Source organism: Bactrocera neohumeralis, chromosome 3, assembly GCF_024586455.1.
Source record: "Bactrocera neohumeralis isolate Rockhampton chromosome 3, APGP_CSIRO_Bneo_wtdbg2-racon-allhic-juicebox.fasta_v2, whole genome shotgun sequence".
Classification (NCBI taxonomy): Eukaryota; Metazoa; Arthropoda; class Insecta; order Diptera; family Tephritidae; genus Bactrocera; species Bactrocera neohumeralis.
Genome location: NC_065920.1, coordinates 7,122,095 through 7,194,183, shown reverse-complemented (window position 1 = coordinate 7,194,183; position 72,089 = coordinate 7,122,095). Strand labels below are relative to the sequence as shown.

The 72,089-nt window shown below is 34.8% G+C and overlaps 1 long non-coding RNA gene across 5 annotated transcripts; it reads left to right on the top strand.

The window, feature by feature from the left end:
- Positions 1–35,164: 35,164 nt before the first annotated feature.
- Positions 35,165–71,635, top strand: LOC126753233 (uncharacterized). 5 transcript variants are annotated; one of them, XR_007666109.1, is made up of 4 exons: positions 35,165–36,039; positions 39,963–40,757; positions 51,094–51,137; positions 71,581–71,635. It is a non-coding gene; the product is annotated as an uncharacterized LOC126753233 (long non-coding RNA). The 5 variants fall into 5 exon arrangements; XR_007666107.1 differs by having other exon boundaries at positions 39,960–40,757; XR_007666108.1 differs by having other exon boundaries at positions 35,165–36,306.
- The last annotated feature ends 454 nt before the right edge of the window (positions 71,636–72,089 follow it).

The following is a 72,089-nucleotide window of genomic DNA, read 5'->3' as shown; positions in this document are numbered from 1 at the left end:
CAAACATTTTCGTCGTAATTATTTCTTATTGTTTTATTGCCTTTACTACCATTTATACAATTTTTTATTTCTTTTTCCCTAAATCGTTTGCGTTCGACCTTGCCGTTAGCCATTTGTCGTCCATTGCTTGGTCCTCTAGAGAGGCCAATTTTTCGATATTCAAGTGCAATGTCTGCGCGTGCGCTTTGACTGCGCATGCGTCGCACCTCGAAAGCGAGTTAACGCCGTACTACTTAGACTACACATCAGTCGGACGTGCCTTTCGATGCGACTTAACTTAGCTGTGACTGTTAAGCACGAAGTTAATTCTATAACCATGCTGTGCTATGCCTTCCCTGGCGCCGACTATGTACATACTTATGTATATGCTGTGGCTAGCTAAGCTTGGTGGTCACTTTCATGCTATAGTTGTTGTTTTTTTAAGTTTAGCATACTTGTTATTGACTTTTGTCGAACTTCAATTATTTAATCTAATTTTAATGCATTTCACGTGCGCCAATTGTTGTCCATTAACAGCAACGTGTTCGATGTGACGAAGCGACAACGTCAATTTGACGACAACACATGCGATATTCAAGGTTAATCACGCAGTTTTTATGCCGAAAGAAATTACATGAGGCTTCGCAACAAGAAATATAACATATATAAGCTTTTATATGCATGAGTAAATGTTTTGGGTATACATATATATAAAAATGAAAATATATTATTTAGATTCCGATTTATATATTCATATATTACCAAAGTCTCGCTCTAAATTTCTTGATAAAGCCGTCAATAGTTGTCTTCACTCAATTTCCGTATACTTTTCGTAGTATCTGTACGTTCGTCTCGTTGCGAATACCTGGTTTTACCCAAAAAACCGCAGTCTAAATTAAAATTTGAGAGTTTTATTTGCGGCTTTACCTAGAAACCATTATGAGTTTTGCTTGGATATCTATTTTAAAATTACTGACGTTGAAGATTTCTCGTACTTCACATATGTACATATAAACTTTGTTTAGGGGAAATGTTAAAGGGAAATTTTGTGCGATCTTTGGCAGTTGTGAGTTCCGAAGTATCAAGCAGATTTCTTAAATGCGTCTTTCTGAGTAGACCTAATCTAAGGCAGATATCTAGATTAGGTTAGGTTAGATAGCTGATCCCTCAGCGTAGCACAGGCATTGCACTTATACTTATGTTCAATCCTTGGTGTAGCCAAACGAAAAACTCTCGTAGTTGGATATTAGCTATCGGCAAAGCAACCTGAACATATCACAAATCTGCTAAGGTATTTTCTTTCACTTTTTGCTTTTTCTCCTTAATGTCTAAGTGTATGAAAACGGAGGTGTTCAATATCATTCTATTGTCGTCGACTTAAATTACGTCAACAAATATTCGCTAGTACCTATATTTTGGCACGAGAAAAGAGTGTCTTATTTCTTGGTAATCTGTTAAGCACAGGAAACTCTGGTCAAAGTTAAGGGATATTATCTCGTGGAATGAATTTGCGGTTCTAGCAAATCACAGCATCTATTTACGAATGGTGTTATTCGGTGCCGTGTTTTACAGATTCGGTCTATTTTCATCCAAATATGACTCTCTAAAGCAACGCTTCACTCATCCAATATTCTTTAGTATATCGTAGACTGTATCTAAGATCAATATAAAGCTTTATTTTTCCATATTTTATTGTCGGCGATTTTCCCAAGAACTTCCTTCCAAAGTAAATCCCTTCTTGTATAAAATTTTAGAAGAAACAATCTATTGATTTGTTTTTTAAGATTCCAGGAGGCATTTGCTGTTGAAGCTTCAAAGGCATAGTCACGTATATAGGTCCTTATACCTAAACTAGGGTTAGCTTAATGCATTTATCAAGTCTAAATTTTTATCCGCTGATCTTCAGAATTTTCTTCCGTAAGTGAAGTTTCATAAAATATGTCCCTAAACGTTTATGAAGGACATTAAGATACGTATATTCGTCTGGTAGAGGGTGCTCGAAACGGCAACACTTCCCAAAAAGCTTGACCGTGTTTAAAGAGCGTCTCTCATCGGCATCGTAGTGCACCGGAGACTATGGACTGCACCAACAATAGCAATTAGCACCGTGGACATTACCGGTAGAGGCATTACTGTAAAGTGTGCTCTAAGGCTCTGAGAAGCAGGGCTTATGACGAGGTCCAAACAAGGATATGCCGAGATTTTCTCGGCGAACAGTTCCTGTTCGACTACGAGGTTCTTCTGGCCTAGAGTATAACGCCAAAGATCTACTGAAGTACTTGTTCTGCCACTTTCTCCTTCATTGTCCAGACTTTGCAAGACTGAGGCTGAAACATCACTAATCTTACCTTCGGCGAACCGGAAGACATAGCCGAAACTTATATTGCCCGTCTCAATAAATTTGGGACAGGCTCAAAGCGCTTTGCAAATCTGTAAAGGTCTTATGATCCAGTATATATGTAGGAGTTTATAGGTACCAAAACGGACTGCCGTTCATAGAAACTGAGCGATCGGAATCAAGTGCTTGTATTGAACACTTTTTCATTTAACGAGGTCTCTTTTCAAATTTGTCATGGCTTATTTTTCAAGGCAACTGTGTAATCTCCGGAAAAATTGTTCAGATCAGATCATTATAGCATGTAGCTGATATACCATACAAACTGAACGATCAAAGTTCTTCGAAGGATTTTTTTTTTTATTTCTGAAGTGTATTATAGCTCCAACGAAACCGAAGTTAAAGTTTCTTCTAGTAATACTCCGGAACCTTAAATTGTCTTACTTTCTTATAATTTTAGTGGTTCCAAACCTAGCTCTCATTCTGGCTCTTGATGAAAAAGAGGTATACTCTCTCACAGTGGATAAACTTGATCGGTTTTCATCTGTTCCAAGGGCGGACACCTTTTACATTTTCAATTTTGGCTTCTCCGTTCAAGAAAGGCTCCTCAAAAGCTTATACACACATGTTCTCCGTTATGCACTACTTTTCCCTTACATTTTCTATAAACGTTTTGCAAACTCTACCAAAAAACATGAAACATTACCTCTATCCGTTGCAGTATATTAACTAAATGAACAGCCAACTTCACGCTTTTAATTGCAAACTGCCAGCACTCAGTAGCTATAAACAATATTTCCTTAGCATATACCCCACACACATATGTACACACTTACACATGTACAGCATAAATAAACGGTTGGCATAAGCACTTGCCATTCGAGCTTTTAAATGACCACCGGAAGCACACGCAGCACCGTAAACCACAGTCGTAATTGATCGTCGCTTTTTGTTTATGTGTTCGCGGTGATTTTAATTGATTTGTTGCGCTTTTATGTTCACAGCAATACTACACTTTTGTTTTTGTATTTTTTTTTTCAGGCTCTCTTTCATTCCAGACATTTGTTTAGCTAAATAGCTTTTAAAATAACAACTCACTTTTTTCCGTAATCTTGATCGCCAGTGCAGAAATACAATGCCACAAGCTTCATTTCTGAGTCTCTACAAAGCCACAGTGTAGTGTATCACTATGTATCCAACTATGTGCTGGTGATTAAGTAGACTTTACTTAGTAAAGTAATCTCAAGATCATCAGCGCGAACTTGCCAGTGTGTATGTAAATGTTAAAGTATTGGCTATATAAGTCAAGGTTAGGTTTGGTTTAAATGTTGACCAAATAAATGGATCTTCTTGAAGAGGTCAGCTGAGAATTTATTTCAACTAAAAGCAATTTATATGATAAAAGCACATCGATAGTTAGCTAAACCCAATACTATTGACGTCCGCCTGCTTCCTATATTCCAAATATGTTGACTACTTTATCTACGGCTGACTTTATATCAAAAATATCAATTTGTGAGATATACTTTTGAAATTTGGAGATTGAATTTTCCTAATAATAATGCACACCCGTGTCAAAAATACATAAAATAGGGTCAATACTTTTTCTAGACCCCACATATCTATTATTAAAGATAAAATCAATACCTTCTCTAGACCTCACCTAATATTAAAGATTTTCGCAGTTCAGGTTGACCTAGACTGTATAAATCGGTCAATATGCGTGGTTTCTCAATGACATTCATAGAATATGTTTTTCTGGTTTATCAAAATATATAAGACCTAGTCAATACTAGCCTTTGCTCCCATATACCCAATAAAAGGTCATCCATTTCGAGGTTACTTACTTTTTGTAAGAAAAAACACAGAAATTTCAAATTTAATGCGGAATCTTTATTACCAATTGAAAGCACATTCTTTGGCACTTATTTTTTAAAGATTGTCTCTTTCATATGTTGGCCGCGGCTACGGCTTAGTTGGCCCATCCGTTGAGTCCTATTTTCGATGACTCCTTTGAGCATTTCGACTGGTAACTGGCGAATGATACGCGTTATGTTTTGCTCCAAAGCTTGAATTAAAGCGGGATTGTCCGCATATACTGTAGGTTTTACATATCCTTACAGGGAATAGTCTAACGGTGTTGTATTACACGATCTTGGTGGCTTATCGACCGGCCCAAAACGTGAAATTATCTGCTCATCGAAGTGTTCTGTCAATAAATCCATTGATTGATGCGATGTGAGGGAAATGGCTTATTAAAACTAAATGTTGAGATCATGAGCTTTAATTTTAGGTATCAAATAATCGGTTGATGATTCCACCGGCCCACAAACCACACCAAACAGTCGTTTGTGATTGAAATGGCAGCTCTTGAATCTCTACAGGTTGTTCTTCCTCCCAAATGCCTTAATTTTACTTGTTTACAAATCCATGGAGCCAGAAATGGGCCTCATCGCTGAACAAAATTTGGCTCGAAAACGTGGGATCTTCTTCGAATTTTTTAAGAGCCCATAAAGCGAAGAAGTCACTTAGGAAGTTCGAGCGGCTTCAGTTCTTTCGCAAGCTGTATTTTGTACGCTTTCAATTTGTGATCTCGACGTAAAATGCTCCAAGTCGTTCTATACGCCAGTCCGAGTTGCTGCGAACGTGGTCTTCGTTAACACTCTCAGCTACGGCTGCCAAACAATACTGAACAAAAATAACATGACAGCTTGACACGACTCACACGTGACCTGCCAAATAAAGGCTATTGAAAAAAGTACCTCTACTTGCATCACCCTTTTTAATCTTATTTTTTGACATTGGAGAGATCGCATAGATTTAAAATCGGGACAATAAGCCAAACTCAAGACAGACAATGAAATGCAAGCTCTTCTCAAGGTCCCATATGTCTTTTAGATGAAACTCGCGAGAGATTTGCTTCAGTTAGGTGTAAATTATTTAAACTGAAGAATTCTGGTTCCAAGGTATCGAAAAGCGAATTTACTATCCACCTAAAATATAGCTGCTTTACACATTATCAGCAAGTGAATTAAAAATATGCCATCATAGGCACAGATTTCATTGCACATAAATCACTTGCAACCGATCAAATAGCCAATGAAGCAGCAAAACTGCACTTCGCCCTCAAGGACCGCCGAGCAAGTGACGTTTGCATTGTGGTGTTGCCACACAATTGCACTTGTCGAAGGCGTTTGTGGTGGCGCTAACAGAAAATAACATACAACAACAATAGCAATAAAAACTAGCAGCATCAATTGCAAAAGTAAACAGCCGAGGGAGCATAACAAATACAATGCGCTATTTATTTACTATACATACATACATACGTCTGTAATGCCGACTATGTTGACGACAGGACAATGCAGTTTGCCAACCACAAGCATGCACTGACCCGTACCAGTTGAGTTGAGCAAATAGTTGAGTGTTTGGGCGTGTGCGGCAAGCTGGTCGAAGGGTTAACAGAGCGCTTTAGTTAGGGTTTAAACTGCTGCTAGTGCTTGACTACTGTATACTGACGACAAACGAACAATCCCGACAGCTAGCAAATATCAGCAATTGTTGTTATTGTTGCATATGGCACTAAGTTATAACAGCAGTCATCATATATGACCCTCTAGCGACTCTTTGCACTTCCAATTTCGTTGTTAAGCTAGAGGGGGAGGGCAGTGTGGCGTATATAATTGTGCAGTTATGCACATGAGCTGACCGGCTGTATGACTGTTGACCTATTGGGCCATACACTATGGCCCGGTTGCCCTCTCTTGCTGCCGCCGAGTGTGGCTTGTCGGATTATGGTTGTAATTGTTTGTTTGCCTATCGGCGACCGAGCTTCGGGTATAGTGCAAGTTGAGTGCAACCGCCTCTTCGTTGTTATATTAGTTGGTATTAGTTAGACGCTTAGTTTCCCTTTGACAAGTGTACTCTAATGGGAGTGTTGGTTTTGGCGGCTACTTGCTGACCTATGACACATGAGTCTCAGTTAGTGTGGGTTTAGGACGCTCCGTTTAGTGAAAGTCGTGATAATTTTAGTGGAGAGTTTTAAAGATTTTGCATTATTTCAACAGGTTAAACCTAATGCTAATTCTCATCAGAGAGGTTGGTTGCTGACTTCAATTGATGCTATCAAGTTCCTTCACTGACAAATATAGAAACTGCGTTCCGAAAGGCATAGAAAGAGGGAAACATGGCAAACTTGGTTGTTGCTAACTTTTCAGAAAAACTGAGAAATCTGAGCTCTTTTACGAGATGAAAATATTTAAAGGCTTGTCATTTATAGCTAACCCTATCTTACAGGGTTTGTTCGAAAAGTAATAGAACAGTTTTTCTTCCACCGCGACTGTACTTCGGAGCGTACGCGCACTGACTGGATTCGGCAGAGGGCGTTCCTAGCTAACGAACGAGCGTCTTAGTTGTCGGTCAATTGTCTCCGAGCACCCGGAGAGGTCCGCGATTAAATTCTGTGTGAAACTCGGTAAATCTGGTGAGAGGGACGTTTGATGTGATCAAGTAGGCTTACACAGATGTTGCTTTAGCAAGAAGTGGTGTGTTGTCGGTGGCACCGGGCCTTTTTGGAGAGCGTGCTGAGAGACCTGCTACTTTGACAAACAGAGACAATGTGACTCGTGTGGGTAAAATTTTGAACTCAGACCGTCGACTAAGTATTCCTTTTACGTGGAAGTCCTCAAGAGATCAAACGAAGGGTCAATCGGCTCCGACAAGACATCGCAGCTGCTTTGAAATTGCACCAAGACAACGACGACTCGCCTTTTTGTGAACAGCTACCTAACCAAGCCGGCATCCCAACGCTTCCGCAGCCGCCCTATATCGCAGATGTGGCCGCCGAACTTTGTTTTGTTTCCTTGCCTGAAAAGGCCGATGAAAGTCAAGCATTTTGAGACGACAGAGGTGATCCAAGCATTCATCCGGCTCTCAAGACTATTCCGGCCTTTGTGACGCCTTCAATGCTTGGAAATCGCGCTATCAGCGCTGCACCGACGCAGAAGGAGCCTATTTTGATATTTTTTAAAGAATTGAACGATTGGTTCAATAAATTTGTTTAAATCGTCTCAGTCTTATGACTTTCCGGACAAACCCTGTACTTGGCTGGTGGATTGGTGGAAAGCTTTGATAATTTTAAAATCCGACATTCTAGGATAAGAGAGATAGACAACTTATGAATATTTTAAATCAGCTGAAACTTTATACAATTAGTTCACAGATATTGATATCTTCCTTGAACTAGAATCCTACCACGGATATTTTAATTACCGCACCCGCCTCTCAAAACTCTCTCTAAACCATCTCTCTTTTACTTCCTCTAGAACACTGCGAGAAACTTGGAGAAAGCTCTCTACAAGTAATACCAGAGTTCTATTTTGCTTCACAGTAGTCACCTCTGCTCATATAACGGTAGCTTTTCCACGCATTACCTTTATGTTGTTTGTTTTTTTTTACTGCACATGTTATTATGTTCGCTACTGATGATAGAAGTGTTGAATTTTATATACAAAAATTTATTTACTTGACGTTGATTGAGCGCGCGAAGTGCTGCACATGTAAGCTTACGTAGCATAATCCCTGTAGGAACTAAACTGAAAAGCATGAATACATATATATTAATGAGCTGGATTTGCGATACCTTCATTTAAAAGAGATGATAGATGCTCCTTATACGACGACATTGATGTAGTTTAGCGAATTAAGAGACAGCGGCTACGCTGACTAAGTAATGTCGTCCGAATGGATGTAAGCACTCCAGCCCTGAGAATATTCGACGCAGTACCCACGGGGGAAGCAGAGGAAGAGGAAAGGAATAACGACTATCGCGCTGTTGTAAACTCGGCTATAACCGCGTAATCGGTGTCTGCGACAATAAAGAAATAGAAGAAGATAGATCCTCCTTTCCCAAGTAGAAAATATCTTATAGAAGATTACGCGATTGACGAGATTTTAGTTGTAGAATTGACTGACAATAGTACAGTTATTAATCAAAAGAGTACGAAGAAAGCCTTAGGTCCCGGGAATTAAGAACACGAAGGGTTTGCAAGCATTTACAGTCCCTTAATCTTTTATACATATAGATTTTCAGTCGGAAAGTTTGAATGCGACGAAAGGCACCGGATAAAGAAATAAGACGGAAGAACTATACTTCAAAAACAGGTTATTGACGGAGTGGCTTCAATCACTGACGGAAAGGCCATCCACCTTTATAATAGCTGTAGGGTGACCCAAAATACGTAACGCAGAAAGCAAGAATCCCGATCAAAAACAAATCTTCGAACTCTCTAACTATAAGTTCAAAGCAAATTGCTATAAAGTTTCCGATTAGGTCCGCGTGTTTATGGACACAAACTACTTTTGTTTGTTTGTCTTCACTGCAGTATTACGATACACAATTTCATATATATATTTAACACGATTCGTTTAGAATAACAAAACGCCTGGAAAATTAAACAATCCGAACTCAACACCCGTTCAGTTGCAACGCGAAGAGGATATCAGACTGCATTTTACACCATGGGATTTAACTTGTTTATTGGATGAGCCACAGCAGAAGAAGTGATGAGCCGCTGAAGAGTGCAAGTACAAGCAGAAGTAATGTCTACAAAGAAGTAGCGACAACTGACACCTCTGTTGAAAATGAGACGTAGCAGGCTGGCTACCGGACAGTTTAGTCAAAGTGGCAGACGAGTTGTAACGCGAAGCCAACAAACACAGAAGCAGGCTTTGAAGACAACACTGATCTGTGTTGTGTACATGCGTTGTTGTTCCATAGTTTTGTATTCAGAAGTGGTGAAGATGGTGTGAGACTGTAATTAAAAAAAAAAAACTAAAAAACTAACACTGCTTTCAGTCTCTAGATGACGTCTGTGCGTCTCCACTGGGCTACATTGTTTTCTTTGCTCTTCTTACTTGAATTTGATATAAGCATCGTACTGAAAAGTTGCTGACGTTAGTTGAAGGCTGATATTAGGATTGTAGTGTAATCAAAGAAGTGGACTAAACTAAAATTAGAATTTTTTGCTTTCAATACATCAGCTCTTTAATTAAGACTATTTAGATATCCAAGCCATCCATACATATGATGATTCGTAGTACTTATGATCTGTTCGTGATTTCTCTCCATAATTCCTTCAACTATTTTTTTGGAGTTTGCTTTCATAAAATGATCAAGAACTGCCAGAAATGGATTTTTCTAATAACTCATTTACACATATTACTCTTACTTTCAATACTTAGTAGCTTGTTTTGGCTTAACTCAAGATACAGTGATCTCATTTTTTTAGGGCAGCTTAGTTGCGGCGGGGTTGGAAAGCATAATTTTTGTGGCAATGGTAGTTTTCCTTGATTTTGTTTAGAGGACCGATAAACTGCGCGTTTAACAGAATCAGCGCTTGCCGATAAGAATCTGCTGTTCTCTCTAGCCTTATTTGCTTCTAGTCCCCCTCTAGTTGCAGTATCTTAATATTTATTAATCTCACTTATGTAGGAAGGTTCTGGCGGGGCGGGAAGTTCGCTTTGTGCACAGCGTCTAAACTAGCTCCCTTTCAAACCTCTCCCAACCGAGAGACTGATAACATTATGAAGCTCATGATGCCATCTCACACTTTGGAGATGGCCCAGGGATCTTTCTGAATGACTTTAAGAAGACTTCAGAAATAGGCTCATCTTTCATCCATTCTTCACAGGATATGCCATCATTTTCCCTGCTACCATCGTGCACGTCAAGCTCTATTGAGCCGGTAAAAGTTGGCGCAGCTCCCATTCGCTGTCTTTTACCAAAGGCGGCTTCCGCTCATTCGACCTCTGTCGCATAGGTTTAGTAGCAGTCGCGTCCGGTTTTGCCGAATGTGCGAATGTCTTAGCATACTGCTCAGACAACTGTTCAAAATGCTTGTAACCGTATGGCTTCAGGATTTTGCTGCTAAGCGTTGGTGTGCCGTCTGCTTCTTAGCTGCTGTTGCCTTGCATTTGCCTCCTGTAAAGCCATTAGTCCAGCAGAGGTTCCTTTGTTAGTTCTAGTGAGATCGCTGCGTACGAAAGCTCACGTCTTTTGCCGGTCGATTTTCACCGACTTCCACTTACCCAATGTTCATAGGAGGACCAACCACGCCAAGTTAACGATGCTCCCGATTCCTAAAATAACTAATCCTACTTATAATTCAATTCAGAAGCTAGGATGGAGTTCAGGAGTTGAAAGGTCATTCTACTTTCTACTACAATTTTCCCTTCAAATATTATAATTTTTCGAAATATTTTTCGAATTCATGCTATTGAGAGCTAAATTTAACACAACTGATAAGAGGAAAGCATTTTTTTCTTTATACATATTATTCAGATAATAATAATCATATGTTGGCAACCCTATTTCATGTGTCACCCACTGAAAATTTAACAACAATAACAAACAAACAAAAAATCATGCGCCTAAATCTGCCTTGCGAATTCTGAAATTGGCATAACCGTGGAAGTAAACATAAAATGCACACATACTCACACAAATACACACACACACACATGCATTCAAGAAAACGCTTATGTAAATCATTATTTGCATAAAACATGAATAAATAAGCATCGCCAAGAGAATTTTACGACAGTTGAAGTTGTTCTTCATACAAAAACGCATACACACACACCCACAGGCGTACATTTCTGACATGTGTGTATACATATACATATGTATGAATGTATGCAGGTGAAGAACAACGCTACCACCTACAAAGCAAAAACGCTTGAGCTAACAACTACGGGGATTTGGGCTTAGCACAGGTATTACACATTATATGTCTTTGCCACACACACATTCACACATGTACATATACATGCACTTACATATAACTACACACATACACACATATTTATTTGAATGTGTTTGTGCCTCTCATATTTTATGCTTACTCGAGTCTTTTAGAATTCAAATTTACACCTCTGCTTGGTGCAAATAAACCACCAAAATTTGTGTGAAACACAACAACAACAACAACAATAAATATTCGCAAGCGAGCACATAAAGCAAACTGATGTGTGCAAAATATGCAAAAATACTTCCAAGGCGACAAGAAGTGGCATATACTTATATGTATGTATGTATGTAAATATGTTATACATACAACAACAATGGCAAGTGTACCTGTGCGTCTTGAAGCCACTTGTAGTACTGACACCCTCCATTCTTTATTATCTGCGCATAAAATAGCGCCTTCTTCTAAGCGTCATTTGCAGCCTCGCAGACACCAGCAGCTGGCAGAATGTAACCCAAAGTCTAAATTGAATTTAAGCCGCGTCAAATCCAACAAAAAAGGCGAACATAAAACAAACGAAATTGAAATAGATCCGTCGTTGACGTGTTTCTCGGCAGGCGTAATGCGATACTGTGGTAAGCTAATGGGAAATGATGCCAATGGTGGCAGTTAAGTAGCATGAAATTTAGCAGCATCCCTGTGGCTCGTGGGAAAATACATGAAATTTTGAATTTTACATACATACATACTATGTAACTAAATTGGTAAGAGTTATAAAAATCGTGGAAAAAATCGAAACTTTTCAGCAAGACATGTTTAAGGATTCTAGAAATAATTTTTATATCATAAATATTTTTCATATTTTTATAAAATTTGCTGTGGCTTTTGCTAAGGACAGCCGTATGACAGTTGCTTTTTAATTTCTTGATTAGGGAACAAAAACGGAAATTTTATTGTTTTTTTTTCTAAATATTCTCCATTGTTATCTATACACTTTTGTATCTTTTTGAACGAATTGTCGAGGCACTTTTGCCACTCTGATTGAGATATCTCCAAAATATGCGTTCTGAAGATAACAACCGCATCTTCGGTTGTCTAAAAACGTTGACCTCTTAATTTGTTTTTGACGTACAGGAATAAAAACAAGTTATTCGGTGCCAAGTCAGCACTATAAGGTGTAACGGTCAATGGTCGATGTTATGAGTGCTCAAGAATGCAGTTGTTTCGGTCGATTTGTATGAGCTCGTATTGTTGTGGTGAAGAGTGATCCGTCTTCTGCGGTTAGTCCTGATTTCTTAAAAAACAACTGGTAAACAAATGGTTGTATACCTCTCGGTATTTATTGCTCTGCATTGTGGCATGGCATGGCCTGACATGTCCAGTTTTTCCCAAAAAAAAAAGAAAAATAATAAAAATAAAAATATTTCGTGCGCGAACAACTTTTTTGGATTGGGCTCATCTTGAAACACATATACTGTCGACTGCTGTTTACTTTCGGGCTCATACGCGTAATCTTTCACGTTCTCATAGACATGTTTCGAGGCACTGTCGTCGTATTCTTTTAACATTTTTCTCGAACAATCAATATGAGTCTGTCGTTTGAACGATCGTAGGTGGGATGCCACGTGAAAGCTCATGCAATATTGAATATATGCGGGTCCCACTAGTCACAATCTCACAATAGGTTACATGACAAACTTGCAGTATCAGTTTCCACACGGCATTAACAGTTTCTGAAAAAACTGATTTTGGACGACCTTCACGAAATCCCTCTTGGAGTGAAATGCGACTTCGATTTAATTCACCAAAACATCGTTAAACACCAGTCTTTGATGAAGCTTCATCGCCAAAATTTTAATTAAGTTCATCGATGCACTGTTGCTGGGTTCATCTAGGTCAAAAGTTGTAAAAAATAATCTCGCCAAAATTTTCGCGCTTTAAATTTATTTTTTGACATAAATGAATATTTTAAGTTACTGTATACAATTTGTGTTGCTCATATGTGAATCACAAGTATGTATATATGTATGTAAATCATTAAAAATATTAAAATTCAGAATATGGTTGAAAATTGGGAAATTTTCAGGGTTGCCAAATACAGAAATATAAAAGATAACCTAGAAATTTTGTTTTACCACTTTTTACTGACTTTTCTATGTCCATTTTTACAGTTGATACTATTTACTTGCTATTTTACTAAACTTTTTCATTGGACGATATTCTTTGGCAAAAAATAGTGACGTTAACATGCCATATTAGATTGAGAGTTTATTGAACCCACCAATAGTATTGGTATTCCCTAAGCTTTAGTTTGTGGTGTAAGTGCAGGCTTTCCTGATGTTTTAACTTTTGCCTATAAAAATTTTTTAAGCATACTCCATATTTGTATCTCTGTATACTAATTTCCTTGATGATTTTACTAAACTGAGAAGACAGGCTTCAACCGCCACTTCTACTACTATTTTTATATAACTCTCAAACCTTACCGCTACAAATATTTTCACTTCCTTTACTCTTAACAAAAAACAAACGTTGTTCATTTACAAACACAAATAAACATCCCTTTTAATTTTATCTCGGTACCTCGACTTCCACTTGGCATCGCATTAATATTCATTGGGTGACCACTGCTAGTATCAGCTTCCTTCCTACCATTGCGGTATTATCTGTAATAAAATTAGTTGGATCCCTTTTGAACTCACACACGCTCAACACGAAGTCATTTCCTACATATCCATGAATATATCGACCTTTTGTGGTAATCTAAAACGTGCCCTGTTCGCTAATACGAATGCGAACGACTAAATGGTCGGGGTAAAGGACAAACGATTTGGCCTGTCCTACAACAATACAAACAAAGCGTACAACAACCAAAGCAAGTAAGAGCTCTTCTACGAGGAACTTATTGACTGTGTGGAGCACGAAGAAACTTTACACCGATGCAAATATTTGCCGAACCGATTCAGAGCGATAATCGAAGTACAAATCGTACTAATTGACATTCCAAGCAAACAAGTGGACAGTGATGGAGTGACTTGGTTGCCCAGCGACAAAAGAAAATAGTGCTGATGTGCATGAGATTTGACAGAGAGCGCAAGCGTTGACCAAGACACGGTCGTTAGTGGGGCAAAGAGTGTAGCGAAGAGTGGTGTATGGCAGATTCATGATAAATGCAGATTTGTTTGAATTTTAATGCATGCATCTTATATACATATGTATATATATGCATATATATCTGTATATATAGTATGTATTTGCATGACCATTTTAGTTTCTGCTGTGTGCTCTTTAGTCTGTTGAAATTTGATGTTATTGAGTCTGTTTGCCGAGCATCAATGCAGCCAAAAAATTTTATGACTCATGGACATGTTCGTTCATATAAATATGTATGTACATATTTGCTGTCAATGAAATGGCTTTTACGAATTTTATTGTCAGTATTTGAAGATTAGAAGAGATTTTGTAGCGACTTGGAAAGATGTTGGGAGGTTGGAATTGAAAATATTTTTATTACAAAAATTGTTTGGCTTTCTTGAGACTCCTTACATAATTCAAATATAAGTATATAGAGTTGTAGTTGAGTTGATTTCTAGATGTCTCTCAGCATGGAGGGGTCCATACAAATGTGGGAAATGTGTACCTTGACATCGAAGAGATTTTGATTTTATAAATCCGAACAGAAAGCATATGTTTGATACCTTAAAAATATGAGGAGATGTTAAATAAAAAGTGGCAGGTTGATTCTAAAATCTTTTTCAACATATAATGAGCAAGAGTATCTAATATTTAGTTCCAATCGAACTTATTACTTTCTTACTATTATATTTTTTATATATATTTTTTTAAATTATTTTATTATTTTTTTTTAATTTTTAGGCGCTCTTAATTTCTGTATGTTTCTGTTCTTGAAAACCAATCATACAGACTACGTTCACAGTAATCGCTTCTCATGAGCGCAGCATCTTCAACTGTTTCGCAGTTTACTCACATACACGAATTATATTTTGTGCTCTTATCTAAATGCCTACCAGCAACCCTCCATTTAGCTCACAGAGTGTGCTCTTAAGTAGCAGACGAGACGCCTTTATTCCATGTAACAACACATCACCTGAGGGCACATTTCCGTAACTACTTACACATGTGTGCATGTATGCGTATTGTGCACATATTATACGCATAATATTTGAAATGTATTAAAATTCGTACATATGTATGTAAGCATTGCTCTAAACACCTTAATGCGTCTTTCGGTTTCGGGCGACTTTAATATTCGCATAAATGTCGCCAGCAGAACTTAAAGCCGCAAAAACATAAGCCATTTGTCACGGCTCTCCTACTTTATCTTTGTATTGTCATAAATACTTACATATGTACATACATATTTACATGTTCACCTATATATGTACATATGTATGTATTTCCATATGTTTCCCTATCATACATACAATATTATATTTATACGAATTTGTAAATCCTTATACCTTACCTTTGGAACATTTTGTATCTATCTAGCTCTATAGACATATGTGAAGATTTGTCTGTAAAGCAAGCTTATACATGAATATACATACATACATATGCTCGGATATATGGTACACCAAAAGGCATTACGAGTGTCTTTTTAACATCGACCTACTTGAGCAACCACTGTGTGCAAAACTAGTCAAAAATCTAGCCTTGTTAGTGGATAAACTGTTTCAAAACTTAACAGCTAAGTTAAGCAAATAGTTGAAAACATTTTTCTAAGGAAAACTAGCCAATTTGAAAGAGTTTTTGCTTTGATGCCATTATGAATGACTGATTTATAGATAGTGAACTCTTGACGAAGTTCTTTTCGAAGAAAAAATTGTCGTGGACCATTTTTAAACTGTAATTCGAGGTTGTTGTGTATCAAATTTGGTGTTTTTTCACTTTTTTCACAATGTAATGCAGACATATAATGGGGTTTTCAATAAGAAACAAAAACGATTTTCAAGCATTAATCGGCCGATACTGATGCAATTTCACGTTCGATATTCGTACAAAGTTCATCAATCGTCGCTGACTTGTTGACCTTAGACTTGACGTAGCCCCACAGGAATAGTCTAACAACGTCAAATTGCACGCAATTGACTGGGCCATTTCGTGAGAAAACACGTTCACCAAACTTAATTTTCAAAAACACGATTGTAGGGCTTGTCACGCCGTCATGTTGGAAACACATATTGTCCAAGTCCATATCATCCAATGCGGACCAAAAATATTCGATTTTCATTGAGCGGTAGGAATTCCCATTCACAGTAACGTGCCGGTCTTGATCATGACAGAAAAATAACGGCCCAAAGACGCCTATAAACCGCACCAACCCGTAATTTTTTCGGGATGCAATGGTGACTCATGGCCTGACCAATAATGCATATTTTGCTTATGACGATGCTATTCAGCCAGAAATGAGCCTCGCCACTGAAGATGATTTTTCGGCGAAAATGCGGATAATTTGCAAATTGTTGCTCAGCCCAATTCACGAACATACAACGATTCCGGTGGTCAAGCGGCTTCAGTTCTTGCGCCAATTTGATCTTGTAAGGACGTAGGTCAAGAACATTTCGCAAAATTCGCCACAACGACGTGACAGAGATGTCCAACGCTTGACGACCATAAATTGGACGTAGCGCTTTTAAAGTTGAGGCCACTGACTTCGAATTTAGATAGTAGATTTTAATAATTTTGACTCGTTGTTGAATCGTATACCTTTCCAAGATGAAATGTCAAAAGAGCAGGAAAAAATATGGCGTCGTTTGCTGTTCCTATCGGTTTACTCTTTATCTCGCATTAAATCTGTCACTTTTACTCCCTTTTATATTAATTTGAGAATAATATATTTATAATGTTTTATAAAAACTTCACCATTGGTAATCTCACTTAGATTCCAAGAAAGAAAAATGATTCTATAGATTTGTTTCCGGGGCAGTCGAGTAGGCATATCTAGCACTGTTTTGCGTTTATGACCTGTAAAAAACGGTTACCTCAATAGTATTCCAAAAAATGTTTGAGAAGAACCAGTTATTGAGCCAGTTTAAACTATATTGATTTATTCAGAGAACTCTCAAATTAAGGAAAAGCTGTATGGCTGACATGATAGTTTTAACGATTTTTTGGTTCAACACCCGTTCAAGTCTCTGATTACAAGGGTATTTTTTTCCTTTCAAAACGTCAAACACACCTATAAATAAGTTAGAATGCCATTAACTAGTTTCTACGTAGAGAATACCAAAACATTTAATGAAAAACGTTTGTTGAACCTTCCAATCTCTGTCGACCTAATTTCTATTACGTTTTCTACAAAAATAATTTTGGAATGACTACTACTAACAAATTACAAAAAAAATTATATTTTTCTTATGGTTTATATTATATTTTTTGTCGCCATAAGACGCCATAATTCCACGCGCTAAAGCTTCGGTTTAAGCATATTTTGTATTCTTATAATTTCGACACATAAATAAGCGACCTAAGCTGAACCGACCCGAACCTAAACTAAGTTGCACCCAAAAAGTTTTTCCTGCTGACCGAAGCAGTGACACTTGTGCTTAGTGTAACAGGGCTCAGCACAGGAATCAACGCCACAGAAAAAGGTTTCTTTGTTGTTGCTTAGTTGGGATGCAACTTTTGCAATATAAATCTTCCCTAGTATCTTATTTGTGTCCCAAATATGTGTGTCATGTAGCTATATTTGTATTGTCTTTCTAAAAACGGGCACACATCTCTTTTTTGGTCAGTTATTTGTCCAAACTTAATCCGTCGCTCTTTGTCACGCTTGGCGACAAGACACATTCTGCCGCCCAAAGCTTATTTTATTTGATCCTTTTTCCATTTTATTTATTTTTTTAAATAAACTTTTTTTGTTTCCTATTTCACTTTTTGCCTACCTTAACCACTTGTGCGGCAATCTCTCCATTTGCTTCATTTTTATTTTCTTCACCCGCGACTCATGCCACAAGCCCCGTGCATTCGATCTTGTTCTTGTCAGCATTTACCACACGCCGGGTGGGGCTTTTTCAAACACTTTATTATCGCTTTTTGGCGGGTAATTTTTGGCAGCTAACACATTGTCGGCGCTGCTGTTGGTCCGGCTTGCTGGTCCATGGCTCGTCGTCCGCTGGCCAAGGCGCTTGTCGAATGGTCAGGCCGGTCGTTTAGCCAATTGCTGTTTTGTGGGGCTCAGCCTACCTGCAGTTGTTGCCGGTCGGTGGCTGTCTCTATATATATGTACGTATATGAAGGTATTTATGTACAAGTATATCTGGAGGAATGTAGCTCTGTGGAGCGTAACACGTTTTGGCATGCTTTTAAGCAATAATTCATGGATTAACGCCATTTAATGCCTTGTGACTTTTTCCTTGTCATTCTCGCTTTATTTCCTATCTTCTTTTTCTTTATTCTGTTTTATAGCGCATTTAAAGCGCTCTTCGATTTGGCTGCTTATCCTTTTGGTAGTTAATTCCTGCGCTTTGTTTGTTTTTATTATTTCTTTACGCTTCATTTTTTTTCCTCAAGCCACTTTGTTGTTCGCTCCTAATGGTTTTAGCTGTGTTTGATGATTCTTGATTTGTTCTTTTTTCATACTTTAGCTTCAGCACTTCAACGACATTCCAACAAAGTGACTAATATGTGTTAATTTAGCAGGATTTATCTTCGAACACATGTATCCAAAAAAAAAAACAAAAGCACCAAAAATTAAAAACAATACCTCAAAAATATTTCACATTTCTAAATATTTGCTTTTTAATGGCTTGTTTGTGTTAATGCAGCACTAAATCAAATTTTCAAAGCTCAAAAAGGTCGCTTGAAACTCAAAGGCTTCTTCACTGACCACAGCTGGCTTGGCACACACACCCACATAAATGGGGTATTTATATCCAGCAATTAAAGCCGAAATGCATTTTTTGTTCGCTTTTGATGTTGAACTTTTTCGGCATTCAGCTTACCCGCTCATTTATCTTAAACTTTGATTTTTGTTAAATTTGAACTTCATGGCAAGTGTCCTTGTAGCTGGTTAGGATTGACATCAGTTTTTCTGCGTTTAAAATTCTTAACGAATTTTTAATGGCACGTGCTGAAATCGCAAAAAAATATTTGAAACTCAACCTTTTTTGGGGTTGACACAGACAGGGGAAACAATTTTTGGCTTTAATGAGATTTTACCTTTCGGCTGAAAATATTTATTTTCAAATCTTGTTTATTATCATCATTAGTCATAAGTTTTGAAAACATTCCATCTCAATTTTTAATTTCTTATTGGAAAAACAACCTGTAAGAAGTGCTGCTGTCAACGTGGAGACACCTTTTTTCCGAGGGACTGCCAGAAATTACTTTGTAATGGCCGAGTTTTGCTCAACGAAACCCATGTAACCTCTTAAGATCTCTATAGCCAGGCAAATTAGGCTATACTGTAAAGCTTTTATTGATTTAAATCACATATGCAAACCGAAGTTGAATAATTTTGGACTTGAACTTCGAAACAAAACTTTTTTAGCTCATTGGCAGTCAAATTTTCAGTGATCTAGGATCCAAGAAGTCGCTTAAGATCAGTCAATCATAAAATTTCTTTCGTTTTATGTTCTGACCAGACCCGTTCTCACCACAGCCGACGTAGCCTTCCTAAAAATTATTTGTACCATATGATCAAATTAGACTTCAATTAGTTTGTGTTTGACATTTGCTTGTTTACGACGTGAAAAATATGAATAACGAGTTTGTTGAAATTTTGTGTTCCCAATGTAATCACTGTTACGGAGTCGTTGAAAAGGTTGGAGTATCGTTATGGGAAGTCTATTGTTTTGGGGAGTTTACTTTACTACGAACACAAGTGCTTTTGTGGTACCTGTTATCTAGTTCTCGCTTGGGTGGTAAGGTTGAGGTTAGTTGTCATTGAAATCATCTAACGGTAGGCCCTGGAAACGTGCCTTTTCGACCACAGGGAGAGGGGTGTTAGATGAGTGGGGTTCGCTGGGCATGCAACGAAGTGGTTAGAGTCATGTAGGGATTCTAGGTCCAAAAATGAACCAGAATCTGAAGAAAACTGAAAATCGTTGAAGGCCTTCATAGCCAAAGCTTATAACGAGTGAATGGAAAAATGGGTAGAGCATTGGTATTTTTTATATTGGCTCAGGAGCCTATTGTCAAAGCCATAATAAAGCTATAAAGCTTTGATATATAAAGATATTTCCTTAAAAAAAATTTCGAAAATTTGTTAGTGTAGTGTTATTTACTAAAAAGGTTCAGTTTTAGTATCACCCTAACACTATTAAAATATTCTATAAATATGCTTAAATGTTACCATTTATTTAAATTCTGAAAGCAGTAACGTAAAACGCACTTAAATATTTTCGTAATTAAACTTTTGTTCTTCCTTCCTTTCTTTGTTCTTTGTTCCATATAAAAACAAGCGCAACTAACTTAATTTGCCGCTCAGTCTTTTTACAAAGCAATAAAAATGTAATGTAACGCCTATCCGAAAGCAAAAAAGAAAGAAAAGCAAGAGAGGAGGAAAAGAGCATTCATGTGGAACAAAATAGCGAAAAAACTAAAAATTTGTAAAGACAAACTGGCGGCATGCCAAGTCAAGTTCATTATCAACCACCACCGCCACAAAAATGACGCGTTATTTCTCTAGGAAACGCATGATTTACTCAACTTGCCACACTTCTACATGCTACAAATGGGAGCAGAAGTGGCGAATTATTTCCGGTTGTCTTCTTTTTTTAATTTCTTCCACATTGCGCATTTTTCTGCCAAATAAATCCTGTTATAAATGTCCGGGCGAACCTTAAAAAATTTTGGAAATTTTCGAAAGAAGCATGAAAAAATTGCATGCCACAGCAGGTGGCGCAACGAGCGGAAGTCATAAAAAAGTTAGATAGGAAGTGTTAAATAGTAGGTTGGAGAGAAAGTGTCGGAATGCTTAATACGATTTCCGGTAGTTATGCAATGAGCAAAGGAGCACCAGTGACGACTTTCGGGAAGCACAGGAGAGTAGAGAAAGAAATGGCATTGAAATTTGCGCAATTTGTTGGGAGTATTAAAGAAAATAACAGTACATTATCCGTATATGAGTATGTGAGTTGTGTGGGCAAGATGATGTCACTGGCGAACAGTAAAGCAAAATTGCACTGAATCTTGAATTTGGAAATAAAACGAAGTAAAATCTAAAAAAAAATTAAAGCGAGTTTGCTTCAAATTTGGGTGTTTCCTATGTAATCACTGCTAAGAAGTCCTCGAAAAGGTTGGAGTATCGTTATAGGAAGTCTATTTTAACACGAACACAAGTGTTCTTGTAGCGGTTATCTAGCTCTCGCTTGGGTAGTAAGTTGGATGTTTGTCATCGAGGACATCTAACTGTAGGCCATGGAAAGGTGCTTTTTCGATGAGGTCGGACCATGGGGAGAGAAGTGTTAGATGGGTGGGGCTCGCTGGGCATACAACGAGGTAGTTAGATTCATGTGGGGAATCTAGATTCTCGAGGCAACCAGCTCTTCGTTTGCAATAGCTGGTAGTTTGACTCCTAGTACGCCATTCACTGAGAGGAGGTCGGTAGGTGTTCTTCTATCTAAAGGCGATTAGTGCATGTCTAAAGTTAATTGGGTTCGAAATCTGGTCGGCTGTGGATGGGGTGGCTATTCAGGGCATAATTCGAACAAGTGGTGATGATGAAGTGAAGGTTCGTATTACTTTTTTCTTCGCTAAATTGAATATTTCTACATAGCAGAGGATTACGGCTGTTCTATTCATTCCTTGGTCTCTAATGCTCTATTTATTCCATCCTTAAACCAGGAGGCATTGCCGACATTTGGCGCTTCAAAAAATTTGTGATCAGTTCAAAATGCGTCGTTTATTTAAGAGGGTCTTTATGATAAATTTTATGAGAGTTCTTGGAACCACAAAGATCGTCGAATTGAGATCGCTATTATGATCGACGTTATAAGCCAAGTCAACCTAAAGATATCTTCATTAACCAGAACCGGATATTCTCGTTAAAGTCATACAAAATTACCCCAAAATCGATTTACTACCAAATACCAAAGTGGAAAACAATTTGTAGAAACCAAAATAGCACCACTTGTAGATCTATGGCTGCCAACGAGTCCAATATGCAAGTAGCACCGCACACCAAGTATCTCTGGACGTACATACATATGTTTATGTTCGTATGTATGGATGTTACCCTTAACACAGCAACAAGACCTCCCACCGGAAGCGTACAAGTGGCGAAAAATGGAATTGGCAAAATCCTGAAAATGAAATATGAGGGCGAAAGACAACAAAGGCGAACTCGCACGAGCATTTTAGCGACAATAAAAAACAATAAAGATTGGAGTGAGGATGAGTGCTCAAGGAGAAAGGGTGTCGAAAAAACTTTTTCCTATATATTGTTTTTGCTACTTTGCTACAATTCACAACAGAATAGAGGAAATGAATGAATGGGGTTCTGTGGGTTTTTGTATCGAGTCGAAGTGTAAAAACAAAAATAACTAACGGTTCATCGACAAACTTTGATAACGGTACTACAAGTGACTTCGGCTAATTTGACTAATGATTTTATTGCCTATCACAAGCAACAACAACAACACATACTCAATAATGAACCTGGCACTCACACAGCCGAAGTTTACAAAGGGAGCTTTTAGTCGAAAGGGCTTTCAAGTTCGGTTAAAACATGCAATTTGATGGCGGAAAGTTAATTAAGTACGAAATTAGGGTTTTGCGGATTGTTTTAAATATATTTAGGTGAAAATAATATGTGAATAGGTTTAAAGTTAACTATACTTTATTTTGAATAATTATAAAAAGTTGTATATATATGTATAATTATGGGTAGATACTACATATACATATGTTTACTCTTATGTCTTTATTAGCCACACTCTCAAAGTCGCAAAGGGTTTCCTATATGTAATCAAATGAAAAAGAAAGCCATTAATTAGGTTTCTCACCTATTATAACCTCAAAATGGGTCACATGCTGGCTCGTCGACCTAAAAGCATTTAATTGCGGTTAGTTGCCATTTATTTACATAGATATGTATACTATTGGCAGTGATATGGGTTGCGCTGACAAAATAATTAATTTCAATAAATTACGTTGAATCGCTTAGAATTTGAAGGAGCACCGAGAGTTATGTAAATCTAAAGTCTCGAAAATTCCTTTTTTTGTCAAGTAATTTCAGCTATTTCGCTAAAAGCCGTAGAATATTTGTAAGATTAATCAGGTTTCTCTCGAGAAGTCGTAAATGTATGGCTATCACCGGTTTTACACAGTTTTTGGTACTTGCCTCTTCTGATAGATTAACAGTAATATTTTCTTCGTAGAAAATCAATCAATTAACGAGTTTTTCTCCAAGATTGATTCACGCCATACTCATGTTATACTCCCCATATGTATGTTCAAGGATAGATTTTAAAGCTCACTGATAAGATCCAATCTGTATTCATAATTCTGAATGCTAATGTAGTTCGACTTGAGGATTGGGAATACTTGTGATGCAAAAGCGTATGGTTTTACACCTATTAACCTTATGGTAAGCACAACAAATATCAAATCTGACTCAAATGTCCATATGTGCACATCGCGAACAAAATAGTAGCCTTTGCATGAAAACCCGGGTTAAAAATTAGATGTTTACCAAGAGAAATAGCGCTCATATTGAAACTATCATCCCTCGTATTTAATATTGGACTACATTCAGACGTCAGACTCTTTTTCTCGCTCATTATCGACAAATTCGCTTTTGGTGTCGCTCATTGCCTTCACATGATCGACGCGAGTGCGAAACCTTGAGTCGGACAATTTTCTGCATTTTCTTTCATATCCTTATTATCTTCACTCTCCATCTACTAAAATATTTCTATAATAATATTCATATTTGCATGTTATATAGAAAAAATAAACAATTAAAATTTCCAAAAATAATGTAAATTTTCATTGGAAACCGGCTCCAGGCTCTTCTCAATCTCTCTTATCCATGTGAACAAAGGTTAGGCTTTGTTTTTTCCAAAATAATTTTATTTATCTAACAACACATTAAAGCACCTCTGTCTTATTTATATAGCACTTTATACATAAAAATTACGGAGGTTGTCCGGAAAGTAATAGGTAGACATCGCAGCCGATTGGAAATTGTACCACGACAACGCCCTGTCCCACACCGACTTTCTTGTGAACAGCTACCTAACCAAGGCCGGCATCACAACGCTTCCGCAGCCGCCCTACAGCTCAGATGTGTCTCCCCCCGTACTTTTTTTGTTTCCTTGCCTGAAAAGACTTAGTCCTTATATTAACTTCAATATTTCCGATCCGAATCTATGCTGCCAGGACCAATATATCAGCATCGAATTCCCTGCTAGAGCTTGAAGGTGGTAAACAGTTCATAAAAATTAAGAGGAGGGGACTATACTATATAAATTCTATCTCAGGGCCGCACCAAATACCTTGGAGTAAGTTTGGACTGCAAACTTCTGCGAAAATATGCTATATAGAAAACCCACTGGACACAGTATGATGGCGGCAGACGCCTACAGAATGGAGCTGTCAGTTTGAGAAGACTGTAGGAATGTCAAGAGCAAGGCACCGGCGAAACAATGAAGCACCGCATTGACAAGGCTATGCTTTGAGCATTTGGGCAACTCTTATTCATATATTTATGAACGTATCATCCTTTTTTCCGTATAATCTATGCATATTTACACTAAGTCTTTCGAGGGTTCGCAATGAAAAACGTCAAAAAGAGTTACATAGATAAATAACTACAAACATCCAAGTGTACATAACTTCAGCAGAGGCCGAAGGTCACCGAGGCGTCACTCACACTGATACTAACACACTTAGAGTTATGCATAGGTAATATTAGAAAAGAGAGACAGAGTCAGAATTCACGAAAAAAAAAGAAAAAACAGATGTTAGATAAGTGCATTTACATACATACATACACAAATACATATTCACCGCCAATTACATACATATGTACATACATATGTATATTTTGGACATGAATCATTCAACAAAGCACTTCAGTTGTACCCGAAGAGCCGAAGAAAGAACAAAAAGGCGCAGCTGAGTGGCGAAGAAAAAAGCAATGAGTGTCGACAACAACAACAACAACAACAAAGTGTGGAAAATTGTAGCAAAAGTGAAAAAGTAAAAGTGTTTTGTATGCGCGCGAGGGGGGAAAATGTGAAAGGCCGTACGCGGTCGCATTGAAATGTTAATATACCGTTGTGAGTGATCTGAGTGCTGATATGAGTGACAGTGTGTGAGTGTCAAATGAGCGCATTACTATGCGTCGGCACAATGTCAACTCATAACAAAGTCGAAAATGATTTCCATGCTAATGAAGACTTCTTTCTTTACCTTTCTCCACTTTTCTTTTCCACAATTTCTAGTTAAGCGCATGTCAAATTCCGGCGGTTTCGGTTGTCAGTGGCAAATTAATTGATGGAAATTGAAAAGAACTGATGTTTAAGTAGAAAAATTTAATAGGAGGATAAAAGCAGCGTTTGAAAAACAACGCTACTCCCGTAGCATTTCATTTTGCTATTGCTACCGCTCTCACTTTGCCGGGAGCCATAGCATAACAATGTAAAAGTATGTGCCCTGCTCTGCTCCGAGTTTTGTTTTGTTGGCTCCCGGCAAAGTGAGAGCGGTAGCTATATCATAGCAATAATTCTAGAAATTTTGCTGCTACGGGGTAGTAAATGAAAACCCTGGATAAAAGGTGAAAAGACTATGATCTTTCAAATAATTATTCTAAGTCAGCCGAACCGAGGCCATTTCGGCTATACTTACATATATCGTGCTGGAAAACTCTTGATTTTTGCGATTACTGGTGAAAGTTGAGAAAACGGATAAGAGCCAAAGAGATCTGGGAGTATCGATGGAATCCAATAAATCCTGAAGTCCGGCGAGAGCCAATAAAAACCGGTTAGCGCTGGGGAGGGCCAAGAAGAACGAGGAAAATTCAATCAAATATTTATATTTAGGATTTTGAGTTAAATATAGGACAGTCTATGATCTCAATCTATGTTTTTCAAAAGGTATATTTTTTCGCTTCAAGTTCTGTTATAGCCGAGTTTACAACAGTACCCTAGTCGTTCCTTCTTTTCGCAATTTGCGCCAATTCCGAGATACCCAGTGCAGCCAGGTTCTTCCTCACCTGACCTGTCCAACGGAACAGAGATCCTCCTCTTCCTCTGCTTCCCCCGTTGGGTACTGCGGCGAATACTTTCAGAGCTGGAGTGTTTTCATCCATACGTACGACACGACCTAGTCAGTGAAGCCGCTGCCACTTAATTCACTAAACTATGTCAATATCGTCGTATATCTCGTGTAGCTCATTGTTTCATCGAATCCGATAGTCGGCGTTGCCAATAGACCAAACATCTTCCGCAGAATCTTCCTCTCGAACTCGTAACGTCGACTCGTAGCAGGACGGGAATAATAAGTGACCTATAGAGTTTGGTCTATGTTCGTGGAGAGAGGACTTTATCATAATCCTTAAAACGTTTGCAGGGATCATCATCAAAAGGGGGTCACTTATCCGAGATTGCAATTTCATTGGTAGGGTTTTTTATGTGGCGGGACCCAAACCCAGCGAACCACCCTGGGGAGGGGATGTTCTCGCTTTCAAACGGATGTTTTTTGGTTACCTAAAGGATACTTGGTCTAAGACCGGAAGTCGTAAGCTGCTTGAACCATATGTAGAAAAACCGTTTCTGGCCACTCTCCAGTAAATGGCGCTCAGAGAACTTTCCTCACTTGCGTGAACCTCTACACATGGCTCCATCCTCATCCAAGAAAGCATTAGCGTCACAAAAACATTTTTAAATTGTTAGTGTATAAATGCAAAAACTATTTCTTTATCCAATCCGCTGTGGTCTCGAGGAGATCGAGTTTTCGAACTGGTCTAATCGAACGATGCTGATACTCGGAGGCTATGCGCTTGAAAATTTAATATTTTTACAAGTCCGAATTTCTTAAATTTATGTGTTTATTAAAGCCTGTTAGAAAGCCGTTAGATTCCCTTTTCTTTACTCTCAGAAAAAATATCAAATGTATGTCAATTTGTAGGTTTTTGCCTTCATTCCCTCGTTACGCTTACGCTTTCATCGACTTTCACATTACAATTCGTAATTCCTCTGGCTCTAGCCATTAGATGTAGCGCGTCTATGCATATGTTTGTGCAACAACCGGAACGCGTATTCGCCGGAAACGGATGTGGCCCATAAACGCCAACATTAGTAATATGGTTGCATGGCTAATAGCTTACTTACGCTCCCACTTGTATCGCAGAGCCAAAGTCCCACTTCGCAAACACAACGCCTCAAATAGGTAAATAGTGCCTATATACTCGTATGTATACTATATTATACTCGTATGTATATGTATATCTACATACAAGTATAAACAACCTTTTCTGTTTCGACAATGTTTTTAGAGGCGCGCATTTTTCGGTTTACCAGTTTGACCTTCGCCATTTACGCATTTTTGCCCACCCACCCGCATTCTATGTCGCCTTCGAGCTTCTGCAAGATTTTTCAAAACAATCCTCCAACTCGCCAATATACCATATTTTATGCCAACGTATTCCTCCAACTCGCTCAATATATTTTGACTGCTGATCCATATTAAGATTTACTTTCTTTATTACAATCAAGTTTGCTGCACGCTTTCAACCTTCATCGTTCCCTTGCCTTTGCCATTTCCTTAAATTTGCCGCTTTACTCTTTTTATGCTTTTTTATTATCCACACACGCAGTTATCCTTTCTTTTATTGTCAGCTTTTAGCATTATTTTTAATGTCTGGCAGCTTGTTGGTGCCGTGTCCCAAATATGTGTGAGTGTGTTGAGTTTCCGTGAAAGCAGCTTTTTCCAACGAATCGTTACACCCTCGTACACCCAGCCACCACCCACGCCTTCTCACGCGCAACAGTTAACCTCCATTGAGTCCAAGTGAGCCTTGCCCTCACGCTCATTCGCCCCACGGCTATGGCTTGCTGAACTCCTAACGCTCCATTGTGAGTTCCGACGAAGCAGCAGTTCGTGTAATTTCATCAAATGCAACGATTTCCTGCAGACAAAATGTTATTTTACAAAATTTTATAAAATTGCGACAAAAAGAAAATCATAAAAGCTTAGCTCATCCGACTGTTGTCGTCAGCTGCATTGTAGTCTCTCAATTTCTTGGCGCTTTTTTGACATTGCTGGTATGTCGCTTGACTGTTTGACGAGCTTTTTGATGTCTTCACTTAAATTATTTTCCCCGCTTTAAAATTTTACGCACTTCTCATGCTCACGTGTGCGCGCAAATTATTTTTATTACGGTTTCGGGTGGGAATGTAATTAGTTTTTTTACGATTGCTTGAGGTTTTGGTAAAAGAAAAGCTGAAAGAGCTTTGGCCTTGTAGCTTTAAAGGTTTAAGGTACTTATAGTTTGTATGTTTAATTTTTGGAAAGATCTGTCGGCTTTCAGTCTGTTATTTCCTTTAGTCCGGGTTTCCTGTAATTTATAATCATCGAAAATATATGACTGAATACGAAAAGCAGACGAAAGGGGATCCATTCTAGAGGGCTTACAAGCTTGGAATTGGACATATAGTCACACAATAATTTTGAGGAATGCTGCAGATTTAGTCGTCCTTGGCCATATACAAATAAGGGACCGTTCAGGCTACATAAACACTACTATCGTAAGAACGGGACCTAACTCCACTCAGCTCCTTAGTTCGCTGTCGACTTCTTATTACCTCGCATTTCCAACTATAAAAAAACATCACCCACACAATCGCTCAACAGCTGGCATTCGCACCAAATGTGTGCTGCCCCGACGAGTATCCACACATATGGGTAACTTTTTGTTGTTTTTTTCTTGTGGCTTCCCTAAAAAACGTTCACTCAAGCTCACAACCACAATTCATTTGCCGCGTCTGCTGCGTGTGTACTCTTGCACGCAGCTGACTTGCTGACTGGGTGATAGTGTGACGATGTGTTCTCCTACATGCGAGTACAAGTTGACCATTTGTCTGTTTTGACGGCGCGAATTTGGCTGTGCGCCAACCAGCTGAAAGAAGTGAAATGGAAAATAATAAAAAAAACGCTGTAGAGTTGTTGTAGCTTTCGCTGGTTTTCGTTGTTAGCGCGTCGCGTACGAAAATATACTCATTCGTGCTTATAACCGAGCAGCAACTGGTCGTGCACGCTACTGTGGTGCCGATCCAACTCAACCTCCTGACCCCAAATCACTTAGAGCAACTACGGCGCCGACCAACAGCATTCTTCCAAAGCAGCAGCTCGCTTTGGTTCATCTCTACATCAAGTTAGCGGGAAACTTTAAGCGTCCGTCTGTCGATATCTTAGTCTCTGTTACAACATTTCGCCGTTCCTGCCGCCCACGAGTTGCGGAAATGAGATTTGCGCAACAAAACTTTCACATTTCAATTCATTGATATTAGTGTTAGTAGAGAATTTGCTGGTTGCCTGGTGGGCTGCTAGTTTAATAATCACCGAAATGCTTTTACCTATCCGTACATTATACATATAACTACTTGTTTGAGCTCTAACGTTTCGCTTTATTAAATTCGCAAAACTACTTAAATAGTTTCGTTTTTCTATTTCTTTTCGTCCATTTTTATTATTCTCCACTTCAATTGCTTTTCTCTCATTTTCATGTCCTTCGTGCAGCTTAAAAATTTAATTCTCGGAATTTTACACTATGTGCTACACGTGCCTGCCATTCCCTTGATTACTTATTTAACTTTTAGGACGCTTACGATTTCCATTAGTACATTAACATTAAAAATTTAAGTTATGCTTTAATGGCTAGGCGAAGTTGGCGATTGCGATTACATTTGGTCCTTCTTGTTACCCTGGTATTTTTGTCACATTTCACATTCAAACTAGATTTCATTTCGATTGGTAAGATTGGCGCTAAGATAGCTGAGAGTGATACTTAACAGATGAGTGAACAAGAGAACCTTACTTACACTTCCACTTTAAAATCTTTATATCGACGAGTTATAAAAAGGTAAGGAATTAGGAGTATGTGGTAAAATGTTGGCATATTTTGTCAGAATCACCTGCAAATTCTTTCTCAACTTGTAAAAAGTATATCTAACTACATTTGGCTACAGAATCGTGTGCGGATTATCGATAACATTTCGAATGTTTATACAGCTGCGAACGATCTAACCAGTTAGACTTTTCAGTCTTACAATAGTCATTAGAAAAAGTATAAACAACATCAGTCCATCGTTCTGAAATCAACATTTCCATTGCCAAAGTTTTATAGAAGATTGCTACGTTCGCTTAGACCCAGGTTCTGTTGCGTCTGTTCACAAGTCGTAGACCCGACTATTGCGGATTTGGTTTATCAACCCTTTGTGGTACCATAACCATATTGCATATTTTAACATTGACACCTTCTCGATTCTTCTCGCGGTTATAACCGAGTTAAAAACAGTGCGCTAGTCGTTTCTCTATTTTGCTATGTGCCGCCAATTGGGAATTTCAAGCGAAGCTAGGTCCTTCTCCACCTGATATCTCCAACGGAGTGGAGGTCTTCCTCTTCGTCTGCTTCCACCGGCGGGTACTGAATCGAACATCTTTAAGGCTGGAGTGTTCTCATTGATCCGGACAACATGGCCTAGCCAGCGCAGCCGCTGTCTCTTCATTCGCTGAACTATGTCAATGTCGCCTCATATCTCATACAGGTCATCGTTCCATTCACAGCAGTACTCGCCGTTCCCAATGCCCGATTTCGAGGCTGACATTGTTGTTAGTGTTAATACTGGTTCCAAGATAGACGAAATTATCAACGACTTCAAAATGATGACTGCCAACAGTGACGTGCGAACCAAGTTGCGAATGCGATGAGTGTTTGTTTGATGACAGGAGATATTTCGTCTCGTCCTTGCTCACAACCAGACCTATACTGATTGCTCAAGTTCAGACATTGCGGAATATAGGCAGTTTCCCCGATAACTGGATGTAAAACTACGGAACTATAATAGTCCAAATGTTTTTGTCTTATGAATATTGAGAGTGTCTTTAAAAATAAATCTGTTTTTGATTTCCAAGTTCAAGGAAGTACTTAGCTCTGTGAGAACTCGATTTTAGCACAAATCATTAATCAGATTGAGATCTCCACTAATCTACAGTAAACATCCACCTACAGATAACTCTTAATATCAAATATATAGGTTGTTAAATCCTACGTTATAGAACGTTTAGTAAATTTGAAGTTTGACTTAGCTTTTCGTAATTGAAGGTGCAACCTCTCTATAAACCAAGGATTTCTCTATTCTCCCTGCGTCGTTCGCTCAACCTGACATTCAAACCATTCAGTCACTGTATACTCAGCATCATCTGATTGTTAAAGGGTACTTCTGATGCCATGTTTCCCAAAGTGTGCTGAGATAAAGACGAAAATCGTGAGCTAAGGTATTCTTGTTCCTGAAACTGTCAATCAAACTCAAGACCAACTAACTGTTAATACTTTGAACGATCGATGATCTCATATCGAGTTTCCACATGCCGCATGTTACACGGTTATGCATATTTCAAATTACCACGAAATCGAAGTTGTCCAGAATTCAGCATTTAAATAAACTCATATTCATAAAATCAAAAGCACGAACACACGGCTGAAGCAGTGACGGCAGCGTCAACCACAAATGTCAACTGAATATTACTGCATTTCGACATTAGCTGTAACAATAATAAAAACCACCACAACAACAATAACATTTAAATTTACGAATATAATAAATAACCACAAAAGCATTTCATTTTACTAAGACGAGTGTAAATGGAACGAAGATGCATGAGGACTTACATACAAACAAACTGCAATGCAATCACTACAAGCAGCGAGGAGAGAGTGCAAGAAAGGCAGTAAGAGAGAGCATTGCATGTATTCATCAGTGAAAATGAGAGCGTACAGCAGTTAAACATAAGAATAAACAAGAATATTCCTCAGAAAAGTGCTTAACGCCAGCGGTGAGCAGAATGCCGCAATAACAGTTGGAGTACTGAAAAATGCTGTAAACAACAGCGCAGCCTCCACGAAATAACAGCGTCAACCGCACTCAGTGCAGTCGTTGTGTGGCTAAATACAAAGAGTAACAGCAAGAGAGTGCACGTCGAACTAGAGTACAACACAATCGTTCTGATATTTTCTTCGTTTATTCTTACATTCCATTTTGGAATGCTTAACTTCAGCTGCTCTTTGGCTTCTTTTTTGGTTCCTCGTTTATCAACTGAAAGCTACTGCTGCTACACAACGCGAGCATTTGCTGTCGCTGGAGCCAGCCACTCAAGCCGAAGAACACTTTGCGAAACATTCGCTTTCGTTAGTGCGCTCTTTGCCTGCACCAAAACAACAAGTGCTTCACTTTTCGTATTCGCGGTGCGCGTGTTACTTTGTTAGAATTTATTAGCACACTCGTTGTTGTTGCTGTTGACTGCAATTTAGAATTTCTTATTGCGCCGATCAGTGAGTCAATGTAAGTCGCTTCGTTAAAAACCATTCGTCGGTTGCCGTCTTCGGTTGCTCTTGTGTGTTTCGTGTGTAGTGAAAAAACAAAAGTGTTTTTCGTGTGGTGGTTATTTTTGTTGTTGCTGTTGCATTTGGTGGAATATGCAAGCGATTTATAGTAAGTGTAGTGTTTCTGTTAATGCACAAACGGGCGGTATGTAACGTTAACAGCGTAATGTTATGAACATTACTAAAGGTAACAGTGGAGCCCTGTCCTATATATGTATGTTAATGGATTAACAGCGATTGTGTTATGTTATATACCATACTGTGTATGCTGTTGTTATTGAATGTTGCGCCGCTATGGTTTTTCAAAGTCGTAATGCTTTTCTTATTAGAAATGCTTAACTGGAGGATCGGTTTAATTTATTTCGAATAAATTTCCGAGATTAAGTGATGAAAAATAAATATAACTAAAAAATGAAAAAAATTATAACTATATACCGAAAACTATTTTGAAATGTTTAAGTACTCTAAAATTTTATGGAAATTATTTACAGAAAAATTGTTCGAAGTATCGCCGTACATTACGATTTATATGTCAAAGTTTATTGAAAATGAGGCATATCCAACTTTTAGAGAGCTTTTAAGGTAAATAATTGAGCTTTTACAAAATTTTAAGGGTTTGGTGGTTAGTTCACAAATCAGAGAATCATAAAGTCTAAATATTTCTAACAATTGTCTGTGAATGTGAATCTTTAAAATTCTTTTCGTGTAAGCTTATAAAAATACTAATGGGATAGACTTAATTTAGAGGCAAAAATGTTGGTTAGTAGAGTCATTCGTTTTCATCTTACTTAAAACTTACTTCATCGCCACTAAAACTGTAAATATGCATCCATTAAGGACCGAATTTAGCCAGAAAAGCTCATCTATCAATCTAAAAAGATCAAAGTTCCTACACCCAATGGCTCTGACTTTAAGCTTTCATTGCAATAGTTCTTTTTAAGCATTATTTTCTGGACAAATTTTTGCGATTTGGTTCACTGAAGAATTAGGTGAATATTTTTTCAAATTTTGTAGAATATAAACTTTTTAAATTTAGATGCGAAAAAATTTAAATTCTCTTCGCGGATTATCCTCCTGCATTTTCAGTCTTAGCATCTCTTTTCTATACTATTTTCTAGGAGAATGTGTTGAAATTCTCACATAATCTGCATACATACTTGAACAGAGGCTATAAAATACAAATCCACATACATATGTATGTCCAAAGGGCAAATCCACATCATTTCCCTACTTCATGAGTCACATCAAGCCAAATACAAAACAAAAATACCACTAGCAGCTAAATATAGGCTTTAAAAGTCACGCAATGATAAGCTGAACCGCCAAAACTAATCCATAGCTAAATTATATATGTTTGTTTGTTATTTCCGTGCTCCATTGGAGAGCAACTTTTCTTTCACATTGGTCGCCTCTGGAACTATTAGAACTCTGGATATTGCAAGATTGTTGGATGCTACCAGAGAACACTGAAGGTCTGGACCGAAGTCTACATTAAAATAGACACGCTCAAGTGTTATAATACATTTTAGCTAACTGGTAATTAGAATTTATCTGTGTTGTATGCCGATTAGTGTAATTACATAATATATTTGTCACTAGGCTTACATTTAATGCATTCATTTACATAACCTTCAAGTGCAATTCGCCATAAAGAGGAAGTGTAATTAAACTTTCTACGTCGCTAATTAAAATGCTAACTCATAAGCCGACTAGGCACGATTCAAATGCGCAAATCGGCTGGCTTAGAATTGAAAATCGACAAGAATCGAAAGCAGCCAATCAATTTCTGCATTTCACAGACAGGCAATGTGCGATTTATGGCGAGCAGCACGAACACCGAAACTCAAACGCAGAGCACAGCGCACAAAACGCACCGTTTGTTGGTTTTGTTGTTATACATTGGTAAACGCACTCTTCGCGCCCCAACAATGCCGGCAGACAGTCCAACAGGCCATTGAAAGGTTGCCAGTGATGGGGCTGCTGCTGTTATGCTGACTTGACTGCCGCTGTTGCGCGCTTCGTTTCTGCTCTCTTCGGCTGCCTTGTTCACACTCATCTGGCTGATGGATTACTACCAGCGCGCCGATATGCTGCTCTTTATGCTTTACTTTTGCTTTTTCTTGCTTTTGGTTTTTGTTTTTCATTTTGTCGTTGCTATATTTTTTAGCACTCGCATATCTGTTCGCCTGTGCTGAGTGTGTGCCGCTTTCGGGGGTTCCGCTGTTGCTGCCTCCACTACTGCTGCTGCTATGGCTGTTGTTGCTCTTGCCGCCCAGCCGACCACACCATGCCATCGCACCACTCTTTGCTCTTTACCCGGTGTTGGCTCTGCTTTTGTTTATATCTCTGCGCTTGGCGCCTGCTTCGTCGACGATGAATTCGGTTTCTGCGTTGCTGGTGCTCTACTATGGTGCGACGGCGAGTATGGACAACAGCAGCCAGTGAGCCGATGAGTGGTGGTGAGCAGCGCGAAGCGCGGTGTTGGTGGACAGCAACAGCATATAAGGCACACACACACACAAACCGGCACTCAGCCGAGTCACTGTGTGTGGATTAGCTGATGGTATGCGCTGTTGTTGCTGGCAATGTTGCTCTTGGTTCGGCGCTGGTCGCTTTGTTGGTTGACTTTTGCTTGCTTTTGCTTTAATTTTCTGTTGTTTCTACTAATACTACTACAACAATGAGTACAACGACGACTACTGGTGCTGGTGCTGCTGCTGTTGCTGCTGAGTGCTTGGGTTGGCCTGACTGACTTGACTTGACTTGGCTTTGGCGCTGGTGTTGGCTGGCTCGTCGTCTGGTCTGCTGTCGGCGCAGACGGTCCGGTCTGCTCTGGTCTCTGGTGTGGTCTGCTCTGCAGTTGCGTTCGCGTTTCGAAAATAGTTACAAGATGTTCATCGAAGTGAATAGAACGTCTGAACGGGTGGTGGACTAACTAACTAACCAGCCAGCTAGTCAGCGCCAAGCAAACAGTAAGCAGTTGAGCCCGCGTACACCGCCGCGCGTTGCCTTACAATTGAAGTGTAGTGAAGTGAAAAACTCTCGGCTGTTGCTTTTATTTTTCTTTTTTTTCGGTGTTGTTTTTGTCGTTCATTCTTACTTTTACTATGCGGTTCTGTGTTGAACCAAGTGTCTGCGCCGCTGTGTAAGTGTGTGCGTGCGTGTGAGTGGTGTGTTGTGTTGAGTGGGATCTGCATTTCAGAGTCACAGAGTCGTCTATACTGTGCTGTCTGCTGGCCACTCATTTCAGTTCGGCAGCAACATCCGCAGCAGCCGAACCAGCGAATTTCAAAGTCGCCTCTTCAATTCAACCCCCAACGCAAACGCAGACGGTGCGCTAATTTTGTGTGTTCGAAACGCCCCTAAGAACTAGTGCGCTCCAACAAACTTTTGGAAAACGGAAAGTAATTAAATCATAAAATTTAAAATAAATTTAATTTTATCAAAAAATAAATAAAAAATTGCAACAAATTTTACATGTGAAATGCTCGCAAAGAAAGCGCAAAAATAAAAGTGAAATGGAAATGCACCAAAATTAGAATTCCTTTCTTCTAACATTACGGCGCATAGTTGTGTGGAGGCAGTGTAGAAAAAAAAAGCGCAAAACAAACCGAATAAATAAAATATAAAAAAAATTTAAAAAAAAAACAAATGCAAATAGTATTACTTAAGTGAGTAAATATTTATGTATTTAAGTGTGTTCGTACGTATGTGCATGCAAATGGGCTTATACATATGACTAAATACATAGCAAATTTGCAAATTAATTTGAAAAAAAAAATCATGAAATGTGTGCGCCAGCGACGCGGCTGTATTGAATTTAAGTTGTTTCAAAAATATTTGAATTTTTATGAATTAAAGCAAGCAACTTAATTTTGTTGTTGGTGAAAAAATGGCAGAAGACAAAAATGTGCAAAAATGCAGAAAATAAAAATTAAATTAAAGCAAACATAATTTTATATTAACTAAAAAATTGAATTACACAAAAAATAAAAAAAAAAATAATAAAAATAGAAGTAACCTAAAAAATAAATATCAAAAAGCTGAAATAAAAATAGATAAATTATTAAAAAATTGAATGAGATTTTCAAATAAGTTAAAATAAATAGAAATAAATTAGTAAAAACGTATTAAATAATTTAAGATTTAATGTTAAGTTCACAAAAATGAAAAAAATGGTTATAAGAGCTAATTTTAACATAAACGGAAAAAATAACAAAATATAAAAAAAAATTAAATCATTTCTTAAAACCATCTAAATGCAATCCAAAGAATTGTAAAACATGCTTTAAAAATTGATTTTCAAATTACAAATTTTCTCTAATAAAAAGCATAAAAACAATTTATTAAAAACTAATTTAATTTGATTTTAAATTTAACTTTTTAAAGCGTTCTTCTTGCATATTTGAAAACAAAAAATATTTAAATTATTTCATTCGTTTTTTCTTAATTAAATTAATTAAATTTTAATTAAAAAATTTATTTGTCTCAACAAATAACATAAATAACTAATTACTTAATTTAGAATTTAATTCATAAAAATTAAAAAAAAATTGAGGCGTTAAATACTTTTTTTAATAAAATTTTTGAATTTTAAACTTATGCACATTTAAAAAAAACCTAACTATGTGTTAAAACTAAAAAAATAATTCGCTTAAAAAAATATTTATTTTAATTGTAAATTCAATAAAAAATCAAACAAAAATAAAAAAATAATTTTATATGTAAAAAAATCGTAACAAATTAAAAAAATACAAAAATTTTCGACAAAAGTTAAATTAAATAAAATTAAAATAAGAAGAAAAATTAAAAATTAAATTAAATTAAAAATAATACTTTAATAAGTTAAAGCTTTTTAATTACATATTTGAAAATAAATAATATCAATTTATATAAATTTTTAAAAAATAAAAAATTTAGTTCAAATATTGCAAGTGATTTTTGTAAAAAAAAAAACAGAAGCTGATAAAAAAACATGTTCCTATATAATTAGGACCATTAAGTGAAGAATTTGAAATGAAGAAACTAAAGCCATGATTTTTGAAAATAAAACTGAAAAAATATATTCCTTTATAATTTGGAGCATTAAGTCAAGAAATCGATGTGAAGTAACTATACAAGTTTTTTTAGAAGTGAGTGTTGCATTGAAAAGGACAATAACCTAAAAAAACTAAGCTTCAAGTTTTATAGAGAAATTACAATTGAAACATGGAAACTACGAGAAATGTGAAATTGTATAAGTTCAGCTTAAAAACGGTGATATTTGAAAACATTATCAAAATCTGTGAAATGCAAGCTATGATTTAGAAATTAAGTAAGAGAAAAAAAGCTTATAGAGTTACTGACGAAGCTAAAATATACAATTTAGGTTTGGTATGCTTAAATACATTCTATAAAAATAAAAAAAAAACTTATAAACGATCAATCAAAACGAGACTAAAATAAAGTGCACGAATTTCTCAAAAAAAATGAGAGAACGATACACAAAGTGCACTCCAAACACAAACGAAAAAAAATATTGTTTAATAAATGTGTTTTATTTTTTATTTCGATGGCAGCATAATTAATTAAAATTCCCGCCTAACAAAAAAAACGAAAACAAATGGACAAATAATATTGTCAGCAAAAACAGTGGCGAAAAATCGAGCAAAACTGCAAATCTCGTGACTAGTTTTTGCTTTACTTTTTCTGCCAATTTGTGCTGTGAAAAAAATATAAATATTTTGTTAAACGAAAATCGTGATGCGCCGAATGCGCGTGCGACACCAAACAAAAAAGCTGTTTTCTAAGCAAAATTATAAAGTTGTTGTTGTAGTAAATATACAAAAATACGAAATATTATAATTAATTTGTCGGCTATGCGAGCTGCCGCTGACAGCCGCTGCAAGCGAAGCGCGTAAAAAAAATACAGAAAAACTGAGCAGCAGCAGCAATAAGGAACAAATAATGGAAGACACGCGCAAAACAGTGCAAGAATTATTAAAAAATATATATACATATTTATATGCAATATGTGTGTGTGATGGCTTGTGCAAAGTGTCAAATAATGAATAAGCTGCGCTGCACGAATGGAAACAACAGCCGTAAAAAAAATAGTTTTTATATTTTTGTGGCAACTAATCAGTGCAAACTGTGCGACTACAATAACAATAACCAAAGAACGATAAAATAATGACGTTAAGTGTTAGGCTAGTAGAAACGATGTTTTGGGCGCAACATGTTTCGCAAAGAATCAACAGACAGCAATAAACACCAAAGCAATAAAAAGTGTGTGGCTTTTGCTCGGTGAATTGTCACACAAAAAAAGAACAATAGAAAGTAACGGAAAAATAAGTGACTGATAAAAAAATGCTTGAAAGAAACAACAACTGTTGTTTTAATACCACGATTTATTAAATTTGTTGAGACACTGTGTTTGTGTTTGTGTGTGCAAAATGACAAAAAACAAGTTGGCGAAACAGTTCAACAACTGATAAAAATCTGCAAATAAACAGCGAAATTTTTTGAAATATTATTTGATAATTGTGCTTAGCGTTTTTAATGCTTATAGAAATTTTATGCGAAAATCATGCAATTTAGGGGTAACATGACATGTTTTTTTTCTGAAAATATGAAAGAATAATGATAATAAAATTTAAAAATTTGTTATACGAATGAAAACTAAATAAATATGAAAAAATAATTTATTATTATTGTTATATAAAAAATTAATACGAATGAAAACTTAATTAAAAAACTGAATAACTTAAAAAATTTAAATTTAATATTTTTTTCAAAATTTTATTATATTGTAAGATGTTACATTTGGAAAACTGGATAAAAAAATTAAAAAGCACAAAACACGCCAGAGAAATTATTTAGCTGCCATTTGGTTAACCACACACAACAAAAATATGCTCGAACTCGCACAAAAAAAAAATAACAGCAAGCCTCCAAAAATCTAATTTTTTCAAGCTTTTCTATATTTATTTTTTTTTTTTGTTTTTTTCTTAATTTTTTTTAATCATTTTTTGAGTGTTTTCCTTTTATTAGTTTTTAAGTTTTTTTTTGTTTTGTTTTTTAAATTTTCTTAAGTTTTTTTCTTTTGTTTGGTTTTGTGTTTTTATTTTTATTTTTTTTTTGTAGTGAATTTCTTTATTTTAGTGTTTTTTAGTAATTTTTTTTTAATTTCCTAAGGTTATTTTTTAATTTCTTAGTGTTTTTCTAACATATAATAATACCCTTAATATTTCAGCCTTCGAAAAGCCATCTCAAACTAATTGCATTTGTTGCGCGCTGCTTTCACACAACTAAAATTATTTTATTAATTATTTTTTTCCTTTAGTAGGCAACATCAAAACGGCTTTATCAAACAAAAATGCATTAGCACCAATTAAAAACTGCAATAAGAACACAGAACGACGAAAGTGAAATGTGAAAAAATAAAATAAATCAATTGAAAAAGTGTTAAAAAAACAAGAAACAAAACAAAAAATTACGTACAAAACAGCAAAAGCAACAAGTGAAAATGTATTTAAAAAATAACAGCATTTGAAAATATAAAAAATGCTAAAACAATAGCACTTCTAAATTAGTGAAAACTCAATAAACAAAATAGTGACTGTGAAACCCAGTTTAAAGTTATAACAACTTCACTTACACTAACAACAAAGTGCTAAAAAGTGTGTAAAAAAATATTTATCAAAAATTCATATGCTGAAGCAACAACTTTTTTATGGTGAAAAGGTGAAACAACAATTACAAAAATTCATATTTTAAAAGCGGATTCATATTTTGTAAACAAAATAAAAACAAACGCCAAATAAACCAATCAAAGTGCCAAAAGTGTGTGTCAAAACAAAAAGCAAGCATCAAAAATTCCACGGCAAATATAATATTTTCGGAATTCCGTTTTTATAAATACGCATATAGATATATCGGTTTGTGCGCATAGCACACTGACTTACATATACATTCACGTATATTGGAGATATTACTTTATTATAACTGCATTTATATACATACATACATACATTTTTGGATATCGCCATGCAAATAACGGATATAGTCTTTTGTGAGACGAAAAATTGAAAAAGAACTTTGTTATATACCAACTATATATATATTTTATATACAAAAACAGGTGAGTGAGCAATAGTAAAGAAAACAAATGAAAATTTAAAAAGTTGGTACATTGTTTTAAAAATTTTAAAACAAAAAACATATAAGAAAAATAGTTCGCTATTTTCAACTTAACATACTTACAAATAGTGTTTTCAAATATTTTCGCCATTTTCTAGAGATATTGTTGAAGATTAGCATAAAACTAACGTGACGTCACAAAAAACTACTCTCAATTTTTGCATTAAAGCGACGGTTTCTGAGATTATACTTGAGGCTCTTCCGCTTTTTTGACTTTAATAACTATAGTTCCCAAAAACTCTGTGACTTACACTGTCGAAACTTGTAAATATTACACTTTTAGCGTCTTTGTTGTTGTTATATATAATTATTATAATATTATTTAGTAATTTAATGGCAAATTATCTAAATTATATCTAATTTTGGTTTTATATAATTTATACATAAATATGTATATATCAATCAGAGTTATCAGTCTTTTATAAGCCACCGTCGGCAAAACATTTTTGTTAACATTTCGAGGAAATCTTCGCTGAAACAGTTTCCAGAAGTGGTATTATCATTATAACTTTAATATTTAGTTTATGATACTTGTCACTATGCCACAAGGAATAGTCAACGGTGGCTTTTAACTTCAGTTAACCCAACAAACTTAAAAGAATACAAACCGCATAACAATACCCAAAACTAAGGCTTCAGGCCTTCCGATAAGTCGAAAAAGTCTTACTCTAATCCTCTAATGCTGCCAATTTATACCTTACAAACATTCCAAAATTGTGAAATTGCCTTATCTCTATTCAACTTAGTGAGTTGCCTGTTCGTTTCGTCGATCTTTAAGTATTCACAAACCGACGGCAGATGATTTCATTCCTAATGTCTACATATTTATGTATTGCTCAACGTTTTGGTGAGCTTTCTAGCTGTTCAAAGATTGTCATGGTTCTGTTTGGATGGTCTAGGAGAAAATTTCCAAATCTAGCTAGTTTTAAAAATATTGTTTAAAGTCTTCTAAGGTATATTTTTCGCCTTTTGGAAGATATAGACAATTTCTTGCTATTGATTTGGTCCTTAATAATGTTCGTATAGGTTTTTGGTTTGTATTGATCCCAACTAATCGTAGATTTTTTTCACAAGACTTTCGTTTTCCCAAGTTTTTTTTTTTTTTGAAAAAGGTCGATTTATATACATACATTCCAACTAATCTCATAGTACTTCTATTTCGCAATGGCAGATTTTTTCTGAAAGTCTTCGTTTTCCCGCGATATTTGAAAAGCTGTCGATTCAGTTTTGTTTTATCACATATTCCATTATACAGCGCTGATTTTAAAATTTCTTTAAATGCTCGGTGGTTGATCTAATGAGTGGTTCATAAATATAAAAAAAAAATGTACAGAAAAAATTATTCTATATAAATTATGTTAGATTGAAATTGAAAAATGTTATATTAATAAAAGGTTATATTTTGACCTATAGATGGGGTAGATAGTGAACCGGAAGGTCGAAAATATTTATCTTATGTAAATATATGGGGCCATAGCGAAGGTTTAACCCTATTCAACCCATTTTTGGCACAAGTTTGTTTCGATCCCGATATTTTTTCTAAGCTTTTTCGACAAAGCAAATGGTTTGGAAAAAAAAAATCTGAAATTTTTGTACTTCTGAACCATTCATAGGCATCTTCAAATGTCTGTGAACCAAAAGCATATGAAATTTATTTGAATGCAAAGACTTCTAGCAATGATAACTCAAATTTTAAATAATCTTTAATTAATTTGCTAGTTAAGGCATCACTAAATCTTTCGCTATAATTTTGCTGACAACAAAAACATTTGAGAACAGACAATAAATTGAATACGCTTGCAAGGCAATAAACCCATTCAGCCACCTAAATACGCCTGAATCAGGCAAATTCATCAAAAGCGTGTATGAATGAGAAGCGTGAGCGATTAAATATGTGTGTAAAATTAAATTTCTACGAAAGGATGTGGATAAGGAAAGTGAGCTGAGGGCATAAATACACTGAAATGCGTACAAACCTACACATATACAAACAAACATACATATTATATTTAGTGTACAACGAACTGTAAGCGCTTGATGGATTGCTGCACACAAATATATACTATATATATATATGTATGTGTTGTGGGTATATAAATATAACGTGTGACAGGCACTTCCTAGATGCCAACAACAACAGGCCGTAAATAAGAAAATAGCAATAATGTGACAAAGTGTAGGACAAATTGCAATTAAAAAGTGCAATGAGTGAAAACAACGACCGCAAAAGGTTGACGGAAAATGTGACAAACTGCCGCGCGCTTTTTTAATTGTAAAATAATGAAAGTTCAAACAAAAAGGTGTAAAGCACATATACAAATATGAAGAAATCGTAAAAATAGCGCGAAAAGTTGAGCGAAGAAAGTCAATCATCCCGACAAGGCTCAGCAACCACTTAAACCCTGCAACTTGCAGCCTTGCCAGCGCTCAAGAACATGTGGCGAAAATTAATTACACTGTCACATCAATCAGAGAATATTATGAGCTCGAAAGGAGGAAAAGCATGTAATTTCGAAAACATGTGAAAAATAAATGGATTAAAATAATGATAAAAAAGTAAAATAATCAAAATACAGTTTAAAATTTTTTAATTTAAAAAAATAATTTAAATGAAAAAATAAGAAAAAAAATTTTAAAAAATAATTTAATTTAATAAAAAAAAATTGTAGTCAAAGCAAAAACAAAACATTAAAAAAATATTTTTTTTTTACTAAAAATGTTTAAAAAAATTATTCAAAACATTTGAATAAATTAAAAAGTATTAGAAAAATTATAAAAGTAAAAAATAATATTTATTAAAGAAGTACAAACAAAAAAATGCTTAGAGAGTTTACTTCGTAGCTTAAAACATTATAAAATTATTCATAAAAATTAAAATACTATTAAAAAAATGTTTTAAAAATTAAAAAAAAAATAAACAATTAAAAGAAATATAAAAAATATTTTAGAAAAAAAATATTATAGAATACTATTCAGGAAAAAATATTTTAAGAAAAATTAAAATTTAAAACCAAATAAAAAATAAATAAATTTCAAATAATTTAAAAAAAAATAAAAATAAAAATGGTTAAAAATAAAATAAAAATAAAAACTGAAAATAATTAAACTAAAAATAAAAAAAAACAAATTAAATATAATAAATAACACCGCAAAACGAATTCTCGATTTATTATGGTCACAGCAACAAAAAAAACAACAACAATGCTTGCAGGCAAACGAACACCTTCATCAAGGCAAATCAAAGCCGTTGACAACAATAAAGATACTACACACGCACACATGTCTACAGATATGATCCCCATATGCTGAAAATGTATGTATGTATGTATTATATAAATTACATATATACTTTCTGGCGTTGACACTGATGCGTGTAGGGACAATGACGCGCAACGGAGACGGCCGGCCAACCCACCGCGCCGCTTAATCCCGTGCAACGGCACTTGCATCTGCTAAAAACACAAAGCTGAAAAAAGTATGCCAAAAAAACACGCGACGATGCCTAGCTCATCACTCGCCCCACCCACAACTCATTTTGTTGTGACAATGTCAAATTTGAATGTAATAATTCTCCGCGTTTTCCTGACGCATGTCATGGATATTGTTTATTGTTGTTGCTTTCTTTATTTCGCACACATTTTTTGCCGAGCACTTGCTGCCGCCAACTTTTGATTTATTGCCGCGAATGCTCGATAATTTCGTCTTAATTATGGATTTTTTTTATTGAAAATTGTCGCCTTTCTTAAAATTATGACTACTCCAAGTGTGTGTATGTGTATGTGTGAGTGTCGTTCAAGAAAATTACACTTAAAACCGCAGCTGGACAGCCTCGGTTGGAGAGACAGCTGGACAGTTGGACAGCTGGGCGCATGAACTGCACCGCCAGAGGCCAGACATGGGTGACAAAAGCTTTGACACATCACAACTGGTGCATCCAGCTGACATCTACACATACACACGTGTGTGTGAAGAAAAGAAAACCCCGTTAAAATATGTGACATTTTGTTTATTTTAATGCCATCAGCTTACGCAGACAAAACAAAGGCGTTTTCCTCGGGAAATGCGATACTTTTACCTTCGCTTTTTAAGTGTTTTTCAGTGGAATGCTAAGCGACGTGAGGGAGGGGGTGTAAAGTGTAGAAAGTTCAATACTATGCCTGAGCAAGTGATGACTCTTTAAGACAAAGGTGATGGGAAGAAGATGGTGTAAATGCACTTTTAAATAGTAATGACCGACTAACGACGAATTTGAGGCTAGATTGAACATGGTCTCTTCCCAGTAATCTTTTAGCACCTACCCGGTAATGGATTCAAAATTTCTTTCTGGTGGGAGTGGTTTTGAATTCCCCTTCTGGACCCGCCATTACCTTTGGGACTCTATATTATAGTTTTTTATATATGTTTAATATATATTTTATAAAATCCTTCATAGATCGATAACGGTGGGATAAATTTCTTTCTGAATACAGAAAAATTTTCTTCATAGAGGAGACAACTCCGGTCATGGGGCCGACAATAGCATATGGTTAGGTCAGATATAATGTCATGGATTTTTCAGTGTTTTTTATATCTTTAATGAAAGCTATTAAATTCAGAACCGGAGTTTGTGAGAGAGCTTTGGCATTAGTATATATATGTATGTATGTATATATTTTATAAAATCCTTCCGATAACGGTGGCATAAACTAAATACCTCGGGAGACAAGTAGTACAGTAGTATAAGGTTACTTAATGTCAGTTTCCCTACTCAAAAAAGAAGAGCAAGCACTTCTATTAAGCTCAAAAGCTTCTCGTTTAATCCGGAGCGACTGACGAACGCATTGTCTTACAATTTATCAATGATACAGGATGATGAGTAACAAACTGTTGGATTGCTTTAAATAAGAGATTTTGAGCCTCATAATTGGAAACACCCAGATTGGCATAACATATATAGTTCATAATTGTAGATATAGTATATAGATCCCACCTTTGGATCTTGAATTACTCATTTCTTCACTAAAAATATTATATATCTTAGTTAATATCATGATCTTGAGATCTTGCTTTTGCTTCTGCTGAAATTGTATCTGAACCGACATTCACCCTTTAACACGGAACTCGGTGCGTTTTGAGAATCTTCTCAAAAAAGAATCAGGAATCTTTTGAAAAGATAATAGATATATTGAGACCTAACCTAGAAAAGAAAAAAAAGCTGTTTCAGACCCTATGGAATTTTTTCTTTTAGTCTTAATCTCACTTTTTTGATGGATCGAGATAGTTCCGAGATACAAACTTATAAAATCCGATCGATGAGTCTTAGATCAACAAGCAGATAATGAGCCAGTAAACTAAAAAAAAACAGCAAATACTCAATTAATAATAACAACAAAAACTACTTTATGCAATTCGGAACCTCAAAAGCCATTTAACGAAATTTACGAAACCCTGAAAAAATATACAAAAAATTTTAGCGAAAGTTTTAACAATTCACATAAATGCTGTTATTTACTTTACTAGGTATATATGTATGCGTGCTGTAAAATTGTTTATTTTCGTATCAATTCAGATTCGCTATCTTTGTATCTTTGCTTTACATATTCATACAGACACACACATACACTCATTCCTACTGGCGAGCACATCTTTCAATACTGTCAATCTTTTGCGCTGCATAACCCTGTTGAGCGTTTATATTTTAAATGCATGCATCCATATGTACATGCATAAATAAACAAACACTCACACATACATTGTATATATTTATATATATTTCACATTGCATTTAAGGTCACCACTGACACACCTCGCCTTGATGGCCTGCAACTGCTTGAAGCTGAAAAGACACGCGTTCTTCAACTTACATACCTACAGGTGTATATGTGTATGTGCGTATGCTTGTATGTTATATGCCTTACTGCACATACCTGTAGCTCTATAAATTCGGCCCCTGTATTTGTTTAAACAATTTGCGCCATACTTCTTGACCTCGAAAGCGGCAGATTTGTGTGTGCCCGCCCGCATGCTGCTTTACTTTCAGCAATTCAACCAACAATATTTACAATATCCACGCACACATACATCCATATATACATTTATATGTGTTTAGTTTTACGTATGCTGTGTAGCATCATCTTCAAAGCAGCGTGAGTGTAAACAAATTAACGAGAAGCTAGAAGATCTGCATTTTACCGGCTGTGCTTGACCATTGATTTGGCAGCTGTGGCTAAAATGATGTACACCAACAGTGGTAGCGAATTTGGCAGCAAATATAAATAAATACAATTTTTTTTTAAATTTTCAAAAATAAAAAAAAAATAATAATATTAAAATATATATTTCTTAAAATATTTACAATTTTTACAAAATAATATTAATAAGCGATAAAAAATTAGAAATTTTTTTGTCAAAATTAAAAAACAAAAAAGACTTATTTTTGACAAAACTCTATTTCTTCTTTTTTTTTTTTGTTTTTTTAATTTTGAAAAAAAAATTCTAATATTTTTATCGCTTATTTATAAAAATAAAAGTAAATGAAGCTTTCATTTTTGACAAAACTCCATTTCTTAAAATTAAGTCTATTTTTTGGTTTTTTTTTTTTAATTTTGACAAATTAAGTTTATTTTTTTTTTCAATTTTGACAAATATCGCTTATTTATATGAATTTTTTACCATTATTTTATTTCTTTTTTTAATTTTACTAATACTTTTTTTATAATTTTTTATTATTGTTTTTTATATTTGGCATTTTTCATTAATATTTAATATTATATATCATTATTTTTATTTTTAATTTTAATTTTACTATGTTTTTTAATATTCTATTATTCTTATTTCAAGCCTTTTATTTTTTCCTGTTTATATACTTTATTCAATTTTGATAATTTGTTATAATTTATTTATTTTTTATTTTTTATTTTATTTTTTTTTTTCATTTTACTAATTTTTGTTTTACCCTTTTTATTTTATTTCTCTATTTTCTTTTACCTAAAACCCAAAATCTATATTTTCTGCAATTTACCCAAATCTGTCTATTCTTACTTCAAGCTTTTTTTCATTTTTTCTTCTTTTTATTCCAAATTGAACACTGATTTCCTCAGCCGCTGCGCTGCTGTTACAAACAAAATCTAATTAAAATCAAAGCAAAGCAAAAAAAATTGGAAGCCAAATCTCAAAAAGCATAAAACCGACCATCGCGGCGGAAAGTATTTAAATTTTCGCCGATTTTCCTATTTACGAGCATTTCTGCGCTGTTTCAGCTTCTGCAGACGCGAACACGAGCCAAAATTATTGGCAGTTGTCCAAATTTCATGGTTAAGACGGAAAAAAGAACGGTCGTGGCGTTGCGCCAAAGCGGCTGACGGTAGCTCTTCGTGCTAAGAAGTGTTGGACCCGTAGATGGTTGAGAAGCTGCTTGGTATTTCAGCACTGTCCGTCGGCCATTTGTGTTAGTTGTTCGTTTTTGCTTGAACTGTTGCTTTTAGTTTGTGTTTTTTGCTGTTTCTAGTTTCTTTTTTTTTTGTGAGTTTGCTTATTTTTGGTTTTTTGTTTTCTTCTTCGTTATCGCTAATGTTAGGCGTTGGTTGCTCTGTGTTGAGGTTTAGTGTTGTTGTGGGTTTTAATTTCTTTTTTTTTTCTTTATGGTGGTTTTGGCATTCTTTTTGTCAATAACTGTGGTTTAATGGATTAAATTTTCGTTAGTATATACTTCCATATATATTGTTTTTGCCTCTTTCTTTTACTGATAAACTCAGCCTAACTACGCCGATACCTATTTCGATCTTATCTCAGTTTTTTTTATCAGTATTATTGGTTACTGTTTTAAGGACGATGATAGTATATGTATGTATATTGTGTAAATCTTTCATCAGAACCACCCTTTATACTTTTCTTTAGACTCTGCGTGGCTTTTTTAAAGTCGATCTCTTTCGAACTAAAAATATAGCCACTTAATCCACATTTGGGAAATGTTCCGACATCATTTGTATCAAATATAACGAGTTCTATTGGCTTACTTTGGTCTTAAGAACAGTCTTCATATTGGGAGCATTACCGATGGATCAAAATCAATATTTTTCGTGCATACTCGGTAAAATAGAGCTTATAAGAGAACGCACCAACGACTCCTCATATCTCAATGGTCCAGTTAGGACTCAGCTTTACAGTATTATATCAATCTATACTAAGACTGCTTCATCTAGTTTGAAAGATCGCTGAATATGGACCACATATGACCGTCTCCACCACACTTTCGACAGAAAGTTGATTAAATATGAGACTATAAAGCTTCTATCTGCTGAGTTATTGTCATTCTACCGCTTCTTACTCGATAAGAACCCAACACGGCCGCATCAGACTAATACCACACTATTCCTCGACTACAATGGATTTATTTGCGTCACCTCAGCTGTACCACGCATAATGCGGACACCATCTTGCCCGCAATTCTGTCATGTTTTCTTATGAGACACTTTGTCGGAAGGCATGCGTTCATAATTTCAACGAAATACATTTTGGTCTGCCCTCAAACGAAAACAAAAACCCGCACACATTGCCACGCCGACACTCGAATTGACAGGCAATGGCATCGTAAACTTTTTCGGCGCTAAAGCGTGTCGGCTAAGTAACTAAGTGCTTGGGTGTGGGCGTGCGCCCTCTCTCCGCTCCGCACCACCCCCACTGGGGGTCGCAAGACAATAGCGAAACTAAAATAGATTAGAAATGCTGAAATACAAAGTTGGGCAGCACTTTGTTGCACGTACTTAAAGGCAGATGGGCCCGCGCACACGAGCGGCCAATGCTTGTTGCAACAAACTGTGACGATTTCTTGCTTCTTGCCTTGGACCGCATTTACGTATAGCCTACGTGTAGAAGCACACGGCTGCTGACTAGTGCTAGTGCTAGTACTAAGTAAGTGGCTAGCGAACATTTCGACATTTGTTCTTGTTACGCGCTCAATATATTTTTGTTATTTTTGTTTTTTGTGCTAGCATGTCCCATTCGTTGGTCCACCGCGGACTGTGCGCCCGAATTCTGTTTGTCGCTGTGCGAGGTCAGTCGGCCCATGTTGGCTGCTAGCCGCTGGCGCTGTCTGTTGTTGTTGTAGTTGTTGCTGGCGCATCTTTTGCTTCTTGCCTGCCACGAATCGTGTGTGCACTGGTCATCATTAACGGTTATTTTTAAACAAATTAAAAAGGCTGTCAAATGTTGCGCTGCCGTACCCCTCCACCCCCCGCTCCTGCCGGCTGTGTGCGGTTTATTTTGGTTATTGTTTACCGGTTTGTGGTTCGGTAATTGTTTTGCTGCTGGCGCTGGTTTTTGTTGTTGTTGTTACAGTTGGCAATGTGGTTGTTGTTGTTGCTTTGAGTGACATTTGTTGCCAGCACCATTGCCATCGGCAATATTTGGCCGCCTGTCGCGCTGTCGAACTGTCCCACTGCTTTTTGCTGCTGTTGATTTAAGTGTATGTGTGCTAGTGTTCATGTATAAGTTCACATGAGTGTATGCATGTGTGTGAGTGACGGCTGCTGCATGTTGCGCCCAGCAGCAAAACATTTCACTTGGCGTTCTTTACAGTTATTTAGTTTTTATTTATTTTTTTTTTTTTTGTATATTTCTTGTTGTTATTGTTGTTGGCTGCTGCTGGCGCATTTTTCGCCACTCAATTCAATTTGTGCTTTGTTTTTGTGAGCCAAGGCAATTTCTTTTACGCTATTCCCTGTGTGGCTGAGTGTTGCCACTGAGTGGAAGCAGATGCATAACTGTTGTTTTTGTTGCAGTTGTGTATTTGTAATGCACTCAAATTTTATTTCCTTCAATATTTGCAATAAAATGATAAAATTACAAAAAAATTTTAAATTTCACAGAAATATTAAATAATAATTAAAATTAAAAAAAACCGCTTTTTATATAATATAATGTTTTATACAGAAATCGTCAAAAAAAAATATAAAAAATATGTATATTTATTTTTGAAAATAATAAAAAAAATTATATATACATATGTAGATGTATCATATTTTAAGATATTTTTTTTTATTTATTTTGAATACATATATATTTTTTTTCATTACTTTTACGAATATAGCTGTTTAGTTTTTGGAGAGTTTTTATTATTTTATCTAAATTTTTTTGTAAGTTTTATTTTCAAAATATGTTTTTATAAAAATATAATTGATTAATAATTTAAAAAAATATATATAATTAGTTTTTATACCTAAAGTAATTATGAAATTAAAAAGTATGCTTATAACAGTTTGAATATAATTGAACATTATTATTTTTCTTTCTCTTTTCAGCCAATTTTATGAGGAGGATCTAAGCTATTCAACTTAAAAATAAGGTAAGTGTTAAAGTATGATTTTAAAAAAATTAAAAATTTATGAAAAATGTAAGAAAGCTAGCTTTTTAATGTTTTGAGGGCGTCAAAGAATTTAAAAACAAAAAGAATCAGTTAATTGAATACTCAGATGATTTAAATTCGAATTTTGAAAAAAAATTGGTAATTATTTTTTAGTTTCTTGAAAAATATACTTAAATATAAATCAAATACCAAAATTTGTTAAATTTTAATTTACGAAAACTTTTGCGAAATATAAAAAATAAATAAAAATTATTCAATTAATTTGAATATTCAGAAGATTTAAATTCGAATTTTTTGAAAATAAATAGGAAAAATATTTTTTAGTTTCTTTAATCCTTTTTTAAAAGTTTTACGATTTTTAAAAAATAAATTAAAAATTTTAATTTTAATTTAAAATTATTTTTTTTTCAGTTTTAATCCTTGATTATATTTCGTAAATAAAAAAGAAACCATATTAATAAATTTAAATAAAAAATTTAATTTTTTTTAAGAATAAAAAAATTATTCAAAAAATTCGAATTTAATTTATCTGCGTATTTAAAGCCTTTACGTAATTGAAACTGCTATTTGTTTTTTTTTTTTTTAATTTCTCCAGAATCAGATTTAAAAATATCTCTTTACTTGCAGTAAAAAAAGAAAAAACTAATTTCTTAAACATTTTCTAAAGGATTGAAAATTATATTAAATAATAATTATTATTAAATAATAAAAATTACAATTTTTACAACGTTATTCTTTATGATTTATACAAAATAATATCCAAAAGATATTGGAAGTTACAACGTTTTTCATCACGTTTGAAAGAAAAGAAAAAAGATTGCAAAATTACAAAGTTTTTATTTCCAGTGTAACCAAAAATATATATTATATTGTTAATTGCGCAACTATTTTTAATTTAATTTAATTTTTAACTTTTTTAAATTATTTTTTGTATAATTTATTTATTTAATTTTTTTTTTAATTTCTATAAATTTTTTTTTTATTTCCTTAGCACTTGAAAATGCAAATTATAGTTAAAAATTCTATTTTCATTGTAATTGTAAATTATTTTATTTAAATTTTTCTGAAATTATAAGTCCTGTGTTGTGTTGAGGGTCCGGTTTAGTGTATCAGATTAAAACTTAAAAATTGTAAGTTGTGTTGAGAGCTAACAATTTTTTTCAGTGTATAAACAAAAGCAAGATCTTATATGCGCTACACATTTGCTTTCAAAATGTCTCCTCGCCACACTAGCAATACCAGTGAGGCAAGCATATCAATTTTGCATCAACACCAGAAAACCGCTGCAGTCAGTCAATAGCCTTCACTTCCGCCGCTTGGCCAACATTACCGACACGCATACATACATACAAATACGTATATATTTACCAACGTCATCCGCCTAGCAGCAGCAACACCAACAACTATGGCGGCGGCCACTCATATGTGCCACCATATGCTAATTCGCTGCTAGCTGCCGGCGTCAGCCGCCTACTGCGTCATTGTGCCTTCCACCGCCAACACCATATCCAGCGTCGATGGCACCACTTTGTGGCTCTTGTCATTTCACTTTGTTCTATTAGACGCTCTTCCGTTCGGCAGCGGTGGTCGGCGGTGAAAGTGTCTGTACGCTGCGGTGTTGGTGGTGTTCGTGTCCTCGAAGGTCCGACCACAGTTGTCGCTAATGCCACCCCTGCCACTCACCCTCTTCACTGTCTCTCTGGCCACTTGAGCGCTTAAGTGCTGGCGCATTCAATTTGTAAGCTTCTACGCTTGCATGTGTGTGTGTATGCGGCTCGCACATGTATGTGGTTAATTTGCTTGACAGTGTCGGTGTCTGCGTGTCACTGCTGCTGCTGTCATGCCTTACTATGTAAATTTGCACGCTCAGCTGGTGAAGTGTGCGCTCGTCCGTCGGCACCGGATGTTAGACGTCGTGCTCCAATTTCCTTCGCAGTGACGCCATCTTTGACCGCCTTCGTCTTCGTCATCTTCATTTTGTTCTTGCGGCCTGCTTGATTCGCTTGCTTTTTTGTTTGCTTGACACAGACACAGCAAGCAACCCGACACCGCGCATCGTTTCGGCAGCGTTCTGCCACAGTGTTTTCTCTTGTTCTTCGTCGTTTTCTTTTACACAATTTGTTTGCTTTTGCGGTTGAACGCTTGCTTTGTTGCGTCGTTCTTAAGTGGCACGTGTTTGTTCATATGTATGCATGAGGTCGCGAACTCCCCAAGCAATTTGACATTCTTTAGCTGTTGTCAAATCGCATTTCAAACGCCCGTGACGAGCTCTTTCTCCCACTTACCTGAAAATAACTATTTCAGGTCACTTTGTTGTCGGTCCTTAGCCGCTTTCGCAAATTCTCTTGCGGTAGCTCTAGTTTTTTCCCTTGCATTTGTGTTTTCGCTAATCTCTCGCTTAATAAGAACTAGTCCGAGTTGTTTACTTAACCACAAAAGCTTTTCAGTTAGCCCTATGCTTTCAAAAAATAGGGAGGGTTTTAGGATTTTCAGCAATAAATAATGCGAATAGTGGGAGGTAGCAACTGCTAGATTTTCTTAATTCAATTTAATTTTGTTTTCTGTTCACCACGAAACAATTTTTTTTGCAAAGTAAAGCTGCCATATTATTTAAAATTCGATTTAATTTTTTTCTTTCGATCTTTGCAAAAATTTCGCACTAAAATATGAAAATAAATATTTTTTTTCAATGCAGAGTTGCCATATATTTAAAAAAAAATAATTTTTTTCTTTCGATCTTTACAAAAATTTCTCACTAAAATTTAAAAGGAAATATTTTTTTTTTGCAATTCAGAATTGCCATATTTTTTTTATCTTGTTTAAATTTTTATTTTTTCGTCGCTGTAAAAATTCCACAGTATAGTTTTAAATATTTTTTTTTTGTTTTTTGCAATCCAGAGTTGCCATATTTTTTTAAATTTTAGTATAATAGTTTTCCTGCCACCTCTACAATAATATCACACTGAATTATAAAATATATATTTTTTTGAGGTGCCACATCTTTTAAAATTTGATTTAATTTTTTCCTTTTCGATCTTTCCGTGGCTGTAAAAATTTCATAGAAAAATATTTCTTATTTTTAATGTAATAGACACAAAACTTTCATACTCAAAATTTAAATAAATATTTGTTTTCATTGCAGAGTTGCCATATTTTCTCAAATTAATTTTAAAAAAATTTCACACAAAAATTTTAAAATTTAAACCGGAGTATATCCACGACAAAAACACATATGTATATTTTTTAAAAAAGAGTTGCCATATAATTTTAATTAAAATTAAAATTTTATTATTTTTTTATACTACCTAAATATAAAGAAACTCACGCACAAACTAATGTTGATATTAATAAGCACTTTCAAAAAGATTTTTTTGAACAGAGTTGCCATGACACAGAAATTGTGCTTAAAAACAATAACTGCTGCAATAATTTAGAGGAGTCTAATTCATTTACTCTGCTTGTCAACAAAGTTTATAATATTATTTAATAGTTATAAATTCAATACTAAATGCAAAATTTTCGGAGAGAGTTGCCACATAAATTTTTGTAATTAGGTAAAAATTGTTATGAAGGATTTCTTCCATACATTTTATGATTGCCAGTAACTACATACTGTACTATCTGAGATAGTTGTCATATGATAGTTCATATATTATAATTTGTTTTTTTTTATAAAAAAATTTTAATAAATTTTAATAAAAAATTTTTTTCATTATAAAAAATTTTTATTTTATATTTTTCATAAAAAATTTTTCTTTAATTTTTTTTTTATAAAAAAATAATTTTTTTATTATTTAAAATTTTTTTCATTATAAAAAATTTTTATTTTATATTTTTCATAAAAAATTTTTCTTTAATTTTTTTTTTATAAAAAAATAATTTTTTTATTATTTTTTTATCTTCTTATTATTTTTCCATACAAGACAAAGTTCAAAATTGAGCATGTTTATTTTTGTCTTTTAAAAATATAAAAAATAGAGCGAATGTATTCTACAGTTGGATTGATTACACTTCTCTTCTCGTTTTCAACAACTGTCAATAAAAGTGTAATATTTAAAGCAACCAATATATTTATTCACCAACTTCCTCAGCTCACCACATACGCCCACTTTCGCGTATTGGCTGCTGGCACCAATAAATCCGTAGCATTCGTACAAACATATGTATGTATGTGTGTACAGGACCATCAGTCGCGCTCAACGATTTACGGTCATTCGTAAGCTTAAGTGCAAAGTAGTACAAGCGAAGGGCAACAAGCGAGACAAAAGGAAGCGAGCACATGTACAGCATGATAAATAGAGTTTCTGCTTTCCGTTGAATTGCTTTTCACGCTCGCCGTGGCCATTCAGCGGCAAACATAAAGCTTGAGAGCACGTACATGCTGAAGCAATCACTTGTGCGTAAGTCTGCATGTGTGTGTGTGTGGTGCTTTCAACATTGGACTGTGAAGATTTGAGCTGCTCCAATGCATTGATTGCTACTCGGCGGCAATAATAAATCAACTGGAGATTTTCAACTATATCAATGGCGTTATACCAAAAATAAAGTGAAAAGAAAAATGAAAATTGAAAAAAAAGTAAATTTGAAAAATCGAAAATAAAATTCCCTTTTTCACAACTGCTCATCTGCGCAATGATTGGCGCTACGTGCCGTTCGCTCTAAATTATTCCTTAAGGATATCAATTGCCAATGTGGTAGCGGAACTGAAGAGTTATATAAAACCTATTTGAAGTGTACATATACATATGTGTATGTAGGTAGGATTGCTTGTAAGCGTTTGAAAAACGTTCGTTGCAAAGTACTGCAGATCAAGTAATTTCAAAATGTTTGAGGGACAATGCTTGGAAGGTTGTTAGCAGACAGTAAATAAGTACATACATACATGTATGTATGTATGTAGATTATAGCTATGGAAACGCTAAACTAGGTGTTAAATTGAAAAAAAATAAAAAAAAAATTAATTTACAAAAGTGTTGGAAATTGTATACACATGTACATATGTACATACATATGTATATTTATGAAATTAAGCGAAAATTATTAATTCCGAAAACTACTCCGACAATTCGGAGTGGTTTGAGTCATTCAAAAATAAGTGTTAATTAAAAGCTAAGCTAAATATATTTATTCCGAAAAAATACTCCGAAAATTCGGACGAGTGATTTTATGACACGCATAAAACGTTTTCTGAATAAAATCACGCCAATAATTGATTTGAAAAGTGTATTAATTAAAAGTTAGGCTAAAATTATTAATTGCGAAAGATACTCCGAAAATTCGTAGTGATAATATGTCTTGCATAAAACATTTTCCAAATAAAATCTCGCCAATAATTCATTTAAAATGTGTTTTACAATAATTTTTTTATATTCGCTGCAAATTAAGTAATTCGGATACACTACATTTTTAATTTTAACTTTCAATTTAACTTTAAGCCATCGAGTTAATACTATTTCTCTTAATTCTTCTTCTTTCCAATTACTTCTTAGCATTCACAAAAGCCGTTTTAAAGTGCCTCGACCTCAATTGGTCGAAGAACAAATGACGCACATGTGACCCAACCCAAACCCAAGCCAATTCAAACCAAAATCCTTTAAGCCAAACACTTGGCATGTTCATGCAGGCACATAATACACAAATACATATATTTTTACCAATATACAAACATATACTTACGCAGATAGTATATCAAATTTTCACAGAACAAATTGCAGTGTAGCTTATTTGAATGCATAGCGTATACACACACATATGTATGTATGTATATATAGGCGAGTGAGTGCAATGCCAAAAACGTTCATCAATTATCAGATGAGTTGTAAAAGCTATAACCATAAATTTATCGAAAAAGCCAACTGTCTTCTCTACTAACACATGTGATGATCAATGAGCTTGTATGTGTGAGTGTGTGATTGATTGCTGAAAATAGCATACTTGGCCTACAAACAGGCGCTCAGCAGCACATATACAAAGCAGCAGCATAAGTCAAGTCGCTGTGAATGTCCTTGTGAGAGAATTTCGATTACTATTTTTTATGTTTTTGCATTTTCGTTGCCAAAGATTTGCATGATGGCCACAGGCTGTTGCCACAAATGTGTTAAGTGCAGCCGGCTCACATTATAAGCGACATGATAGTTGTATGTGGCATATAAGTATGCGCGTATGTATATATATTTACTACTTGTGTGTGTGTGTGTGTGTTTGTGTGTTTTTGCAGGGTTTGTAGGCATCGAAAAGTGTTCGAAAGCGCTGTGTTGGCACAAAATTTGGCCTCACGACAATTGGCTTGTACGCGCAGCGAGTCCATGACTTGGCTGTGGCCTTCAACTTTGACACCTTTTTGCTATAATTAATGCATTGTGTTTGGAGTATATATATTCTGAATTTTCGATAGGTATTTATGCTTGCAAGATTTAAAAATATTATTTTACTTTAAAAAATAGTATTTTTTTTTTGAATTTGTAAAGAAATATTATTTTCAAATCTTAAATTACTTTCCTCTTTTTCTTCATATTCTTTGAGAAATTTACTAAGTTTTCCATCTTCTTCAATTTCTTCCTTTTTTATCATTTTCAAGAGTATCCAATTTCGCTTTCCTGACAACTTCAAAGCTGAATGAAGCATTTTAACGTGTTGCCTACGGTTGCCTTTCGTATGTGTGTGTCAGAAATTTTATCACAGCATCATCATATATTTTATTACTCAATTTTCATTTTCTGCCAAACATCTCTTTCTTCTGACATTATTCATATATGTATGTCTCATATTCTGTCTGATTGTATGTTGATATACAGTTTGACAGGATATTCTCGTTTGAAAAGCTTAAATGCAAGCCAATTTAACAGAACAAAAGCCGAGACGACAACTTCCCAGTGGAAATCAATTAAGTTGAGTCGCTTTACTGGCAGGAAGAAAACGCATTGAACGATGTAAAAGAGTATGTATTTTTACTTTATGTACTCGGTGTAGTATAGAAGGCAGCAAGTACAGTGAGAAGGAATGGATGCTCAGAATAACCAGCTGTTCTTTTCTCATTATTACTATATAATTTTTTCTTCTCAACAAGTCAATTCTCATCTATTATATAACAAAGTAAAACTTGAGAAATTTTTGAACACATTTTAGTAGTTCATTGGGAAATCAAAACTACTTGTCGGCTTGTCCCCAATTATGTAGTATACATTTTTACAACTAATCTACCTTCACAGTTATTTTTTCATTTTCTAAGCTATATGTATATGGTAAGCAAAGCTATCTCAATAGCAATATTACACATAATTATACAGCGATGACCAACTTTTTAGATATGTTTTAATTATCTGATTATCTTTCGCTGTTGTCTTTCTCGCACACACACTCTATTTTTCTTTCTTCCTCTTTTTCTATTACTCCCTCTTCCTTTTCACTCTCCCACTATTTTTCTCTCGCTCTCTGTGGTCTATTTTGTCTTTTTTTCTCGCATATATTTATCCTATTCTTTTTTTTATCCATTTTTGAGGTGTTTTGAAAAATTTGTAGTTCTCAACCGGTTTTAAAATAGAGTTTTGTTAACCGAAAACCAAAATTTTGCTAAAAATCTTCGACTACACAATTTTACTTTGAAGCATAACCATTTTTGAGCTTCACTGATTAAAAATATAAATTTCATTTTTTACAAACTGACTTTTTACTTGACAAAGATCATGCTGAACTGATTGTAAGGAATATAAGATAAAAGCATATTCGTAGATATGTTTTACTTTTCATCCTTTCGTCCATAAATGTTCCGGAGTACTTAAGCTTTTTATCGCCTTTACTTCCACACATTCTGCTGCTCAACTGTGCTACCTATTATCTGTCTGTTGAGATTTCCTCTCTTCTCAACGCACTTTTCTTCAGCGGCAAGAGCAAGTACTTAGTCGTGAGTGCAAATTGTAATTCCTGTCGTTTCAGCAAATGGACTGGAAAATCTTTTCACTAACAAATAGTCTGTCTGCTGCAAATATCGCATTACATACGTATATATACGCATTCTTGTGTAAAAACATTTCTGCATTCTCTGCTTGATGGCGTGGTGGTCCCCTTAACTCTCTTACCTGCGTATTTGTGTTTTTGACAACCAACTCTTGGTCGAACTCGAATACAATTGGAAAGTGCGTAAGTCCTCTATTCTAACCTATGTATATCTGTGATATATTTCATATTCTCTTTGTTCATGATTTGCTTTAAAGGCTCTTCATTTTTCTAACGCTTCCGCAGCCGCCCTTATCCAGTCTTTAGCAAGATGTGGCTCCTTCGGACTTTTTTGTTTCCTTGCCTGAAAAGGGGATACAAGAAGCATGCACCTCGTCTATCAATGCTATTCCGAAGAAAAACTTCCGTGACGCCTTTGTTGCTTGGAAATCGCTCTGCCAGCGCTGCATCGACGCAGAAGCAGCCTATTTTGAATGTTTTTAAAGAATTGTAACGATTGGTTCAATAGTGCTATTACGTTCCGGACTGCCAAATTTGCAGTTAAGCCAGTGTAAACAATTAGCCAAAGAGCTATGAAGAGGAAGCAAAAGAGGAAAAGTATGAGAAATAAATGTTTTTAAATTCATTGAAGGCAAAACAAATCTTGACGATTATGCAAAAAACTGTTAATTAATTTTTGACCGTAAATAGTTTCTAAGTAACTAGTTGCAAAGTAAGTTGCAAAGTAACTAGTTTCAAAAGTAACTACCTGCAAAGTAACTAGTTTCGAAAGTAACTAGTTGCAAATGCAATTAGTTCTAAAAGTAAAAGATTCATCTCGGTCAAAAAATATAACTAAATTGCGCACATTTTAGGGGGATTATTTTTTACAACTTTCAACTTGGATTATCTAAGCAACAGTGTCTCAATGAACTTAATTCAATTTTTGGATATGAAGCTCCATCAAAGAAGTTAATTTCAATAAATGTGTAAATAGGAAAAAGGTTTAACTCAAATTTAAATTAAATCTTACATAAATAATTTTAATATAACAGACATATAAACTAGTAGATTTTCATGGTTTTAAGTCTCAAAGTACTAAGCATATTCTAAAGCTACCAACGTTTACCATTGAGCTCCACTTGTACAATATACAATATGCTGCATTAACAGCACTTCAAAGCACCAGAAATGGCAAGTAAATCGCCTTATTACTTACCGCACGCTGTTCAATACAAGAATGGCGCACAATCACCTGCACATATCCTTCAAAGTGTTCAAATCCTTCCGAGCAGAAAAAGCGCTGCTTAGTTATTAACAACAATACAACACCGCAGTAAGACTTAGGAGCTTTGCTAGCATTACAAGGATAGCAACTACAGCAGGAAAGGCAACCACAACAACTATACCAACTATACGACAGCACAGCATCTCCACGCATACACACACAAATACCCATACAATTAAGCAGCCATTGTACTAAATTGTGCGCACGTTCAAGAAGCCGTCAACACTTGAACAATTCAACACATACACACTCATGTGTATAAGGCAAACTGAAATGCGGAGAAAATAGAAAAATTGCTGGTGGAAAGCAATAGTGGAATTGTTCGAGGCAAGCATAAATAAATAAAAGTAAGTGCAAAGTTGTCATTAAGTAGACGCCGAAGTGTAAGAATTGGAATAAGTGCATGTGAGGTGCGAATTGCCAGTGAAAGGACGAAATGCCAACACATACATGCACAGAGATACCTTTTCTTACGCCCACTTGAAGGCAGGCAGTCAAGTAGCGAGCTCAAATATGAAATACTCGTAATGATGTTGATGAACATGCGCATTAAGTGCAATGTGAAACGAAGAAGTTCGCACGAAAAAAGCACGAAAGTGCTTCCGAGCAAAGCAGCAGCAGCAAAGCGCAAAGCCTGGCCATAAGCGCCAGCACATTGGCAAGCGGCAGCAACGAAATGTTATATAAAGCGCTGCGACAACAAATGCGCAACAAAAACTAAAAGAAGAAAAGAAGGTGCAGAAAGCAGAGTGACGAGAAGACATAAAGAGATTTTCTATGCTTGTGCACGCGTGCTTATGCATGTAGTAAATATATGTGTGAACATTTGTGTGTGTGTGTGTGTGTGTGTCCCTACGAGCGCTTAGAAATGGTCGCTGTAATAATGAAAGCAAATGTAAGTAGCGCAAATGCGCACGCTGTAAAGCTGCTTAGCGCAATTGCTGAGTGAGACATTGTGTATAATGCATAGATATCGTAATTATACCCACTGGTGAGACGTAGTGGCTCATGAAATTTATTTAGGTGAAATATTGAAATTTTTCGTTTTAATATAAATAATTATCTACTGATATTCTTTGCATGTCTGAACTGAGCAATTTATTCGAAGATTTTTGTAATGCCTTAAGTAATAATCTGTGCAAAATTTCGTGAAGATACCTTGTCAAATAAAAAAGTTTTCCATATGAGGACTTGAGTTGGACCGGTCAGTTTGTATGGCAGCTATATGCTATAGTGGACCGATAACGATAATTATTCATATTGATTCTATTTTTGCCAATTTTATTTTATATTGCAAAGATTTCTAGTTTAGGGATGAAATAAAAAAGCAAGCTCAGCTCATAAAACCTTCGAACTATACATTTAATTTTCCTACTGGGTATACTACTAATGCTCACCACATTCACACACACACACACAATATAGTATACAAATTTATATGAATAGTCATCAGCATAACCACTGATGTTCTGCAAATATGACTACTACTTAGCATTTATTACTCTATCAGTGTGTTTTTTTTTTGTTTTTATGTTTGTAAAACATCTTATTCCTTCACGTCAATATGTCTAGTTGTAATCTCTCGCTGAGTGGGTGCAATAAACCACCGAAGGTGTTTCTAAGCCATCAAAGCATAAGAATACACATGTAAAAGCTCTAAGCATGTTCGGTGGATTCGCCGCCGCAAAGAATGCCAGATAATGAACGACTACTAAAATGCAGCATAACAACAAAAAATCGTAACAGAGTTGACGAACCATTACAAATCAGTGCGCATTTGTGCCTGCGAGTGGGTTAAGTGCGCCTTAGTTGAAGGCAAAATAGTGCACGTTTTAGTGCAATGCATATTGCCCGCTCTTGTGTCGGTGTTTGTGCGCTCTAAGCAGCATCTTGTCTACTCAATTGCGCAAATCAAATGACTTTTCACCTAAATGCGGCCAATGCATGAATGGCGAACTTAAACACAATCACCATAATGGTCTCTTATGCACACATACTTGCATATATTGCTTTCATTCTAACAACTATTCATTGAATGCGCACCACCAGCACTTTGGTGTGGCTTAGCATTTTTCAGTTGATTGAAAACTTTACACCCTCTCCTTGTGTTTCGTTGCCACATTATCATGCTTTGTTGAGTACTCGAGCGGGTTTCGCGTAAATCTGCTTAACTGCACACCTAACTGTGTTTGCAAGGAAAATGTGTGAACTGTGCTAGCCTTTGAAGTGAGAGCATGAGTTTGTGATTGTGCCCTGTCGGAAATACATAGATGTTGGTCTACTGTAAAAGAAATAAAAAAAATTTATTTTTATATAAAATATTTTTTTATAAAAAAATAATATGTTTTAATAAAAAAAAATATATTTTTGTAATAAAAAATATAAATATTTTAATTTTTATGTAAAAATGTTATTTTTTATTATAAATCAAATTTTTTATAAAAAAATATAATTTTTATACAAAAATATTTTTAATAATCAAATTTTTTATTAAAAAATATAATTTTTTTCAAAAATATTTTTACTAAAATAAATATGTTTTTATATATGGTGAAAATACCGTTAAACATGTTAGAGCAGAACTCTTAAATTGAATTTGTATGTTCAAAAGCTCGAAGTGAGATCTTATGGCAACTCAATACTAGTTAAAAAAAAACTCACATTTAAATTTTTTTGTTATCAACGAAGCTTGAATTTTAACTTTCTGTTTTAGGTACTTTCACAATAAAAATATCCATAAATTTTCCTACAAGGCTTATGTTTCCGAAAACCAAAAGTCCTCTACAATTGTGATCAACAATGGGAAGCTTGATTGAGTAAGTTATATGAAAGGTCCTAATTTCACAGGTGGCAGTGTAGCTGTCGCTTTGTCACTATCTTTTTGGGGACACGAATAATATTGATGACTTTTTTATGTGAAGGCAATTAAGTGTTCAATCAAAATTTATTTTTCAATGCAAATTTGCTAAATTCTGATGCGCTACGTGTGAAAATAGTAGTTAAAAAATTTTATTTAAAAAAAATTTATATAAAAAAGAAATTATTTAAAAAACCATTTATTTAGAATTTTTTCTTAATTTTTTTTATATAATTATTTGATATTTACTAAAATAAAGTGAAGGCAGTTCTAAATATTTTATATTTAACAGTTTAAATTTTTTTTTATATACAATTTTTTTTAAATTCAAAACTTTAAAATATCAAAAATATTTTTTTTAATATATGTGGACATTTTCTAGGCATCTAATAATTACAAAATTTTTTTTTGCCACTTAAGGCAAACATTTTACAGCTTATACAGTTCCAGCGCCTAAAAGTAGATTTACGAAAAAGCAAAAAGTAACTTTTTTATGAAAAACGGAATTACAGAAGCACAATTTTATGATTTCTACAACTTTCTTGCATTAATTTAGGAAATTTGTGTGCCTTGAGCACTTATCTAAACAGACTTCCGCTACCAAAACCGACGAAAACGCAAACTATTTACAAACTTTACTCACACACGAATTGAGAAGCCTGCATACTTTCCACAAAAGCAATTGTGTGCTTCCTGCTGCACATATACATACAATTATACATGTACGCACTTATATAAACATATATGAATCCCGTTTGACAATGTGCAAAATGGCTTTTGTTGATCAACAATTTTGTCAACTGACCTCTGACAACTTTATGGCCACATTATCAAGCCATCAGCACATCAAACTTGCCACAAAAACTAAGTGACTTGCAACAGATTTTGCGTAACAATTTTTTGGCTACCAAAGCTGACGTGCCGCACACGCAGGCGTTCAAACTTTTTCGCAAACTCACAACCACAAGTTGACACTTATTTGTGGCGCATTTTACGCCCACAGGCAACGGAAATGGAATGTAAAGACAGCATTTGACTTTATTGCGGACGATTATGTCGTTTCTCATATGTGTATGTATGCGTGGGTGCATATTGACTTATATGTGTACATTGCAATATTTATGTGTTTGTGTAAGTGCAGTCAATTGAGAAGTTCGTCGCATAAATTCATCAAGTTTTTGTTGTTTTTTTATTTGCTTTCGCCTAACTTTATCATCAATTTCAATAGCTGACACTCAGATGCTCCGTTTCTTTTCTTTATTAACATTTCTGCACTTTGCTTGCATTCTACCATTGACCAGTCGCCATTTTCTTGCCAGCCTCACACACAGTGTCTCCCACACATTGTCTCGACATTGTCGCAACTTACAAAGAGCTTGCCTTCTACTTCTCATATCACACTCTCCCACTCTTTATTCCTCACTATTGTCAATGGCGACAATATTTTCCATTTATTACCGGCTCTATAGTCTACGATGGCAATCTATGCAATTGCCTCAGCCTATATGTATGCTTCGTTGCAAGCGGTCATCCTCATATTTGCAAATGTGTGCATGTTTGTATGGATTTATATGAGTTTGTGTGCTTGAAAGTGTGCAGTCATGTGTAAATGGTGATGCTTTGTTTGTTCTTCGTACATCGGTCTTGCTTTGCATGTGTACCAGCACTAAGTTTGGATAAGTGTGTATATATGTATGCATGTGTGATCTGGTTTTTTGTCCAATAATTCTCCTTCTGCATTGCCGCTGTGTATGTAAGTCAATCAACCAATCAGGCAGTGTGTGAATAGGTCGTGCCATTTGGTATCTTCTCCTTCTCTGCGCTCCCCCCTTTTCTCCCTGGTTTATTTTCATTACATTTTTTCTTTGTTTGTTATCATTGAAGCGTTCTTCCAACATGGCGCAAGCCACTTCAACTAACATTGCTTTTGAAATTTTTGATTTTTCTTTGTTGTTATCAAGCATTATTGTTGTTCGGAGTGTTACTTCTATTGATTCCAGTGGTTTCAAATTACGTATGGATGTGTGTAGGTATTTCTTTGCTTAGTCTTGTTATGCGATTTTTTCATCGGCATAACAGTGACCCTTTTTATTGCTGGAAACCACCTGTTTAATATTTTTGTATGCTTAAATTGAGTATGGAGTTGTTGTTGTTGTACCATAATTGAAAATTTAGTCTCTTATTGACGTTGTAAGCATGAGAAAAGATAGTAGGCGCCACTGGAAATTCGCAGTTGGTTTTCTGATTCAAAGATCTCATTATTTGAGACAATGATGGTCACTCATATTTATAACAGTTTCATATTTATAACAGTACATTGAGGTCAATCAGTTCCTGAAAATCGCTTCATAATCTCAAATACAACTTTTTTCCATACCAAGACTCGATTTTGATTTGTCAGTTTGTATGGCAGCTATATGCTACAGTGACTCGATCTGAAGAATTTTTTCAGAGATCGCACTATTTCTTTTAAGAATAATCCAAACTAAATTTCATGAAGATATCTCGTCAAATGAAAAAGCTTTCCGTACAAGCTTTTTGTTTCGATCGTTCAGTTTGTATGGCAGCTATATGATATAATGATCCGATCTGAACCGTTTCTTATGAGATTGCACCATTAACTTAAGGAATAATCCATGCTAAATTTCATGAAGATATCTCGTTAACAGAGAAAGTTTTCCACACAAGTTTTTATTCTGATCGTCCATTTTGTATGGCAGCTATATGCGATAGTGATCCGAGTTGAGCCATTTTTTCAGAGATTCCAGTATTGCTTCAGATTACAGCCCTTGCTAAATATCTTGAAGATATCTCGTTAAATGAAATAGTTTTCAATACAATCATTTGATTCCAATCATTCAGTTTATATGACAGCTATATGTTATAGTGGTCCGATATCGACGCTTACAACAAATTAAGAGCTTCTTGAGAAGAAAATAACGTGTGCAAAATTTCAGTTCGATATCTGAAAAACTTAGCGACTAATTCGCGTATATATAAACGGACTGAAGAACAGGCAGGCAGAGCTCATATAACAGACATCCTCTGCCAAAAAATGGCAAACAATAATAATAAAGTGCACTTTACTCAACGTCATTTCTATTTATAAATATGTTTGTATCATATATTTTGGAAAAAGTTTCGCTGTACCTGTTAGAATTTAGCAGATTTGGACAATAGTTTAATAGAACAATGCGCAAATAAGCCACAGACACAAAAAGAGGACACAACGCTGCCAAAAGAATGCACTCATAAAGTACAGTAGAATATGCTGAGAATTATATATAGTAGATATATAGATATGTATATATATGTATATATGTTATATGAAAAATAAAAATAATGGTAACATAAGAGGGAATTTCTGAAGAACAATAACAATGGTCGCAATATGAAAATACCACAGATGCGCTTACAAAAGTGATATATAATATCTACGTACGTAATGTCTGCATATAAATATGTACATATTTATATATTGGGATATTTCTGCAAATGCGCTTCGCAATGGAATGCAATTTAGTTGAATGGCCTGCAAAACTCATACAGTTGCAAAGAAATTTTAGACGAATAGGCATAGGCATGTTTTTACGCGCTTTCGAAGCCTTGATAATGTTGAAATAATCATACGTATATAAGCCTGGGTGCCAAAATAGTTTATATAGATATATGACTTTGACTAGACTGCTCAAATTTTATGCATGTCTGTATATATTTTTGTGACCAAGTAATTTCCAATATATGCTATTAGCAGGAAAATCGTTTTTTATACTAAATCCTTGTTCTTCCTATAGCGTACACCACTTTCTTAAACCCTCTTCCCCCTTTAGTCCATTTCTGGAGCCACTTGAATTTCAACTAACATCTCTAACATAGATTGACCGACTTTCGCTCGAAACCATATTTGAATTAATCATTAAATGTCACATCACACACACACACATGTATGTATATATACATATATAATATCACATATACATATGTATACATATACAAAACCAAACAAGGCTTTGGCAAGCGCCATTGACAGCTAACAAATACATTTGAACCGTTGCGATATTGCGACTTTAATGGCAAATAAATTAGCTGCGGCGAGCGGTGAGAGTCAGTGTGAGCATCAAAACCAATAAGCGGAGCATACACACACATACATGCAAACACAAAAACCAACCATAGCAGCTGCTGCCAGGAAACGAAATAAAGGAGGAGAAGAGAAGGAGATAGAGGAGGGTAGAGTGAAAGAAACCATAATGACATTTCATGTTGAAAGCAATAACAAATCGAAATTCGTGCTGTGGTGGAAGAAATAAATCCAACATTGATTTATGAGCGCTAATAGTATGGAATATAGTACACAAACACGCACAAACAGAGCCACACAGAGATGAGTTGGCACATTAGTAGCAACATATAATATATTTAACGCTTACATAAACATTTATATAGAGCCTAAAATGTCAGTGGCACATTTGTGCCTTCAGCACACACTACTAAGCAGCTGCGGGTGCCTGCAACTGTTTAATGTTAGGTTGTATGTGTATGTGTGCATCTGTGGATCTAAATTATATGCATTGTTGGCTGTCTGCCATTATAGTATGTTTACTGACATTGTGACAGCTACTGAAACCATTAAATGCAAATGCGCTCGCAGATGCACATATACACATGTACATATATGTATTACTCATACACTCACATACACTTATTGTACATTTGGATTGGCTGAACAAATCCTAGGGTTTATTGTCGCTGTTAAATTTGCGGGTATGACGCCAGCTATTTGGCTAGTTAGCATTAGCAGAAACTGCTGTGTATAATTACCGAAAGAACCACAGAAGATGAATGAGCCTGAATGTGTGCTAAATGCTAAGTGAGAAATGAACAATTTGGTGCGATTTCAGATCGAATCACTATAACATATAGCTGACACAAAACTGGTCTATAATAATCAAGATAAAATCTTTTTATATGTTTTATGCCTTATTTTAATTTTTTTTATTAAAAATTTATGCAAAAATGTCATAAATATAAAATTTGAACCAAAAAGTAAAATACGCTTTTCTTAAATTTATAATAAATAATTTTGGTAGTATTTATTTTTTTTTTGTTTTTTTTTCGTTTATCACAATAAAGCTGTTACAGTGCGACTGCACCCTGTATAATTTTTAAGTTGTATTAGAAAAATTGCTTCAACAATACAAACTAAACAAAGAAGAGTTCAGAGAATGCTAATATTGCCACAATGACAACAAACAACAACAATGTGCGCAAGAATTAAGTAAATAATAGACAAAGAAAAAAATTTTGATTTGAGAAAAGTGACACAAATTTTCATTTAAGTATAACGTTCTAGTACCATTAATACTTAGCTCAGTTATTTGCAAACAAAAGCCGTCAAAATCACTTCTACTTATGTATGTGTGGTAATCTAGCTATCGAAATCACCTTGATTACCCCTGCAACCACAGCAGCACTTTGTATAATTTAAATACAAATACCAAATGCATTCCTTTATTTTGGCTCGCAGCCATTTATAAGAGCTGGTAGCTCATTTAAATATGTATGTATGTACATATGTATATTTTCTATGTGAGCATATGTATGTATGTACATATTTAGGGAGTCGGAGGCCACTTCTTTTGTTGGTTAAGCCAAACACTGTTGCTTTTCTCAACCATTGTCACAGCGACGTTAACCAAAGGCTTTTAGTATTATTGTTTTACTATGAGTTTGGCAGCTGCGCCTAGTTGTATGCTTAGGTAAATACTTTTCAAGTGATAAACATATAAAATAATTACATATATAGTATTTTCTTGAAGGAGAAACTGTTTTTTGGCAGTTATTGGCTTCATATAATTTATAATTATTAGCATGTTGCGTACAAATTAAGCTAAAATATTCAAACTTATGTTGTAGTTCTACGAAGTTGGCCTACATTTAGGCGGAAACAAGTCAAATATACAATTTTTAAAACACAATACAATTTCTAAAATATTCAAACTTATGTTGTAGTTCTACGAAGTTGGCCTACATTTAGGCGGAAACAGGTCAATTATACAATTTTTCCTAGGCGGCTTCCGCAGAAGTTAACATATATATGCCTGAGTGACAATTCTTGCCCCCTAAATGATATGAGCTACTGTAGTTTAGAACAAACTAATATTCTCGACAGCTTCACCAAGTGTATTAATTTATTATATTATTTATATATAATAGATACACATATTCGTTTATATTGTATTAATCAACATCTTAGTGAGTAATATTTTTTTGTTTAATATTTTTATGTAATAATCATATGTGTGCGTGCTTATTTTCAGCAGCCACTTACAATTTTCTTTCAACGCGGCCTTCTGTGTCGCCTAAAATGCTGCTACGTTTTAGCATGATTTTCATAGTATTTTTTTCTGCTCCTATCATATACGTGTATGTGTATAAATATATGTACATGTGTATATACATATGTTTTAATGTTACTTCGAGATAATTCTACAAGCATAATATATAAAATACAACAACAACCTTTTTGTTTGTCGCTCCTTCACCAAATAAGTAGTTCTCCTCAACTGCAAAGTATTGCCCACTTTTAATGCCTTTCAACCTTTTGTGCTGAAACATAGCTTTTGTTCGACGTCTTTTGTTTGTGCAACTTTATTGTACAAATCTAAGTTTCGTCCAACACCTCCAACGACTTCGAAAGCACTGTGCGGCCCTCAAAATTTGTGAACTCAAATTAAAAACAAACCACTCAGGTGTGTCTGCTGTCGCCTTCTTTGTTTTTAAGCAGATTGCTATTGTTACAGCATTAAACGAATATTCTTTGCATTAAATATTTTCTTTTTGCAAACACTGGCGCTGAAAAGGGTATATTTATGCAAAATAAGATATTTCAATTAGGTTTTTATGATTTTTTTTTGGTTATTGTTTAAGCTCTTGGTGTGGTTGTTTTATGTTTAATTATATTTTTGTTGGCACGCCTAAATGTATGCCAAACTTTAGTTGAGTATGCATAAATATTTCATTAATTGGCTTATGTGTGAGGAAACCCATGAAAGAAAAGCAGCATAAATTGCTCTGAATGGAACGAGAAACTGGGAACTGTATGTATATGTATATGTATATGTATGTGTATGAAAGTGAGTAACGCCAAATAATTTAACTTTTTATTTTTGAAAATTTTTTTTTAGATTTGAAAAAGGAAATATTTCAAAATTCGGTCAAATATTTTTAAACGTTTCTTTTATGACAGAGAGTCCTTTAATTGCAATGAAAATATTGGGAAATTTTATATTAATAAATCGCCATATTAGCCTATTAAAAACTAAAAGTGAATATTAATAAATGTTATCATATATAAAAATTAAAAAAAAGTTTTTTTTTAATTTCAAAACAATTTCTTTCAAAAATTTTAAAACATTTTTTTTTTTTAATTTCAAAACGGGTTATTTCATAAAAAGGTCAAAAAAATTGTTTTTCAAAAAAGTCAAAAGAAAGTTTTTTTTTCAAAAAACAGTAAAAAGTAAAAATAAAAAAAAAGCCAAAAGAAATTTTTTTTCATAAAAAGTTCAAAAAATATTTTTTTTAAAACCAGTAAAAAAGGTGTTGTTTTGTTTTTTACGAAATATTTGCCTTATTCAAAATTCTCCTAAATGTTTTTTTATATATTTAAAAATTTTAATAGCTCAATAATTTCCAAAAATTTTAAAACATTTTTTTTTTTTCAAAATTCTTAAAAGTTTTTTTTTCATAAAAAGGTAAAAAAAATTGTTTCTCAAAGAAGTAAAAAAAAAAAAGATTTTTAGGAAAAACAAGTAAAAATCAATTTTAAAAAATTAAAAAAAACGTTCCAAACTTTTTTTTTTCTAAAAAAGGTAAAATAAAGGCTTTTGTTGTTTTTTTTCTGCAAAATATTTTTACATACATACATATATTATTCAAAAGTCTCCTAAATGATTTTTTTTAATTAAAAATTTTTTATATTTCTATATGACTATCTTAGTGAATATGCAAATATTTTGCAATTTAATATTAATAAAGTTTTAAACTAGTCCATTGCAAACTAAAAACGAATGTATGTATATAAAAATAAAACATAAATAATTTATTATTATATATTTTTAATAAACATTTTGAAAATATTAAACTTTACGTTGCTAAAAATATTTTTCTATTTATTGTTTTTAGTTTTTTATAATAATTTTGTAATACAAACAATATTTTTATATTAATTTTAATATTTTTAATTTACAAAAAAAATAAGAATAAAAAAAATATTAATTTGCAAATAAGAAAAAATTAAATAAAATTTATTATTACTAAAGATATTTTTGTTCTTCTCATTGCAGTTTATACAAATTTTGCATTCTACCAAACTACACACACGAACATGCTATTCAACAGGTGAGTCTAATTAAAAATAATAATTTCCATAAAATTATCTGGCTTAAATGCATATAATTCCTTTCAAATTTGATAAAAATATTTTTCCATAATTTCTGAAAGAAATATTTGCTATTTTGTATTGCATATATGTAGATGTATTTCCATATATTATACATATACATACATATGTATGTATATGATTGCTGTAAGTTTATTTAATATGTAACTCATACGCTTCGGTGTCCAAACCAAAAAACTCATCGTATTCATACGACTGTGCATTTGTTTGACTCTTCTGCGCACATATACATAGATTTTAATATATTTTGCAAGTTCATGCAAGTGACCCGAAATAAGCATTCGATCCACGATGCCTTCGAAATATAATTTCCATATATCCAGGTGAAAACACAGCATAAGTTTGTGTGTATGTGTGCATTCATATCACAGATGATAACTTTGACAAATTTAA